Consider the following 72,089-nt stretch of genomic DNA (forward strand, 5'->3'; position numbering starts at 1 on the left):
GGTAATTTTTATGTTGAAAAACCCTCTAATTGATCATCTCGACATTGCAATATATGAATATGAAAAAAAGAAAAGATTTTGAGTCCGAAAAATAGTGCATATTGCAATACATTATCTATACCATCCATTTTCAAATTTTTTATATGTTTATAGATATATTTGATTTTAACCATTTTTGGACTTTAAAATTTTATAATTAGATATGAACATAGATTTTGATATAACATTAATAATTTTTTCACGAAAATTACATTTTATGATAAAATTTGGAGGTGCGTCTTAATTGGATTGTTTAAGGTTGCAACCTTATAGAAATGTATGTGTTTGGTTTCTATAAGGTTGCAACCTTAAACAATCCAATTAAGACAGACCTCCAAATTTTGTCATAACATGTAATTTTTGTGAAAGAAATTATTAATATTATCTCAAAATCTATTTTCATATCTAATTATAAAATTTTAAAGTCCAAATTGGTTAAAATCTAGTATATCTATAAACATATGAAAAATTTGAAACCTTATATAAATTTTTTCATATATATATATATATATAAGATGCTAAGGTGAGCTCATGGAGCAGTGTAAGCCCAACAGCCCAGATTCAATCTGGGCGGATTTGACGGTTAGGACTGCATATTGCTAATATAATTTTAATATTTATTATATAAATCCAAATAGCATGAACTTTGGAGCATAAACTCTTCTCATCAAGGCGCAGCTAATAAAAATATTTTAAAAAATAATTCACATCAAATAAATTGATCAAAATACTCCCGTAACGTTTCAAGGGTATTTTAGTCAATTTAATTTATGCAAATTATTTTTTTGATATTTTTATTAGATTCGATTATTTTTAAAGAATAGATGCTCCAAATTTCAAGTAATTTGGATTTGTAGAAAAAAAAATTTAAAATTCAATTACGAAATACATTTGTGATTATTGGATCGGTCAAGATTTAATCTGGGCCAGTAAACTTATACTGTTCCATAAGCCCATGGGTTGATTGAAAGCAATGGTTTAAAAAACGGATCGGTGACCCGGATCGAGCTTCCCAAAAACCGATTCGGATCGGCTAATCGGCGATCCGGATCGAGAATCGGGTGAATCGATCAGAATAAAGCTTAAAAAAAATTCGAAAAAATTATTAAAATTCATTATAAATATTGTTTTTTAGGAATTCAATAAAAAATGAGGGTACTCCATTAAGAATTTTCATGTTTTTGAATGAATATGCGAATATTGATATGTTCTTTCCCTGCATGAACCGCCATTCAGCATTTAATTTATTTCGTGCTCATCCTTACACTGTTGCTGTTGGGACTCGATATGTGAATAATATGGCTGGGATAGGGTGGCCCCAGAATCATCATCTCTCTCATTTTCTCTTTGAATAATATGGATTAAAAAAAAAAAAAAACAAATTTTCAAAAAAATCGATCATGGATTAAAAAAAAAATCACAAATTTTCAAAAAATTCTATCATGGATTTCAAAAAAAAATTCGATCATGGATTAAAAAAAAAAAATCACAAATTTTCAAAAAATTCAATCATGGATTACATAAAATTCGATCATGGATTACATAAAATTCGATCATGGATTACATAAAATTCGATCATGGATTACAAAAAAAAACAAACAAAAAAAAACAAAAAATTCAATCGTGGATTACAAAAAAAGAAAAAAACAGTTCGATCATGGATTACAAAAAATTCAATCATGGATTACAAAAAACTCTATCATGGGTTACAAAAAAAGCAAAAAACAAAAACTTCGATCATGGATTACAAAAAAAAAAACAAACATTTTGATCATGGATTACAAAAAAAAAACAAACATTTCGATCATGTATTACAAAACATTCGATCATGGATTACAAAAAATTCTATCATGGGTTACAACAAAAAAAAAAAAAAAAAAAAAAAAAAACAAAAACAAAAAAATCGATCATGGATTACAAGAAAAGAAAACAAACATTTCGATCATGGATTACAAAAAATTCTATTATGGGTTACAAAAAACCAAAAAATTCGATCATGGATTACAAAAAAACAAAAGCAATTCGATCATGGATTACAAAAAAATCGATCAAGTATTACAAAAAAATCTATCATGGATTACAAAAAAAAAAAAATCCGTACGGACTCGCCGATTCACTATTCGGACTCGCCGATTCCGTACAGTGAATCGGCGATTCACTGTACAGAATCATCCGGTTCTCTCTAAAACCAGACGATTTCCGATTTTTTAGTCGATCCGGTCCCCTTTTCACGATTTCCGAGTCGAACCGGGCGAGTCCGATTCGACTCGGCATTTTTTAAAACACTGATTGGAAGTGTTTCCATATATATATATATATATATATATATATATATATATATATATAACTTTTTAAACCTACAAAATCAAATCCAAGTCAAATGGATGATGTTTAGATTGATTTTTCAAAATTTTGAAATACCGGATCGATCTTATTTAAATGTAAAAATTAGGCCACATTGGAGGCTGCGCAAGCGGTATAACTGGCTGAACTTGCCACTTTCTGAAGTTCTGATTAGATTGCCAGAGAATCAATCCCAACATAGAAGTCATACTACACAAAACAAATAGAGACCAGAGGGAGCTGAGTAAGGAATTGCACAGCAAATGACTGGAAACTGAGGAGGAATCAAAGCATGGAAGGCCGGGGGCTCTAAGCTCTCGCTAGTTGACGGCACATCGGCTTCCTTTTTCATTTTCTTTTTTTTAAAGCTTTTCTCATTTTAAAATTTCGCAAAAGGGGATTTAGGCTACATAAAAACCTAAAACCCTTCCTTTCTCCCCTTATTTAGAGGGATAAGGATTCAGGCGCCTAAAGAGCCAGTGCCCAGAAAGACCGCTAGGCCTTGGGTGATGCACCCAAAACCCCAAGCCTGCCTAGGCGTTAGGTGGGCCGCTTTTTTGAAACAAAAATCTGGACAGCCTTAAACATTAGGATGCTATTCACTAAAAGCACATATAGGTACCTAAAATTTTTCCCCGGACTGGATTTTGTGCAAGGGAGTAAATGCTCGGTATGATAATCTTTAGACCAAATTAGTCCTCCTCATCAGCTGCCCAGCCTAGCGCATATGGCATATGTGATCTACACTCTTCATAAAATGTGGTATTAAGAGGCTTCGTCACCTTCAACCTCGCTGCAAAATTTTGTCCCAATTCATATGCTATAACTCCATAGTCCAAATGGAACTTGTATCAGTTAATACTACAGAATTTCTTAACATCAAGTTAATGGCTCTCCTAAATTAGTGGACTAAAAGAAAATGAGGAGGATTGGGCAAAACAAAAAGAAAAGAGGAAATAGCAAATAAGAATAGATAGTGGTGATGAGAAGCCTCAAAAAAAAAAAAAAAAGTAAAGATGGTGATGGTTCATTGAAACCAAAGAAGGAGAGCTGGAGATGAAGAATGGCATGTGCTCCTCTTTGTTTCTTCTTGGATCATGAAAGCAATAAGAGCAATCTATTATCGACCATCTGGTCCCAGATATTATCTCCTCAATAATTCTGGTCATTCAGTGTTGGCAATTTCCAAAAAGAAAAACAAAAGAAAACATTCCCCGGCCCGGCCCATCCCAAACGACATAGCCACATAATAATTTCTCTCTAGTATAAAATGCACTGGTCCAAAAAATTTAGCAAACAGATTTAGCAAGAAACTGGAAACTCATTTTAGTTAAAAGCAATTTTACTAAGTTCGGAGTTAAAGCAGCAATTTCTCACAAAATAAAATAAATAGTTATTATTTGGGAAAACTTAGCTGCAATCTGAGCATTAACATTAAGGTGGTCACATTATATTCATTGAACATCATTAGAATTCACTCTCCCCCCTCAAAACTTAGATGCATAAATGATTTGTTAAGGTTAATCTTCCTTAGCAGTTGACTAAGGTGAGGTCTGGGTATATGATTCAAGAACTCATGGATGCCTTTGACCACGCATGTATGGTGTGAATTCTCGAAATTTTGATTCGGATGTCGAAAAGGAAAAGAAAGGATTGACGTGGTTTATGACATAGTTACCGGAAGCGCCCAACTAGAGTGGCGCTCCCCGCTCCGGAATGCAGCTCTGGCGCTTCGTAACCAGGATTTCGATGAGAACTTGTTCCCTCCTTTTTGGGAGCTCGCTCTTATTTTTAGGATTCCCAATCCTGTTCACAATGGAGCTCGCTCTCGATACTGCACGCAACGCATACATTAAATTTTAGGATCTCGTTCCTGAATAAATTAGATCCCCACTCCCAGAGTTTTAGGAACGCGACCCCTACATTTTCGGAACTCTATCTCTATTTTCTCGAAACATCCTAAAAGAAACTTCTCAATTAAAATTAATTTTTAAAATAAAATAATTATATTTTAAGCCAAAATTTTTATAAAAGTGGAGTTCTGCCATGGGAGTGTGGACTAATCATGCACAGAGCAAAATCCTTCCTTGAATGCAGCTCGATCCTTTCCAAATAGTAACACAGTTATTCTTAAATAGGGACGCGATCCTGTTGTCGATGAGAGTACGATCCTAATGAATATGGGAAGACGATCCCATTTGACATGAAAAACGTTCCCATTAAATAGAGATCTCGATCTCAATATATTGAGAACGCACTGCCTATTCATGCGGGATCTCATTCTACTACTTTTGGAACTCGCTCCTCGAGCTCCAGAGCTTTGGGCAGACGTCGTTTGGATGCTCCCGCTCCCGGAACAAGAGCTATTCCCGCTCTCGCTCCCAATAACTATGGTTTATGATGAGCAGCATGTGACAAAATAGGCCCATATGAAAGCTCAGCGTATCAAGTACTTGGGTCATGCAAATAGAGCTGGCCCTTAAACATTGGGGCCTAGGCCACAATCTATTGTCTGAGGGCGGGCCATAGCTAGTGTTGGCCCAATTCGGCCCTTTTTTTTCTTTGTTTTGTCTTTACTTTCACCTATTTGTTTTTGGCCAGCCCCGCCCCAACCCTACTAGGATCAGGGCCAGGTTTGGACCGGCCATATTGGGACAAGGGCCTAGCTAGTGCCAAGGCTGGACAGGCCAAAAAGTTAAGGAAAAAACAAACACTTGGGTCATGCAATAATAGATGGTCTGGTCTCTTATTGCTTTGAACCCATGCTCAAATTTGATAAGGTCGACTAGGATGGGTTGGAGCCCAAACCACAATTGTAAGGTACTCACTCTGAACTAAAATCTCATCCTAGGTTTGTATTTTGAACCCAACTTATCCATAATAGAATCAAGGACAATCTAGCTTCTTGGTTAAATAAGAAACGTCCGTAACAAGACAGTGTTCTGATATTTATGGAGAAACGACTCATTGTTAAAAGGGAAAATTAGGTCGGTACTGTTTTATTTTACTGTTATAACAAAAAAGGCTCAAAAAAATGTAGTCTTTACATTAAAGGACTAACCCCTCATATTTTTTTATTTTTTCAACTTTGCTCCCAGTCCGATGTTTCACATGTTAATTTTTATTTTTATTCTTTTTGTATATTCTTAAGGCCATCTATTTTCAAAAAATTGGAACGGAACTATTTGTAAGGCGGTTCAATATTTGAAACATTAGACCGCATTGCAATTTTAAAGGTACACCTAACACAACCATCCGATCTTTGTAGGGTGGTCCAATGTTTCAAACATCGAATCTCATATTGTTATAAACAAATGTGAATAGACAGCGGTCACCTAACACAATGATCCGATGTTTGTAGGGTGGTCTAATGTTTCAAACATCTATATTGTTATAAACATATGTGAACAGACAATGGTCTGATGTTTGAAACGTCGGACTGCTTGTGTTAGGGCTTAAGCACCGATGCACAAAAGAAAGAGGACTGAAGAGAGAGGAAAAAAAAAACACGCCCTAATATAAGTGGTCTAATAATATTTCAAACACTCGACTGCGGTAGAAATCGTCTCGTTCCATTTTTTTGTCATTGGATGGCCTTATGATTATCAAAAGATAACAGAAATGGGAATTAATAACCGGGGGCAAAGTAGGAAAAAATAAAAAAATACGAGGGGGTTAGTCCTTCCCCATAAATACCGAATATTTTTTGGCCTACTATTATAATTACAGTAAAATAAGTAATTTTCCCTTGCTAAAATGAACATCGTCCATTCCAAATGTTTATAACGGTCAATCATGTATTCTGTAGATATTCCTGTTTTAGCGTGGCCCTCGCCACACAAAATCACCATGCGGCCCCCTTGAATATCCATAAAAATAGATTTGAGGACTCAAAAATCTGTAGATCCTTCCTCTTGACCTCCAAAAAAACGAAACAAAATAACAGTTGTATTTAGAACTCGAAAACTGCTCCATCTTAAGTGTTATCTCAAAATCTCATACGAATGGCCCATGTCAATAGATTGATCAAACTTGCACAATTTTAGAAGCTCCAAATCAAGCTTTTGGTGTAGAAATGAATTTACAGGTATTGAAGATAGGTTTTGAGTCTTCAATCGATAAAGAAGATAGATTTTCATGGAGGGAGAAGATAGACTTTCATGGAGGGTGCATGAGATTTCGAAAATATGGATATAAAAATAAAGAAGCCCAGCAGGAGATTGTCAAAAGTATCCTTATAATTTTTAAAAATTAAAAAAAAAATTAAAAACTACATTCATACCCAACAATTCTTTTTTTTGGTCCAAAATGCTTTTTTCTTGTATATCACAATCTTAATAGAACCATGATGCACTAATAAAGCCATGATGCCCAACACCCCCTCCCTTTGGATGGCTTGGGTGCATCCAAAGCATCCAAGCTACCTTGTGAGATGCCCCGGGCTTCACAGCCTATTAGGGTTGTGATAGTGCATCATGGCTTTACCATCACGGCCCAAATAGGCCCATGAGCCCAAAGAAACTTGCATCGGGGGCCTTTGACCTTGAAGGGCATTTTAGGTTAAAAATATTTATTAGGTATGGATGTAGTTTTTAAATTTTTTTAGTATTTTTTAAATTTTTTAGAAATAAAAAGATATCATTGATAATTTCCCAAACAAAAATATGAGGATAAAAGAATACTTTGAACGAAATCTTTCTTAGAAAGCGTATAAAGAGGGAAACTAAAAGCAAAAGTAGAAGGAAGAAATTAAAAAAATCAATAAAAAGGCAAAGAGGGGCCAAAGGGAGTGGGCATGCGCCGACGATGCATTTTCTCTCCCCATCCATACACTCTACATATATATACAAATAAATAGAAAGTGATACCAATCGTTTTCCACTCAAACTGGTCGGTCGCCGGTTAGCTCATGGGCCCACATGGCTTTCTTTGCATCAAGGATGAGGACAAAAATTACCTCAATAACCCCTTTTTAAAACAAATTTATTATACTACTTTTAATTTGGCTTTATCTCAAGTTCGATTCCTACCGCTAAACAACTTAAGTAGAAAAAATATATATCTATATATTTTTTTAAGAAAAATCTTTGGGCTGGGGCTGGGGATTAGTTAATAAATAAGGTGTTGACGATTGTAATCCTACATCTCAAGTTCAAAATTACCATCACGAGATCGCCTACAAAATACTCCAATGCCATGAATGTTAGAAACTCAAGATACTGCAGAGAACTCTCTTTTTATTTTATTAATAAAGAATATACAAGACTCCGTATAAATATATGGTTAATAACAATTAAAGATAAATACTAAAAATAAATACCAACGGTTATGGATAATTATTAACGAATCTTATCGTAATCAAGAGACACCTAATTAAAAGATATATATACCCATACAAATACATATTTGTATTGATATGAATTCATAATGATGTATATCAATATAGATATACATATGCTAATAGAACTACAGGCTTCCTTTATATACTTCTCTCACCACTTACATCTAAGGGATTATATACAATAAGCCCATTTATTTTTAGTACGAGGAGGTCACAGTTACTTATAACCCGCTGATGTAAAATCTGATAACTCAGATGTATCACAAAGTTTGAGAAAATATGTTCTGAACTTTGCGCTTGGTTGCCGGAATAAATACAACCATCTAATGGTCAAGATTACTTGTGACCATCTTGTACCAAAATAAATGGTCTCTTGCAATTATGAACCTAAGGCTAAAATGAGACTCAGTCATCTTGCAAATAACTCAGAGCTCTTAATCATGAACACGAATATGTGAGTTGGAACCCTACGCATGACAACAAAAATGAATAAGAGAATCATAATAATTGTAAAGTCCAAGCCATCTATCTAAAAGGGTGCCCATATGTGAGGCAAAATTTATAATTTCAAAAGTTACCAAGTTTTCTATTTGGTATCTTTACCTGGCTCGAAAAAAATTTACCAAATAATCCTTGCATAGTGGAAGTACATTGTGCTGTGGTTTAGAGTTTTCAATGGAAGAATCTTTTCCCTTCAATGAACTTTCACACAATTCAGTAAAAAGGAAAAAGAAAATCACCCCTTAATCCTCAGACACATGCATAATAATGAGCTCTAATTACCGGCTCATTATAAACTCATTTGTCACTGAAAACTTACGACATTATGGCTCACTTCACAAACAAGTGTCTTTGTTCCTTTTTCTCTCCTTTTCTTGAGGGGAAGGTGTAGTAAATGAGGGAAGAATAATTGCATGTATATGCCTATCTCCCCAACTCACTAACATTATTGATGAATTTAGCTGTTAAAGATTGGGTTCGGCTCCCGGCCCAAATGGTATAGGATAGGCCGACCCAAGCCCGGTCCAAAGTAGTGTAGCATAGGCCTAGGCCCAAAGATTTAGTTTCTGTCTTGGGCTGGGTCCCACCCTAATTCATGATAACAAGACCCATGCCCCACTCAAAATGGAAAAAAGCTGGCCCGGCTAGCATTAGCTTGAGCTCGGCCCCAAAACATATCATCCCTACTAGACCCATCCCGGGCCCAGCTCGCGAGCATTAACATGCGGCCCTAACCCAACCTGAAAGCATGCAGGCAGTTCCAAGCCCATTAGCAGCCCAACTGCTAGGCATTCAAAAATCAGGAAAAAGTTCAAGCAAGACTTCGATCACCCGGCATTTTCAAGCAAATCATGTTTGATTCTCCAGCTCATCTCTAAGGAAGAAAACAATTCTCGTCTTATCATGTCCCCAATGAAATCAAGGGCATTTCAGTCATTTATCCAAGAGAAAGTAAAAAGCGCCTTGCATTTGGAAGTTCTCTAAAGTGAAGTCCTTAAAAAGGACAGGAGAACTATATCTAGCATGCCCTTTCTCACCTGATCAGAGAAAGCCACATGTAAAATTACCATCTCATCATAATTTTTAAGACAATAAAGAAAAATTCCCAGTTCCCTCCACAAAGTGGACTTCAACATCACCCTGTCATATCCTTAGTTAAAAACTTAAAACCATATTCAAATTGGTGCAGTCCAATTCAACAGCTAAAGAGGGTGGCCAATTATTTTTTTTTTCAAACCTACTTTCACCAAATTCCAGACTCAGGAATCTCTGGTTGTTGCCTCCTGCTCTCTCTCAACTCATCTTCTTTGTCCATCCATCTGTAATTCGTTTCTTTCTCTCTCCATCTCTAACAAGGCAAAACTCATTTCCTTACTGAGCTGAAACTCTTGACCATCAGAAAGGAATCCCACCGCCCTCTTACCACGTTGCTTTTCTCTCTCTGTCTCTCTCTCTCTCTCTCTGAAACTCTTGACCATCAGAAAGGAATCCCACTGCCCTCTAACCGCGTTGCGTCTCTCGCTCTCTCCACAGTTTATTCTGAGATTCCTTTTAAGATGGTTCAGCACAGAAAGGCAGGCCACCCAAGCATCCAAACTGTGAAGATCTCTGTTAAAACAGACAAGGAACTCAACATAACCAGGCCATCACCAATAATGAGAGGAGGAAACGATCTTATGAAGAAGAAGAGGAAGACGAGGTCTCTGAAAGTCTACGAGGTCTTGCAGAGCTTTAAACCCAGTCCAAAGAGCAGACCTGATGGGTCACCCAATTACATGAAGCCGACAACCAGCTCTGATGCGAGGAGAGAAAATTCACAGGTATGGCAACAATCCCAAACTCCAGAAAAAAACCATAATCAGACGAAACCAATTTCTTCAAATAACTCTCCTAAGAAAATTAGCAAGCATGGGTCAGATCCTTCAAGCTCAAAATTGAAACCCACTAGACCATTGAAGAGAACCTCAAGTTTGAAACCCATGAGGCCTTCCATGAAGACATCTGGTGTTCCGCTTTACCCTAAGCCAAATATCAATAGGTCTACCTGCTCTTCAACTTTGAAGGATTCCAAGTTCCCAACCTATGTCGCTCTTCATCCCGGGGGCACCGAATCGGAAGGGACCTCAGTTTTTAAGGTCTGCCCCTATACTTACTGCTCTCTAAATGGTCACCACCATGACCCTCTGCCTCCATTAAAGCAGTTTCTATCGGCTAGGAGGCGTTTGCTTAGGACACAAAAGAGCTTAAAATCAAAGAGGCCATCATCTTCAAATAGGCCAAAGTACTTTGGACAGAAGGGTAAGAAAGGAGTCGATACAGGCCAGAGGTTCCTTAATGAAGGTCTTCTTGATGAGACTGGCTCTATTGAGCCTCCACAAGGTTTAGAGGAACTCCTGAAAGGACCAGTGGAAGATGTAAATGATTTCTTTGTCGAAATCTATGAGAGTCCGGTACCAGGCCACAACAGTAATTATGGTAGCACCACAAATGAAGAAAGTCACAATTTCAGTAAAGAATCAGCCCTTGTTACTGAAAATGAGTTAGGCAGACCCAACACAAGCTTGGAAACAGAAACCAAAAGAGAGAATGAAACCCAAATTGAGGAGTCTTACTCTGAGAAAGGCTTGGAAGAAATCCAAATTGAGGAACTTTATTCTGAGACGAGCTTGGATGACAGTCTACATCAAAATGGTGATCTTTATTTTATTGAAGATGATTCAATACCTGTCACAGAATACATCAAGAACAATGACGAAGAAAAGGATCATGATTTTGATGGAATGCCCAATTATCCACTCGATTGGGCAGAGATAAGTTCCAAAGGTTGGGAAGAAATTGATCCAGGGGAATATAGTGAACAAGTTTCAGAGACAAATGATGAATCCATCCCTGAGGGGTATGCCGAGAACATGTATGATTACCTGCTGGAGGAATTTGTGTCTCAAGTGTCTACCATGGATTGGGAGAAGCAAAGCAATGAAGAACTTGATCATGGAACTGATAGCTTAACTTACAGTCACAATGGAGCTGATACAGCGATGTTCTCTTTGTTACCAGAGAAAAAAGAGCCCACATTTTCAGATGAACCCATAATTGAACCAGATGACCTTGCCAAATCCAGCAGTGCTGCACCACTACAAACCGAAGTCCACTGTCTAACAGACCGAGATTATGATTTATCAGATGATCCCATCTCTGAACCCACTGATCCAGCAGAAATCTCTGTTCCATCTTTCATTGACACCGAAACCCTGCACGATAAATGCACTGATGATCCAAAAGCCTACAAAATAGCAGGACCGACTCAGATAATTGATTTACCAAGCAGCCACTATTGTAAAGATGCATTGGATGGTTCAGAAGAGCGAATTCAGGTTCAACCAGCTGAATTTGAAGACCTGCAAAGTCATGAAAAGATTGAAGTGGATGAAGAACCCAAGGGTGTCAATGGTGATGAGTTAGAGATGGATAAGGATGGAGATACAGAAGGTTACAGCATTGAAGAGATAAGTCCAGATATGAATGAAGAAGAAGCGCTGACACCTGAAGATTTGGAAAGAGGCCATGGAAAGATCAAGGTTGATGAAGAACCCATAGGTGCCAATGGTGGCAAACTAGAAATATGTGAGGTTGGAGTTATTGAAAGTTTCAGCACGGAAGATATATGTCTTGATATGGAAGAAGAAGAGATAACAACTGGCAAACAATTGCAAATTGATAATGACTTGTTCGGACACCCTCCGTGTTATTCTCTTCAAGGAAACCCAGAAGACAAGGGTGCAGGCCAATCCAGACAAGATCATATTGAACATTCCAATCCCATGTATGAGAGTGAAGCATCTCTGGTTGCACTTGCAGAGGAATATGGCCCAGACCGTACTCACCTAGATATGGAGTCTCATGAGTACAATGCAACAGGAGATGAAAGCAAAGATGTTCGTTGTGATGTGGAGTCAATAGATGTATCAGTAACCAATCAAGACTTGAACAATGAAGATATCAGTAGGGCCCCACCTACCGAACAATCAGTAGAGGTTCATGAAGAGTTTCACAACCACCCAAGTCCTTCATCAACAGATGAAACCAATCCTGAAGATGGGTACAGCTCATTACAAGAATATAAAAAAAGTGAGAGAAGCAAATCCCCTTCTTTTGCCCAAGAGAATCCTGAAAGAGATGCAAAGAAGCAAAGAGAAGAAGATGAAACACAGCCCGATTACTTTGAAGCAAATGCACACCGTGAAGCAGAAGATGAAGAAAATGCCACAACCACTAAGACACGCATCTTTGCTGGTGAACTTAATCATCAGAAGGAAAAAACCAATATCTTGGGAAAAAAGCAGGACAACACGGACACTTGGGATGAAGAAAGAAAATTCAACCCAAGAAGACGAGCTGACCTCCTAATTGAGCCCGACCCAGAAGCTGAGAAAGTAGATCTCAGGCATCAGGAAATGGATGAAAGAAAAGATGCTGAGGAGTGGATGTTGGACTACGCACTAAGACAGGCAGTCACAAGACTGGCTCCTGTCAGACCCCGAAGGGTTTCCCTACTCATCGAGGCCTTTGAAACAGTTATGCCACCAAAACCAAAGTGTGAACCACGCATACACCATGGTGCACCACACTTCACCCATGCACCAGCCATGCAAGCATGCAGCTGATATCTATCAGGTACGCATGTGATAACTTCTCTTGTTGGGAAAACCAACTCATTTTGCTGATGGGAATATATGCTATGGTCTAGTGAATTGTGGTTTCAATGGAACATGGAACCAATAGTTCATTTGGCACCATAACCACCCCACAAAATAATGAATGATGATGGAAAGAGTGGGATGCACCATAAAAGGACATGATACTAACGGATGATCTCTGCCCTCTCCATCACCATCCTTCATTTCATTGGGTGCACCATGGCGTAATACATTTTGACTTATAGCATACTACCCTTTTGGTGATTATATATAATAAAAACAAGATGAAGACTGTGATGATATTCATGGAACAAACCTTTGTCTTATTGTCAAGCTACAGGCAGTTTAAGCAACAGCATGATTACAGAAGCACAGTACACAGAACAATATGATGGTTCTCCATGATTTTACATAAGGGAGCTGGATTTTAGAGTAGATTAGGCTCTACATAAGCTTGTTCAGTAGTAGTCTTATAGAACTGCTTGTCTTCATGGAAATTAGCTTCATGATGAACAATATTAGAAAGATTGTGAGTTCATATATGTAATACTTAGCAACCATCTGCATTACCAGGACTTTGTAGCTTAATAGGATGGTTGTTCTTGTACTTTGACTTCTGATATTATTGTACTTATTGTTGCTGCGCTTAGAAAATATTTGAAAACAGGCTTGTATTTACTATTCCTACAAGGCAAAAATGCCACTGGTTATTGAAAGCTCTAGAGATATAACTTGAAGTATGATTGGTCATTGCCATGGATTTATTCGTACATCTTTTTTCTTGTAATCCTTTGGAAGTTTATTCTTTGATCTTCATGAAGTTTTATGAAGTTATTTTGCACGAAAGACCCACTTGAAACACGCTTTATGATCAAAAGTTTGCCACTGGTTATTGAAAGCTCTAGAGATATAACTTGAAGTATGATTGGTCATTGCCATGGATTTATTCGTACATCTTTTTTCTTGTAATCCTTTGGAAGTTTATTCTTTGATCTTCATGAAGTTTTATGAAGTTATTTTGCACGAAAGACCCACTTGAAACATGCTTTATGATCAAAAGTTGTTCCAAGAATAATGAGTAAAATATTTAAGGAACATAGAGATCACTGGACAATAAGACCCTAAATAAGTACAACTATCGTATCAAATCATTCAACCACGTCTTAAAGCGTTAGAGAGCCAACCCAAGGTACCTACAAACTACACTGCCATATAAATGTTGTTTTAAGTTGTAAAGAATAGCATAACGTTCTGATATTCAAGGGGAAATATCCCACCAGGAGCCGGAAAATATGGGTCATTCAAGGAAAAACTGGAGGTTGACCCAAAGGCAAGCAATTCATTCTACATAGAATTCATAGATGTCCAAATTCATTTGCAAATCGGAAAGACTCAATATGAGCAAAAGGCATAGGTGGTCATGGTGGCAAGGTGCCACAACACATCTTCAGTTCCATTTCAATTAGGTCCGATGCTTACATTTACAAAAATAAAATTAAAAAAAAAAGAGCCAAGAAGAGCTTAAGAGATGTCCGAGTGCTCATCTCCATAAAAATAAATTGTTCATCATAATAAAAAGGGGCAACAGCCAAGGTCGATAAGAAAATGGAATAGAAACTATTTAATTAATTAAAAATAAAAGGAAAAATAAATTAGAAAAGGATCCAGAAGGGGAAAGAGTAAAGGTGAAGAGTAAATAATAAAACCGACATCAACGCTAAATTTTGGGGAGCACACTGTGACAATTGTTGAGATAATATGGTTTACAATATATTCAATAAGAGATACATTCAAACCTGCAAGTGATTGTAGTCAATAGTCATCCAACTTATGTTCAAAATACATGCCCAGGATGAGCTCAAAGCCTCTGGTGCCACCAATATAAAGATAAAAGACATCAGAATAAGGTAGTTGTTCTCCCAATGCTTATCAATAAACTACATTTCAAGACAGAAATGAGGATGAGGTGTTTATAATCACTGCTTTTTGACCAGGAAATTCAAATGTTTGCATTTCAATAGATACTTTGAAATCCATAAAACTGCTAGAAAACATATCGAAAGCATATCCAGTGAAGCATCTTAGTTCTTTTATGTTTTTTGTTTTCTTCATTTGTCAATAACCTCAAATTCGTCTGGACCACTGGGGCATTGGACAATTAACGTATTCCATTACAAATGATGTTATTTGTTTGGCTTATGCTTATGCTTATGCTCAAAGAATTTCAAGGTTGTGATCGTTGACACATAATTCCAAAATAAATAGAGCATTTGAAAACTAGTTACTTATCTGCATTTGCAGTTACAGAGCTTATACATAGATTAAAATCGAGAGAATAATAGATTTGAATATTATTAGGTTATATATAATTTTATTTATGAAGGAGCACCTCATTGAAGATGAGGAGGCAAGCATTTCTAGCCCCAATTAAATATAGCAAAGCTCAAGCACATGTACGCTCAAAAAATATCATTTTAATTTATTTGATTTCACAAACAGTAACAGATGAACAACCGAACTGCTATACACGAACCCACTGCCCATGTTCGCTGCCATCTCAAACCAACCATAACAAAAGAAAAAAAAAGTAAAAGGAAAACCTCCCAAGTCATTTAACTTATTTTGTTTTCAAATGAATAACAATGGACTCGGGCTTAATACCTGCCAGAGTCCCATGCCCAAGTCACTATTTCTGAATTGGGTAAGTTCTGGCCTAGTATGGTCAACTTTTATCATAAAATAAGTACAGGGGAGGACAAGTGAGAGATTCCATGGTTTTCTTCCAGAATTGCCAGGGTCCCAACCCAAGCTGGCTAGTTTTTAACACTGGATGGCATAAAATGATGCAATCCCGCAACTTTTTAAACACTGGATAGAATAATAAAATGATGTAATTGCAGTAAGCAATAAATATCAGTGTCAATTTTCCACCACATTTTAAAAGTTTCAAATAAGAGTAAAACTCTCTGAATATCAACACGACAAGAAATCATAGTTGTCCATATTCATAACACCAATCTAGTATGTGGTTTAAGACAATCAGGGAAGTGAATAGAACAATTCTTATGCATAGTGCAGTCAAATCTATAAGAGAATACAGACATAATTCATGACTTCCATAAAAAGACTCACAAATACAAAGAAGCCCTTAAAATAATCATAAATTACATTGAACCAGTACTCTGTAACAACTGAAATTCACAAATGGAAAGAACAACATAATATAATACAACAAAGTAATGGAGACCCAGTTATTCGCATTAGAAAGCCATCAATTTTTAAGAAGGCTTATTAAGCCACTTTTGAGTTCAGTAATGTGTTCACTTCAGGAATGGGTGACTCACGAAGAATGGTGTCCAATTTTTGGGAAAAGTCCTCGAGCTTGTTTGAACCAAAGACATCAGTCAAGAGAGACATTGCTTGCATTTTCTCCTCCAAGTTTGTAGCACAGTTCTCTGATTCAGTGTTGACAATAACATTATGGAATAATTTCAGGGCATCTTTAGTTGATATGGACTTCACATTCTCATATAACTCTTGAAGTCTATTTCTCTTCTCCAATGTCCCAACCATAGTTTCTCTTCAGTCATCAGGAAGACAAGCTAGAGTGCTTCCAACCAATTACAGAAACATAAAACATGAGTTACTGAAAAGAGGAAGAGTAACAACCACAGAAACAAAATACAGGTCTTGATTCTCATCAAAATTCACAAATAAAGCCTCAAAAATAAATTCAACAACTACACCAAAATCATGGGAGAACGAACTATAAAGCACTTTTCACCTTGTAATTCCTCTCACAAGTCCCCAATTGTACCCCACAAGCACAGATTGCTTAAAGCCAGCATTAAAACCGTCTTGTGCTGAGGCTTCTTTTCCTGCCATTATCCCATATCTATAGCCAATATGAGTCGATGTCAAGAATTTCATCTCAATTTAATGACCCTTGACAACATAAAAATAAGAAAAGCTTTGAGCAGAAGGGAACATGAAAACCAATATGGTAAACTTAAGGATACAGTATGAAAATGACTGTGCCTCCTTTCCCATTCTCTCTGTAAGTCGGATGATGCGCTCAATTTCTTATCATCAAAAGTTTCTTCTTCACACCATGGGACATCACCATCTGCCATGAAACTTTTAAATTTCAGGAACCCAAGAACTGCATTTGCTTTTGACTTTGTGGCAAAGTTTGACCAAACTTAGTTCTAGTGCCCTTCCCAACTAGAAATATGGTTATGGGCTAACTCCTTATTATGCGCCTGAGACTTGGAAGTTTGGTGTAACAGTAATAATAATATTTCCTCACAAAAAATTTTAAAAAAAAATCAAGAGGAAACAGAAGCAATGGCGAAATTTCAATCCAAAAATTCATCCAAATTTCAACTGTTTTTCATTTTTCATCTCTTTCTTTCTAAGTCAGAGAACATCAAAACTACAATTAGAAAGTCGAAGTCAAAAAATTTAAATCTCAACATGAAGCAACTGTGGAAAGAAAAGCAACATACAATATCAAGCGTCTAATCACAAGTGAACTACAAATCTTCAAAGATAAAATATGTGTAAAGGGCGCCATTTATTCCAAAAGGAATACCTAAATTACAAAACCATCCAATTAAAGTCATCAAAAAAATAAAGAAAGATAAAAACTTCACTTAGAAGCAAGCTATTCAACTGCACTAAACCCAATGGTGTCAAGACCAGACAGGAGAGGCTAGTTTGAACCAGAAACCTGTGAAACTGGTGGGCTCATTGAGAGGTAAACGATAACTCGATAACAGGAGGGATAAATAGAATCTGGTGCAAATAAGAGGAGATTTATTTCAATAGTGGGGAAGAATTGATAACGAAGAAGACCCGACGGCTGAGTTCAAGAAGCCAAGCCGGGGGCCATCAAATAAAAGGACCATCAATGAAGGACTGCTCTTGAGAGCCATTATTTCTACTCATGAATTTGATAAGGGGCATGCTTGTAAAAATGAACATTTGGGAAGGTTTTTAGGTTTGAAAACAACCCTTTCAGAGAAAGAAAAAAGGGACTTTGGCGATTCTCTCTCTCTAAAACTCCCTGACCCAAAAAACCCTATTTTTGCACAAACTTCCAGTGACATTCGAGCTTATTCTCACAACTCAATCCGTGTTCTAAACCCCCTAATTTTTTCTTTGGTTATTTGTTTTAGATTTTAAAAAGTTATTTGAACTTTTTGGTTTCCTTAGGGCTTTTACAAATAATTAAGTTATTTTGTCATATACTTGCAATGGGCAGTTTCTTGCATTCATTCTAAATATTGTTTTGGCTTTAAGAATAAATGTTGCAGAAGCTTGGTTCGTTAATACGTGGATTACTTTCAGTTTCTCAGTATCTTACTAAATTGAAGAACCTATGCAATAAGATCTCACAATATGATGAGAAGTCACAAATTGAATATAGCCGTATGCATAGGTTGATTACTTTGATAAAAACAAAAATAAAAGTTCTAGATATTTGCTTATTTTGTGGATTTTGTGCCTTCTTTTGTATATAAATATTTGCTATTTTGTTTTTCTTTTCTTTTTTCTCAATTACATGTATTTCTTTTTTTAATCTCCATATTTTAATTAAATATTCTATTTTAGTTTTAGTTGTTTATTACTCCATAAATGGAGATTGTTCCCAAGTTCAAGCTTTGTGCATTTTCATTTTTTTTTAAAAAAAATTGATACGAAAAATTGATGTTTTATACAATTTGTCGGTTGTTTAATTGCTAATTCCTCCAAGGAATATAGGGAACCATGGAAATTTTATTTTATTTTCCTAATATGTTTTTATTATTACTAGATTTTTCTAGTTCTAGCATTTTCTCTCTTTATTTTAATTTTTGGGAATTTTTCCTATTTACTTATTTTTACCAGTCTGATTAGTAAATCAGTGAGATCCAACCGAACCAATGCCTCACCGGTTTGACCTCCACTCCAGTCCTAACTCCTAACAGCATTCACTGAACATACATCATTTAAATGTTATGATTTCTACAACTGAGTCTATTCCAGCTTTATTTGCCAAACACCCCAAAAAACACACTATCAGTAAATGCATAACAAAAATAATAACATTACCAATAACAACAACAATTAAAACGATGATGATGAATGTGAACAAAATAGAGAATTGTTCGACAGGAAACAAAGTAGAGTGAGACAAACCGGAAGTAGAGGACTTTTGCGTGCATTCCGGTAGGTTTGAATCCATCCTTAACTCTCTCAATGCTCTGAGCTGTGGAAAATTGGAGTCAACTCAATTTGCTTGCTGCCCTTTTGATCAAAACATAAACTATACAAAAAAAAAGGAAAAATGTATCGAGTTTTATGAGAAATAAATAAAATGAAGGGGAGAGAGAGAGAGAGAGAGAGAGAGAGAGAGAGAGAGAGAGAGAGAGAGAGGGAGGGAGGGAGGGAGGGAGGGAGGGATGGATTAGGGAAAGGAAGGAGAAATTTGAAAAAACGAAAAAGAAATTTGAGCCTAAAAAATGGTCTATTTCATATTATTTTTATGCACAGTTCATTTTCAATTACTCAAAAGCCATCAAATTTGCTGAACCTCCAAGTAATGGGTCTGAGGTAGAAATGGAGTTGGAATGACTCGAGGCAAGTTTCAGGTGCTATATCCCTTGTAAATCAAGTAGCACACATGACTCAACCAACTCACCAAATACCTTACCCATGATTGTGAATTCCATATTACTCGCTACAAGTTGAGTTGAGTCATGAGTTTGTCTAAGGCTGCAACTGGGCCGGGTAAGGATAGGTTCGAGCCTATCCCATACTTGACCTGACTGCAGTTTGGGGGACCTGGACCGCTAAGCTCCAAATTATCGCTACTCAAGTCTGACATGGCAAGGGTCCGGAGTGAACGTGCAACTAATGTGATCTTTTGCCGGGGGAATAATATTTTTTTTTCATTAATAATTATACCCCTTTTGTTTTGGCAAGAGATCACTTACAATTAAATAACAATTTACTATACTTGAGAATATAAAGATGAATCTGCAAAAATAAAAGCGGAGTGCCGGAGATTACCTCAACCGGGCGTATTACACCCCACACCGAATCACCACCATCCGATGGCACAGGATCAACGGTCTTTGTTCAATCTCAACCGAGAAAGCTAATTTCGGCCAAGCTCTTCAATGGAACCCTTGTGCTCACGCAAGATCCTTAGGATCAATCTCCAAAATACTGAGCCAAAAATTCTCCCTTCTTTATTTTTCTTGAACCCTAAGACTTTGAATAAAATTGGGAGAGATGAAATTTTTCTATATCCAAGAGAGAGAGACGTACTCCCCCTTTTATAGATGCCAAAGAAGAGAGAGAATAGATAGGACCCCTCATAAAAATAAAGTGAGAGAGAGAGAAGAATGGGGCGTGAGCCCTTTTTGAGATAAATATGAGATAGAGAGGGAGTGGGGGCACTTGACCCCTTATTTACTTTTGGATAAAGGTGATAGAAAGTAAGAGTTGCGTGAGAGAGGTGAGAGAGAGAGAGAGGCACGTGAAATAGGAGAGAGATAGGACCCCCATAAAATTGGGTCTTGGATTTCCATTGCTTGTCTCATAAGATTGAATTTTAACCGTCGATCAAGGGTGACTTGTGGGGTGAGAGATCTGAGCCATCAATTCCATAGATAGGCCATCAACATGCTATGGAATGTGCTGGAACCTTTATCCCCCTCTTCCTTTGAACATTATCCCATCAAATAAAAATTAATTAAATAAAACTGAGTTTATTCAAAATATATTCATAAACCTTATTATGCCCTCAAAAAAAAAAAATTCACTAAAATCGTTTTAAGAGAGGACACACTTATCAACTCAAAATTATTTAGATAAGCCATATCAATTTACCAATTTAAAACTCATATTAACTTATCATCTCAAATTTATTTGAGATAAACCAAAATCAAGTAATCTATAAAATTCATATAAAAATAAATTTTAGAATATTATTTGAATATTTAAATCATTAAAAATCAATATCTTTAATTTTATAAACCCAAATATATATATAAAATATCCAAAGGTATATAAAAATTCAAATAATAATTCTAAAATAATATCTATCATAAAAGAAACATAATTAAATTAATTTGATGGGAAAATGATCCATATGGTCAAGAAATTGCATCAATAATGGGGCACTCCACCTTCAACTGTGGACTACAGACCACACTTGCTTTATCATGCTGATCCAGTGTTGCTCATGACCTACAGTCCAAGTAGGGGCTCATTAGCTGGTCACCAAAGTCTGGCTGATGGGCCAAGGTGTCGCAATCCCAGTCTGCGGATTTCAGGTTCTCCCCTAAAGACGAGTGAAGGTTATCTAGACTTGATGCGACCACAGTTCTATTATGCATAGAGGTATCTCTCACACATTCATACGCTTCACCCTAAAAGGTGGTTTGCTTGCTTTCTCGAAACGGTCTATCAATATGCATGTCGTGTGATGGTACATGGATGAGACTTTGGCCCCTGTCTCTGTAGGCCACCATCACACACAAGGGTCACACAGTCCCTCGGCTTACTCATCTGGGCATATACTCCGACCTCATCAAGGGATGACCTATTAGAATCCTTCTCGGTTTATTCACTATGCCCAGGTAACATGGGTTTTTTCCAACCGACTGGCCTAGACAGACAAGTACAGCCCGGTATCTGCAAACATCGTTTGCATAGTATGGTCCACGAGAGACCACACTCCCATTGAGTTCAAGATCAACTATATCAAATGTTTTGTTACAATCGCTCATAAGGCTTTTAAAGGCCACATGAACCCAACATCTCCCACTTGGCCTTTGAAGGCCTTACATTCTCTCTTCCTCACTTTCTCTCATCCTCATCTCTCTCACTTTCTCACAAAAACATTAGGGGCAACCCCCTTAGTTAGAGGATCTGCAATAATCAGATCAATCGATATCTAGCTAATCTCGATCTCTTTCAGTCACACCTCATTCCTCAGGTGATAGAAATACGGTTTGATGTGCTTGGAGTTCTTGTGAAATCGTAGCTCCTTAGATACGCAAATTGCCACCGTGTTGTCATAGAAAATCCGCTCTGCCTCACAATGCAAGGGATGAAAGCTGAGCTGATTAAGAAACTTTTTAATCCATACGGCCTCCTTGGCCGCAAGACAGCACGTCACATATTCAACTTCTATGGTGGATAACGCCACTATATCATGTTTCTTTGACTTCCAAGAAACCGCACCCCCTCCAAACATAAACAAATATCCCGACGTAGACTTCACATCATCTGGATTCGCGAGATAGCTGGCATCTGAATATCCTTCTATTGTTATTTCAGTTCCCCCTTTCTATGTGAGAGCGTAGTTCATTGTCCCTTTTAAGCACCTGAGGATTCTCTTAACCGCCTTCCAATGTTCCTCTCCAGGATTGCTTTGGAATCCACTAACCAAGCTCATGATGAAAGACAAGTTAAGCTTTGTTCTCGTCATGCCGTACATAAGGGACCCAACTACGCTCCTATAAGGCACCCTCTCCATGGCTCTTTTGTCAATTTCTTCGATAGGACACATTTTATTACTGAGCTTCATCTTTTTATCTATTAGAGTAGACATAGGCTTACACTTATCCATATCAAACTTTTCAGGTATCCTCTTGTAGTAGGTTGCCTGGGAAAGTTGGATTTTGTTTCTTATTATCTTGATGCCCAACACATATGAAGCTTCTCCAAGATCCTTCATATTGAAGTGTTTGGCAAAGAAATTTTTCGTCTCTACTATCAGGGCAATCGAGCTACTAACAATGAGCATGTCATCCACATATAAAGAAATAAAAACCACATCACTCCCACTGACCTTTTGATAGATTCTTATTATTTAAAGAACCCAGCAAAAGAAAGGGTCTCTTGAAATTTTATGTACCACTGTCGTGATGCTTATTTTAGGTCACAGAGGGATTTAATCGGCTTACACAGCAGGTTCTCCTTTCTTTTTTCCACAAATCCCTCAGGTTGAGTCATGTAAATCTCTTCTTCCAAGTCACCATTCAAAAAAGTTGTTTTGACATCCATCTGATGAACCTCAAAATCAAAATGAGCTGCTATGGCTACTAGGATTCGTATAGATGGGAATTTGGCAACAAGGGAAAAGGTTTCTTCATGATCTATCCCTTCTTTTTGGGTAAATTGATATGGCTTATCTAAATAATTTTGAGTTGATAAGTGCGCCCTATCTTAAAAATATTTGAGTGAATTTTTTATTTTGAGGGCATGATAAGGCTTATGAATATATTTTGAATAAATTCAATTTTATTTAATTAATTTTTATTTGATAGGATAATGTTCAAAGGAAGAGGGGCATAAAGGTTCCAGTACATCCGTAGCATGTTGAAAGCCCATCTATGTAATGGATGGCTCAGATCTCTCACCCCACAAGTCACCCTTGATCGATGGTTAAAATTCAATCTTATGAGGCAAGCAATGGAAATCCAAGACCCAATTTTATGGGGATCCTATATTTCTCCTCTTTCACGTGCCTCTCTCTCTCACCTCTCTCACGCAACACCTACTTTCTATCAACTTTATCTCTCACTTTATCTTTATGAGCGACACTATCTATTCTCTCTCTTCTTTGGCTTCTATAAAAGGGAGAGTACGTCTCTCTCTCTTGGATATAGAAAATTTTCATCTCTACCAATTTTATTCAAAGTCCTATGGCTCAAGAAAAATAAAGAAAGGAGAATTTTTGGCTCAGTATTTTGGGGATTGATCACAAGGATCTGTCGTGAGCATAAGGGTTCCATTGAAGAGCTTGGTCAAAATTAGCTTTCGCGGTTGAGATTGAACGAAGACCGTCGATCCCACGCCATCGGATGGTGGTGAATCGATGTGGGGTGTAATACGCCCGGTTTAGGTAATCTTCAGCACTCTCCACTTTTATTTTTGCAGATTCATCTTTATATTCTCAAGCATAGTAAATTGTTATTTTATTGTATGTGATCTCTTGCCAAAACAAAATGGGTATAATTATTAATAAATAAATAAATAAATATATATATATATATATATATATATATATATATATATATATATTATTCCCCGACAAAAGATCACACTAGTCGCACTTTCATTGGTATCAGAGCAAGGTTATTAGGAGTCTTTTCTCTTATATTGAGTCGAGATTTTGATTGAGAATAAAAGATATGGCTGCACGTACCTTCATCTTTGAGATCCTTAAAACCAAGAGGTTCGATGGAACCAATTATGCCTCTTGGAGAAGGAAGATTCAATGTGTTCTTTATGAGAAAAACTTGAATGAGATGCTCTATGAACGTCATCCTCATCGTCCAAGTGACGACTCATCTCAAGTAATCAAAACTGAGTATGCCACTTGGAAGAGGAAGAACATGAGATGCAAGAACATGCTTTTATGCGTCATGACTGACTCGTATGCTTCAGAGTATGAGTCAATTTTTACTGCAAAAGAAATCTTTGATAGACTTGAGAGGGACTATGATGAACCCTCTCTAATAAAACAAGCCATAGCTATGAAGTACAATGATTTAAAAAAGGCAGAGGGTACCAAGTTTGCCGATCATGTGCACATCTTTTGTGCACTAGTCAGAGAATTGGAAAACACCGGCATGAAACCGTCTGAACCCATTTAAGTGATTCATCTCATGAATTCACTTCTTAACTCATGGGAAACTTTTGTGTCTTCCCTCTCGAAGAGAAGGAAAGCACCAAGGCTGGGGGAGCTCATCACAACAATCAAAGGAGAAGAAAAAAGGAGGAACTCGAGGCATGCACTGACTACAACTCCTAGAGAAGCCGTACATATGGTAAAATCTACTCCCACTTTTAAACCTAAGAGCGCAAAGGGTAGAACTTATTTTGGAAAGAGAGGAGACTTTAGAAGGAGAGATTTTCGAAATAAAGGAGAAAAGAGAGAGCCCAGAACTTGCTTTATTTGCAAGAAAATAGGCCACATAGTCAGGAATTGTCGGTCCAACAAATTTGGTGTGACCAACAAAGAACTGGCTTGTGTGGTCTGTGAGACGTTGCTAGCCGACCCCAAGGGAACCTCTTGGTGTCTTGACTCAAGAGCTACATCTCATGTCACAAGCACCAAGGAAGGCTTCCGCTCTTTTACTCCCATAAAGCCGGGAGAGCAACATAGGAGGAAACCAGAAGACTGATGTGCTTGGAGTAGGAAATTTTGAACTAAAATTGAAAAGTGGGAGCATCTTGATCCTAAAGCAAGAATGCTTCTGATATGAGGAAGTGCTTCGTTTCGGTTCCCAAGATGTCCATGGCTAGATTTATGACCACTTTCATTGAAAAGAAGGTGGTATTCAAGAAGGGGAATGATGTTGTCATGACTGGACGTCTTATGGATGGATTATTTGCTATTGAAATAAAAGAGAACGTTGCTTATGTCTCGTCCCCTAATGAATTGGATGCAACCCATTGGTATATGAGGTTAGGACACAATAATTTTAAAAAAATGGAAAGATTGAAAGCATTCTTCAAAATTATAAGGGCGATTTATCAAAAGTGTGTGAATCTTGTGTGCAAGAAAAACTAATAAGGAAAAATACCACCGGGGCAAAAAGAGCTAATGCTATTTTAAAAGTCATTCATAGTGACATATGTGGACTTATGAATGTGGCTACTAAAAGCGATGAAATATTTCATCACTTTTATAATATGGCCATGTATATCTTATCCACACCAAGTCCGAAGCCTTAGATAAATTCAAAATATACAAAGCCGAAGTAGAAAATCAAACTAACCTGAAAATCAAAGTCCTTAGAACCGACAGAGGGGGGCAATATTCATCTGAACTTTTTAAAGAACTCTGTGCAGAAACGAAATTATAGACCAGTACACCATGCCCTATACTCCCGAACAAAATGGTGTTGCCGAGAGACGAAATAAGACCTTGGTTGAAATGGTAAGGAGTATGATGGGGCATGCTAGACTTTCCCTAGACTTTGGGGGAGAAGTCGTGTTGACGGCATGTTATATCCTTAATCGCAATCCCACAAAAGTTGCGCCACTTACTCCTCACGAAATTTTCGCAAGTCATGCTCCCTCCCTTGATCACTTGAGAGTTTGGGGTTGTTCAGCCCATGTCCTTATCCCGTACCAAGATAGGACCAAACTTCAACCTAAAACTGTTAAAACCATTTTCATTGGCTACCCAGACCATGGTAAGGGGTATCGATTCTACAACCTTGTAACAAAGGCAGTCATTGAGAGCCGTAATGCTCATTTCTTCGAGAAAGAATTCCTTGAAGCAAGATTGAATAAAAAACAAGCCGACTTGTTTGAGGAAGCAAGAGACAAGGTTGTGCTTCAAGAACCCGAACCTGAAACTTCTAATAAACCTGAGCCTGAACACATTCCCTCAAGACAAAATGAACCTGAACCTGAACCGAGACGCAGTAACCGTATTAGTAGATATCCTCTATACCTAGAACAATATGTCTACCTGGGGCAACATTTTGATAGAGTTGGAGAAGATCCAGATTCTGAACCTAGAACTTACCATAAAGCCTTGTCCTGTCCTGAAAAGGATTACTGGGTAGAAGCGATGAAAGATGAATATGCTTCCATTAACCAAAACCATGTATGGGAATTAGTGCCTCTACCTCGGAAGAGTAAGGCCATTGATTGCAAGTGGATTTTCAAGGAAAAGTTTCCCTTATAAGATGGTGCGAGATCCTCAAAACACTAAATTGTGTTTCAGACAAGATCCACTCTGTGATCGAGAGAATCGAAGTTCTGCAAGGGATCGCCACGCAAGGAAGGCGATCCCGGTAACTATGATTAGAACCATAATAAACTTATAAACTACAGATAACACAAGCAGTAATAGAACAGAGAAGCAACAACTAATGAACCATTATAGGATTAGACGCAATAATGCCTTAGGGGTTTTCTAGAATTAAGAAGCAAAAATTCTCGAATGTAGAGAGAATAGATAGAGGTGATGTTTCTAGATGGGGAAATGGTAAAAGGGCGATGGTTTTCCTTTTTCTTTTTTAACAAGGTAACATAGCGAGGGTGAAAAAATAATAAATTTATACGCACAAGAGAAAGATATGTGCGTCTGCATATGTATGTGAGCATGTGTGTGTGAGATAATCTACATGTAAAGACTCTTCAAAATACAAAGGTTAATAGTAGAATAAATTGGGAAAGATGAAGATATGGTTTCTTTTTTAAAAATAGTCACTGCTTATGGGTAGCTTGCTCATTAAGTAAGGCCACATGACAAGGGATAATTTTGTTATCTTATAAGGACATGGTTAAGATTTTCACTAAAAGTCAATAGTATTTATACCAATGAACTTCTAGGACATTGCTTCTAAAATACCATTGAACTATTGTAAAAATTTTAAACATTGTTTAAAAAATTGGTGATCCGGATCAGAACCGGCCGATCTGTAAAGAAAGAGAAATGCTCCTTTGGACAAACGCATGTTCCTGCAGCATTTGATTGAAGGAGGGCTTTGTCGGATGGGCAAAATCAAAACCGAGTGGCAAGCACCTACCAAGGTGAGTGAGCTAAGGCCAAGATCGTTTCGAGAATTTGTCAAGTCGATCCGAATCCCGTAAATTGTCGAGAATCGACCGGTTCTCCCCATGAACCGTCCGGTTCGTACTGGTTTTCTGATGGAACCGGCTAGTTCTGTCAAATAACTGGTACGAACTAGCTCCACCTTTCATTTATTTACTTATTTATTCATTTAGTCACTGAACTGGCTAGTTCGGTCAAGATTGCAGATCTAGGTTGTCAATCCGCCGAGCTGAACCAAACCAAAAATCCAAACAAGTGATCCGAGTCACTGATTCGCTTTTTAAAACTTGGATTTCAAACGAACCATTACTTAATGAGAAGAGCAAAAGGCCCAGGGCACAACATGATGTTACTAATATAATATAATTTTTAATCAAAAAATAATTATTTTTTATAAAAACACCTATCTTCAACTCCTTATAACATTAAGATCAGTATTTTGAGGGGTTGTTAATTATAAACAATATGTGCATGTCTACATGTGTGTGTGTGTAAATTTAAAAACCGCCACATTGAACTCGAAACACTTGATTCGACTAAGGATCAATGGGGGAGCAATACGATTCTTGGGATTCCCTATGTCAAGATGTTCACATTAGTTTTTATTTTTATTTTAAATAAAAATTTTGTTATCCAACTTTGCCAAGTTGGCCGAGCTAGATGGGAATAGCTGATAAGTTGGCATTGGATCACCTTCTTCTCCAAGATCCACTTCAATCAAGATCCTCAACTTGTTGAGGCGTGGCCTCCTCCTCAATGATTGGCACCTATTCTTCATTTGGAAGTAGGCCCTTTTGGGTGGATGTAATCATGACAGCCGTAAGATCACGTCCAATTCCCTTTTGATTGTGGGGAAAGACATTTACGTAAGATCACGTCCAATTCCCTTTTGATTGTGGGGAAAGACATTTACTTAAAATGGCTATCTTAAACTTTTAAACCTCGATAAATTGGGGGACCGAGTCCGAGAGAGATTCCAGTTTTTAAAACCCTACATATAAGATGACAGGCTTATACTATTGCATAAGCCCATTGAGAAAGTAGAGGTTCCTCAGACCCAAATTTCATAAGCATGTAGATCTGATGCAGATTAAAATCTGGTTGATCCAAATTTTAATTCTATTTTTTGTTAACTTTATTTGTAGATAAGTGGGTAGATTTTTTTAGGTTAGTTTTTAGGAATATTATTTATTTTAAGACAAGGGTTGAAATTTTTAGGAACCTTCTCTCTTATTTTTAGGATACTGTTTTTATTCTAGGAAATATCAATTTTTGTTAATCTTAGAAATAGACTTTATCTTTTTGTAGGTAGAATCATTTACATATATCTTTTAGGAGCTATGGTAAAATGTGGGTATTATAGAATAGGTTGATCGTTTTATTAAGGAATGGCTTGGGTGCTATGGTAGTTATCTTTTGTTTTAGAAAGGAAAGCGATAAATACGGATTAGCTTGGGTTAGGTTAAAACTAGGAAAAATAATTGGTCACGTAGGTGGAAATGATGAAGTAGGGAGTTGAAGTTATCTCATAGGAAGTTGGATTGAATAATATGGAAAGAATCTAGAGATAGATTTATTTTGGTTAATTATCATTTTTGGTTTTTAGTAAGGAGATATATTAGGGATTATCTTTTGAGAGACATGTGAGATGTTGTTTTAAATGTACAAAAGAAGATGAATGTAAGTTGTAATGGGGGATTGAATTTTATGAATGAAAAAAAGTGATCTTTGACATCGTGTAGAGTGAAAGAGAGAGCCATTTGTGGGTGTTGTTTCTTCTCTTGTGTTTATGGGCCCGTATCGAAATACTTGTATCCACGTGTTTCGTTCTTTCTTCTTGTGTTTATGGGCCCGTGTTTATAAGGCCATAAACACAAGTTTTGTTCTTTCTTCTTGTTTTTTCTTGTGTTTATGAGCCCGTGTCGGAAAACTCGTATCCACGCATTTTGTTCTTTCTTCTCTTGTGTTATAGGCCCATGTCGAAATAAAAACCGTAAAAGAAATTACAAGAAGAAAGAACAAAACGTATAGATACGAGTATTCCAGCACTGGCCAATAAGCAAAAGAGAAGAAATAACACCCACAAAGGGCTCTCTCTCTCATTCTATAGGATCTCAAATATCACTTTTTTTTTCATTCATACAATTCAATTTCCATTACATGGTGCGTGCCTCCTTCTTTTATACATTTATAACACCATCTCACGTGACTCTTAAAAGATAATCTCAAATATAAAAATAATAATAATAACTAACCAAAATAAATTTATCTGTAGATTCTTTCTATATTCTTCAATCCAACTTCCTAAAAGATAACTACAATTCCTACTTCATTCTTTCCACCTACGTGACCCCTTATTTTCCTTAGTTTTAACCTAACCCAAACTAATTTGTATTTATCCATTTCCTTTCTAAAACAAAAGAAAATACACTAACCCCAAGCTATACCCTAATAAAACGATCAACCTATTCTATAATACCCATGTTTTTATCATAGCTCCTAAAAGATATATGTAAATGATTCTACCCCACAAAAAGATAAAGTCTATTTCTAAGATTAACAAAAATGGATATTTCCTAGAATAGAAACGCAAAAGAAGAAGACTTGGCTTTTAAAAATACGAACTTAATTTTCCTAAGTAAAACGGACTTCCTAAAATTAGACTTTATCAATCTAAACTAAAAATCCTATTTTTAATAATTAACCCTAATAAATAAAAATAAAAAATCTACCCAATCTATAAAATAAAAGTAATAAAAACATAATTAAAATGTTGTAGCCAATAGATTTTGATCTGCATCATTCTCCCCTGGTTGGAAAAAACTTGACATCGAGTTTTGAAGTGCGCTCAAATCAAGTTTGTATTAGTCCCACCACCTTCTTCAATCTGAATGTTGTAAACATGATCCTGGAGCCTGTAGGTTACTGTGTTGATTAAAGCATAATGATAGTGCTTAGAAACTGGGAAACCCTCGAGGAAAGGGTCATCATATCTAGATTTTTCAACCACATAAACTTGCTGAAATTGATCAAATTTTCCGATGGCACACCACGTATTCATCACTAGATTCGATGATCAAACCAGTTTCACCATTTGATTCTCCTTTAAGGCCTTCCTCTTCCTCTTCGTCAAATATAGGATATTCATCAAAGATGAGATTACTTTCATCTGGCTCTTCATCAAATATAGGTTCATCAAATATACGATCTTCATCAAAGATGAGATCACTTTCATATTCCTCTTGTTCTTCATAAAAAACAGGCACTTCATCAAAGATGGGGTAACCTGTGACATCAAAGAATGATGAGATTCCGATTGAAGATCGGAATCTACTTGTTCTTCATTAGTGTTCCAAAAAGCAGACCGCCCAGCGCCTGGGCGGGGGCCTAGGCGGGTCTAGGGGCCCAGGCACATCGCTCAGGCCTAGGCACCCTAAAAAGGTGGTGGTCCCTGAGCGCCCGCCCAGCGCCCAGAATTGGGCGGCTGCCCAGGGACTACGCCCCACCCAGAGGCGGAAAACAGTTTCTTAAAAGCATTTTTTATCCGTTTTTTTTATACTAAAAGGGCCAAAAATGAGCGTTTTAGGTCCATTTGAAACTTAAAACTTATTGGAGCCCATTTTAGAGAGAGAAGGCCCCCAAAAAACTAGTTTTTTGGTGATTTCTTTAGGATCGAAGGGTTTCTCAAAATTACGAGAAATTGATCAAAACACCACCCATTGATATTAGACTTACTTTTTTATGTTTTATAAATCTATTGGGGGGGTTTTTAGAAGATTTTGAGTCCTTAGAAGCATCTTTGAGGTGGAAGTATAGTTGTCGGAAACGCCTGAGAACCCGAGTCATTTTAGGAACCGGAATTGAGGAATCGCCGCCGGCTAGAAGATTCTTGTCTTAGGAATCGTTGTCTGTACAATAGGTATCATGGGGAACGAGATTCCTAGTTTTTGAGAATTGTGTTTCGACTGAAATAGATCCAAGTTTCATCCACAATGGAATCGAGATTCGATCCTCCTTAGAATCGAGATTTCCACGCCCCTAGAATCGACACTCCAAGAGTCAAAATTCATTAATATGTGGAATCGAGTTCCGACATCTATGGAATCGAGTTTCTGACATATGTGGAACAAAGATATGTTGTTTCGAATCGTGATTCGAACATATTTGGAATCAAGTTTCTGAAATATATGGATCAGAGATCCATGCCAGTTTGTGATTGAGATTTACAATAACATGGACTATGAAATGCGTTTGACGACCCCTACCAAGAATCGAGATTTTATTTATATGCAGAAGGAAGCCCAAAGCACATCTTGAGCCTTATCAACTTTAGACCCTATATTGGATGTCTCTTATTAGAAGGTTTACCAAATTTTATAGTGTTTGTGTTCACTATTAAACTTACAGTCATTATATACAAAAGATGACTATTTCTAAATTGTGATCTTGACTTCATTATCATAAAAACAAAATAGGATTATGTCTACGCCATGGTTTTACTTTTAATTGTATGTGTTGTATTTACCGGTTATATTTTAAATTTAATGTAAAAGCCGTCTAGGGTGGCACAAGTAAAATAATGAAAACTTGCAACCATTAGAAACATTCGACAGAAGATTTCTACTCCAATTTCCTTTAGGAAATGCACAACCATCATAGACATTGAACATTATGTACTTTGAATTGGTTTTTTTTTTTTTTATACTTTGAATTTATTTATTTTTGAATCAAGATTTAATCATCGCAAGAATACAAATTCGATATATTTGGGAAAGTTTACCCACAATTACTGGGTTCAAGTTTCTAAAGATGTGTTGGATCGAGATTCTGAAATTAAGGAATTCAGTTTCCTTGGTTCCGATAAATGGTTTCTAAAGATGTATTGAATCAAGATTCGGAAATTAAGGAATCGAGTTTCCTTGGTTCCCAAAAATAGTTTCTAAAGATGTGTTGAATCGAGATTCTGAAATTAAGGAATCGAGGTTTCCTTGGTTCCAAAAAACGGTTTCCGTGGAGATTCCTTAACAGAACCACGGAATCGGGTTTCAGAACCAGAATCGCGAGGTTGGTGGGGAGATTCCGGTAACTATGGGTGAAAGTTTGGAGATTGAGCAATCAAACTCAAAGTAAGTGATTTTTTTTATTGCTTGTACAAATTGCATTATTTTTAGATGTCTTCTTCGGGATCTAATAAGATTGGTGATCCCAGTTGGAAATATAGCTACAACCCAAATCCTATTGATAAAAATTGCATAAGATGTAATTTTTGTAAGAAGGATACAAAATGGGGTATAAACCGGTTCAAAAAACATATTGCCGGTATCAAGGGGGATGTTGCCCCATGTAAAAAGGCTCCTAATGATGTTAAAGAAGAAATAACCAATTTTTTTAATATGGTAAAAATGGAAAACGATGAGAGATTTGCCTCCATAACAAAGATTAGATTAGGGGTTCGGGTCAATTATGATGATGATGATAGTGTTGAGGATGGGATTGGGGAGGGATGTCAAGAGGTAGAAGTAGAACAATCCATTATTAGGGGAAAGGGAAATGGCTTCTGGTTCTGGGAGTAAGAAGCTTCAGGTTAGAGGCCCTATGGATAGTTATTTGCCTCGGCCTGACCCTGAGGTTGCAGGAGAGAAAAGAAAGAAGCAAACCACCATTGAAAATAGAATGAAGAAGGAAGAGAGAGATAGAGCTGCTTATTATCTTGCTACATGGTTTTATGAGGCGGGCATTCCTTTCAATACCGCTCGCTTAAGCAGCTTCTAGCCGTGGTAGAGACAATTGGCCAATTTGGGCCTGGGATGAAACCCCCAACCACATATGAGCTTTCAAAGCCTCTTTTGAAAAAGGCGGCGAGTATCATGAAGGAAGCTGTAGAAGTTAAGAAGGATGCATGGACTCAATGTGGGGTTTCTATTATGACTGATGCTTGGAGTGATAGGAAGAGAAGAAGACAGAGGAATTTGCTTATGCATGCTAATTCAGCGACCAACCGCTAAGCCTAATCCAAAGAGCCATCAACTTTTGCTCCTTAGGTAACCCTGGACAGGAGGGTTGTTGAGGGGCTTGTTGCAAGATACTACATTGCAGGTTGTGTTTACATACTGTGGTTCTATTAGTATAGTGAACTCGACCATGGAGGAACACCATGCCCTGCTGGGGGGAATTAAACTGTATGACTGTAGTTCGGGCCACTCCCTCCTTGTCAGTTGCGACTCCTAAAACATTATAGCCTGGGCCTCCAAAAAGTCCACAAATACCCTAACGCTCTTACTAGATTTTTTGGCTTTTAGATTATCAATAACTAGCTTTCAAACATGTCTGAAGACAATATAACGCCAAAGCCAATGCTTTTGCTAAGCAAAGGGCTTTGGGTTCTCAATTGGTGGTCTCTAGTAACTAGTATGGTTCACAAAGTTGAAGCTATAAACCACCATGATATTTTCTCTAAACAAATCTCATTCATTACCATCTGTCTCCTCCTAGAAGACATACTTAACACTGAATCCAATTTAATCCTGGTTATAAACTTGTCAAAACCAGATTTTACACTACACCAAATAGAGGCAAGTTTATTGGTCTAAACTAAGAAGTTTCTTTCACTAAATCTATCAAACAACTTGTGTTCAATATCTAAGAACAAAATTTACTACACATTGAAGAATAGCAGCACCACAGACATAGCTTGTAAGTGCTAAATTCCCTCTTTCCAACTTAACATGCTAGGGACAAAAGGATATAGCTTATTATTCCATTGCCATATAAACCTTTTAATGAAAACTCATACCTTTTTCCATAAAATGAGATTTTCTAGTGAAACCTTATAATGAAAGCTCATACCATTTTCCATAAAATGAGATTTTCCAATGATTAATGAATGAGGGATAGAAGACAATCTTATACACTAACTCATTCAAGTAGCAACTCAGGAAAAATGCATATGAAAAATCCACAGATTATTGTTTTCTGTTTATTTTAGAATCTAGAGAAACTATCAAGTAAATGAAGTGCAGTATCAAGAAAACGTGAACTGTGTAAATTCTCGATAAAATACAATACAATCTGTAAAATAAAAGAAGACGATGTAATTTCTATAATTCCAGAGAAAAAAATCTAGGTATTTCAGTGATGACAAACGTTTTAAGATCTATATAACCTAATTTAGAGAGAAACACTAATTAAATTACCCTAATTTTGAGAAAAACTTAAAATACCCTAAATTACATTAATTTCTATAGATGTGTGGAAAATTTTGTTGAAATAAGACAAAATACTGTAAATTTTTAAAATTTTAGAGAAAACCCCTGAAAAATTTATTGATGTTCACAGTTTTTTTTGGTAAGATCCTAAACTCTAGCTTTTTCAGAACCCAATTACATAGAAAATCATAATTTCAAAGTACCAAACGAATAAAAAATCCTAGTTCTCTGTAAGTATGTTGAAAATTTTCTTAATACTTTAAATTTTAAAATTTTAGAGAAAACCCATGAAATAGAAGGGCTTTTCAGTTAAATCCTAATTTCTAGCTTTGTAAAAGCCTAATTTCATAGAAAACCATCATTTCAAAGGAAAAGCCTAATTAAAATCCTAATTTAAACTAAACTCCCAATACAAAGTGAACCCTAATTTCAGAGAAAAAAATTATCCGGTAAAATCCTAATTTCGCTAAAGCTAATCTTGGAGAGAGCATCTAATTTGAGAGATTAAATTTTGTTCAAAAATATATCTATGTAAAAGCTATGCTTAACAATGAAGATCACAAAGGAAGAGGAAGAACCCGACACGATGCTTTTGAATCAGTGGCAACAACACAATGCAATCCGTGTGTTTAAGAGGCCAGAGAGTGAGCTAGGATCAAGCAATAACGGGTGATAGTGAGACAGGTTAGAGAGAGAATCTTTCAGAAGGAAGCGGTCCCAGAGTTGAATTTGTAGGGAGAGGGTGGCACGAGAGAGAGTAGACCATACCCGAAGCTCCTCTTTGTTTCTCTGTCTAGCTCTCCCTCCAACTGTACTCCGTCACAATGAGGAACTCAGTTATTTGATGCTCGCATCAGGATCGTCGATGTGGATAGGAATAAAAAATAAATAAATTTAAAAATTATAATTTCATTAAAACAAACGTAAAGTTTATAAGATTTAAAAATCGGCGGGTCGCAACATACTCACCCGATAACCGTCCGATACTATGTAAAATCTGGAACCGCCCAGTTCTGATACTGAACAAAAACCGACTTCATACACCGGGGAGAACTCATCGCAACCCCGTATTCTCACGTGTGCATTTAATGAGGTACAAAGAAACTATTTATACTACTAAGTTTGAAATTCATTCTTCGATGTGAGATAATTCCTACAAGGTGTATTAAATTAAAATAGACGTTGAATAAGTATCTTTAATATGAAAAGTTAATATACTTATCATGATGTAGCTTTATGGTCATCGCTTCCTCTTTGTTGAAGGACATCCTAGGTTTGAGCTACATTATTATTTTTTTGCTGTAAAAAAATAAAAAATAAGCAGTTGTTAAAAAAAAAAATTATTCCATTTGAAATTCTCTCTTTCTATTAACAATATTTTTACTAAATTTATTCTAGAATCTAAAAAATTAAAATTTTGAAAAATTAAAGTGATGTTTCGAAAATTGGTATGCATTCAAATAATTTTTATATTGATAACCAAATTTTTATTTTATTTATTAATTTTTACATTATAAATCATGTAATATACTATTTTTGTTGTTAAAAGAATAAAAAATAAGCAGAAAATAATGTTGTAAAAAAAAATATTTATTCCATTTGAATTCTATCTTTCTATTAACAATCTTTTTTACTAAATTTATTCTAGAATCTAAAAAATTAAAATTTTGAAAAATTGACGTGTTATTTCAAAAATTGATACGCATTCAAATAAGTTCTATATTGATAACCAAATTTTTATTTTATTTATTAATTTTTGCATTATAAATGATATAATGTACTATTTTTCTTACAGTTGTCAATAATACATTTTAAATTAGATAATATATAAGATATTTTAGACTAGTTATTGTTTGTATAATACAATAATTATAAAATATTAACCAACAATTTTAATTTCAATATATAATATTATAGTTAGTTAGGTTGTAATAATTTTGGATTATAGTTAGGTTGTAATAATATTATTATTTTTTAGTGGATTAGAGTTTTCTGCCAATTCGAGATTTTAGTGGCCATTTTTCCATCGATTTATTCTACTCTTTATTGTAGTATATGTATGATTAATAAGCTTTATCTATGATAATTCTATGATTTTTCTTTTGTGTGATACAAATTTAATGGTTAACATAAGTTTATACAGGGAAATAACGTCTCAATATTCACAAATTGATGAAAAAAATGAAAGTTAACAATGCAGTACCTTCGTTTCTTATTGGATTCCTAAAAGACAACATTTATAATGAATTTTAATAATTTTTTTGGATTTTTTAAAGCTTAATCCGACCGAGTCAGACGATTCTCGATCCGGATCACCGATTCACCGATCCGAATGGGTTTTTGGAGTGCCCGATCCGGGGCACCGATCCGTTTTTTAAACCACTGCTCTAAACAATCAAATTTGAGCATACCTCAAAAATTTAACTAGAAGAGGTTGTTTTCATGCCCAAATATCCTCAAATTGATCATCTCGACATCAAAATGCATAAAATAGATTTCAAGTTTTGGAAATAGGGTATTTTGTAATGTATTTTTGGACCATCAAATTTCAAGATTTTCAAGTTTTCATAAATCTATCGATCTACACTATTTTCGAAGCTTTAAACTTTATAAATAAAGATCAAAATATATTTTAAGGCTATCACAGAAATTTTCAATATTGAAACCACATTTTTCGACACTATTTGAAGGTGGGTAATTTGATGGTTAAGAGCTTTGCCTCTATACAAACTGCACCGTGGACAGTTAGTTTTAATTGTTTTTAAATTGATCATCTATTTGCATTCATATTTAAGATCATTATTCGCAAAACCGATCGATTAGAATTGAAACAGGCCGGTTAACTCAGAACCGCTAGGGTTTTGAGTCCGGTTAGGGCTGGTGTTAGGATTCTAGTGTATATATATGTATCTACCCAAAAAATTCCAGACCAAAACCGGCCGGTGTCTACTCTTGATTTTTGTTGCAAACCGGCCTATTTTTAGCATAACAGGACCGATTTTAGAAAAAAACCGTTTTTAACATTATAACAGGAGTTATGATAGTGTTATATAACATGTTTCTGTTATTTGATATAAAGCCCGTTATATAACAGTGTTATATAGCATATTCCCGTTATTTGCGTAGAGAAAAGAGATAGAGAGAGAGAGAAGAGAGTGCTTTATCTTGTGAGATGAACCAAGAGTAGAGAGCGACAGAGAAAAGAGCGCTTTAATCGAACAGAGAGCTTTGTCAAGAAGAGGGTCTTGCGTGCATGGGAAACAGAGAACATAGAGCTTTGCTTTATGAGAGAGAGAGAGGCAGAGGAGAGAGAGCTTTTGTGAGCGAAGGTTTTTATGTGAGGAGCATGCTTTATCACAAAGGAATAGGCTTTTGTCAACGAGGGTCTTCATGCGAGGAACTTCCTTTCGAAGTTCCTAATTTAAGTTCCGTCTAAATTCGCAGATATTTTTTTAAGCCTAAATGGTGGAAGATCTAGTAAGTTACCATTTTAACATACTTACTTCATCAAACACGGAGAGTCTATAGTAATAAGAAGTGTTTTAAAAAACACTGACTCGCCCTGTTCGACTCGAGAATCGATACAGTCCATGCCGGTTTTGGTATTTTGCACGAAATCGCCCGATTCCAGAGAGAACCAGGCAATTCTGTATAGTGAATCGTCGATTCACTGTACCGAATCGGCGAGTCTCGTGAAGAACACGGGCTGCACAGTGTTCTTCACGGGTTTCTTCAAATTTTATCTTTTTTTTATCACTTTTCTTCTTTTTTTTGCCATGTGATCAAATATTCAGGCTTTATGCAACTTTTTTCAGCCTTTTCATGCATTAAATGGTGGAAATTTTTCAATCTTTTAGATCATGAAAATTGCGGGTTTTAGGTTTCCGCTTTTTGTTTTGTTCCATGCCAAATAGGGCATGAATCAGTGAAAAGTTTGAAGCATATTGATCGTAATTGTGTTCATTAGAAATTTCCGTTACGAATTTGTAATTATTTTTGAGAAAAACAGATTAATTTAAAGATTGAAGCCACGGGTTCACGAAACCAGGTAAGAACTCTGCGTTTTTTTTTTTTTTCCGCCATTTGATCAATTTCAGTCCATATTTTGAAAATAATCAGTTAAACTTATAGGGTTTAAATCTTTATCATGTCTTTTATCATTTACCATATTCAATTTTATTTAATTTACTCAATTACAGCCTGAGTTTTTAGAAGAACACAGTGTTGTCTGTGAAAAAAAAAAATTCTGCTGTTTTTTTTTTTTTTTTCCGCCTTTCGATCTATTGTTTACGATATATTACAAATAATGTGTTAGATTTCTAAAGTTTCGAATCTTTATAGTCTTGTTTATAATCAGATGTATTCAATTTGATCTGATTTATTCAATTTGAGCTTCATTTTTTAGATTCAATGGATGTTGTCTGTGAAGAACTGCGTTGTTTTTTTTTGCTCAATTTAATCAATTTGATTTGATTTATTGATGATAATGTGTTCATGATTTAGGGTTTTGATTCCTTATAGTGTTTTTTATCAAAACATGTACTCAATTGGACGCAATTTATTCGTTTGGAGGTGGATTTTTGAGTTGAAATGGCTTATGTAAGGTGGCTCTGTGAAGAACATATTTTTTCTTCTTTTATTTTTTTTGTTTGTAATCCATGATCGAATTTTTTGAAAATTTGTGATTTTCCGAAAAGATGTGAAAATCGTGACAAGGTTTTGATTATCATGAGGTATTAAACCATATTTTTAATTTTTATTGTTTGAGTTTGCTGTACTTTTTTTTTATTTTTATCCATGATCAAATTTTTTGAAAAATGATGATTTTCCTAAAAGATGTGAAAATCGTGACCAGGTTTTGATTATCATGAGGTATTAAACCATATTTTTAATTTTTATTGTTAAAGTTTTTGTTGAAAAAATTGTATGTTGATAGATTATTTATGTAAAAAAATGCATGTTATTATATTTTTAATGCAAAACTGTATTTTTTTTAATTTGTTGTTAATGCATTTTTTAGTCAGAATGACTGATGTTAGGTGGCTCTATGAAGAATTCTTTTTAGTTGTTTTTTTTTTTTTTTACATGATCGATTTTTTTTGAAAAATCGTGATTTCCCGAAAAGATGTGAAAATAGTGACCAGGTTTTGATTATCATGAGGTATTAAACCATATTTTAAATTTTTATTGTAAAAGTTTTTGTTGAAAAAGTTGTATGTTGATAGATTATTTATGCAAAAAAATACATGTTATTATATTTTTAATGCAAAACTGTATTTTTTTAATTTGTTGTTAATGTATTTTTGAGTTGGAATGATTGATGTTAGGTGGCTCTATGAAGAATTGTTTTTTTTTGTTTTTTTGTTTTAGTACATGATCGATTTTTTTTGAAAAATCGTGATTTTTCGAAAAGATGTGAAAATAGTGACCAGGTTTTGATTATCATGAGGTATCAAACCATATTTTTAATTTTTATTTTTTATTGTTAAAGTTTTTGTTGAAAAAATTGCATGTTGATATAACTTATTCCATGATAATTCTATGTTTATCCTTTTGTGTGATGCAAATTAAATGGTAAATAGCAGTTCATGCAGGGAAAGAACATATCAATATTCGCATATTCATGCAAAGAAATGAAAATTCTTAATGGAGTACTCTCATTTCTTATTGAATTCTTAAAAAACAATATTTATAATAAATTTTAATAATTTTTTTGAATTTTTTTTAAGCTTTAATCTGACCAATTTTCGATTCAAATCGTCAATTTATCAATCCATATCAATTTTTGAGGTACCCGATCCGAATCACCGATCCACTTTTTAACCCATTCGGAACAAATAACGCCCAAGTTTTTGGCACGTCCTGAAAGTAGGGGCGAGAGAGGAAAAAGGAAAGAGGAAGCCGTATGAGGGTTTGCCGCTGACCAAAAACATGTACCAGAAAATCGTATGAAATTTACCAAAATGCATTAATTTCTCTGCAATTTCACTGGACATCTTCTGTCAACTATTGTTTACAGTGTATTTTTGAAAGATCACGCGCACATCATGATCCCTCAGGGGTACTACCATCCATCTACTCGCTCGAGCACAAGAGCTACTTTGAGGATTTCTTTTAATCTAAAATTTTAGATGCCATCTAGAAATCACTAGATAATTATTTTAACAAGAGATTTCAAATGTATACTTTTCTAGTACTTACATCTCATTGTCAAAAAATGGATGGTCTTCGTTGAATCTTGAGACATTATTATTTTTTAATATATAGAAAGTGCAATTTAGGATTTTTCTTTTTTGAAGTTAGTCTATGTTAAATTGGTTGCATATCCAAAATTTAGGATCCTAAAATTACTCCTAGAAATCTAGAATGGTTTGTATCTGAAGGAGTAAATTGCAGTTGGGAACATGATATCTTTTGACTTGAAAGATATGGATAAGTATTTAAATGGTTTTTGATAAATTTCTTACAAATTCAATTAAGGATCGGTTATACAATGCCTCCCAAAGGGCCTGAAAATTAGGGAAACACAAGACCCCTTGACCACCTTAAAAATATGGAAACACTGCTCACATAAGTCCTTGCAATGTATTGAAAGTCTACTTTCAACCTTTATTATAAATTTTGGAGCTCCAAAAAATGATGCCTTGTATATTGTTGCCACTTGAAAACCGAATAATGTGCTTTTACATGACTTTGAGCACTTGAAATCTTTTATTTTATTTTCAGTATCACGGAGATTGATATGATTAATTTGAAGATTTTTTTATGCCAAAAAATCTTCATTTCCTGTATCATGGAGATTGCGATGATTAATTTGAAGATTTTTCAACGTCAAAAACACAATTTTAGGTGAGATTGACTAAGTTCTAAATTAAATTAGAAGGCGTTGAAAAAAGGAAAGTGCATGTATTAGCTCTGCCTTTGTATTAGTTTATTTCTAAGATTGGGCTGGCCAAGAAAAGTGTGGTATTGGTGGATTTTAAAAGCTATAAGAGGCGACTGTAGACTATAGTCAAAGAATCATGCTTTGATTTTTTAGCTTTTTTGGGGCCATTTTATTGGGTATGTATGCGTTGGTAAGTGTAGTCATTGAAGGCCTTATGAGCGATTGTAAAATGAAATGATATAGTGGAACATGAACTCAATGAGAGAGTGGTTCCTCGTGGACCATATTAAACAAACAATGTTTACTGATACCGGACTATGCTTGACGGTCTAGACCAGTGGTCTAATAATCCTAAAATTTAAAAAAAAAAAAAAAAAAAAAAGAAAAAAAAAACTTTTAATAAGTGATGATCCATATAAGTATTATGGTCCTTAGGGACCATCACCACTTTTGTTAACGTTTCCTTTCCTTTACCCCGTCCTTTAGTGGACGTGGGCTTTAAACATTTGATTTGTAATATAAATGTTACACTTCATGTATGAGGTGTAACTTAATAAAATAATATAATAAGGTATCTTAAGAATTTAAAGAAAAGAGGCGACGACTCCCCACTAAATTTTTTTTAAGATCTTTCTCTCTCTAGTCGAAACATAGTGAGCTCCTCCCTCTAGTCGAATTTTTATCGGAAGCTCCTTCTCAAATATTTTAGGTAAGTAACTTCATTATCTTGAAAAATAATCCGTTCTTCTTAAAAATAAAATGAAATAATTATTTCTGCTTATTATCAACAATTTTAAGCGCGATAAATTTTATGCACAAACGATCTCATTATTTTGAAAAATAATATTTTTAATAAAATTATGATATTAGAAATTTTAAATGCTGTAAATTCTTAGAAATAAATTTATTTATTTATTTTTCTTATCTATTATTAGAAAAGTTTAGAAATAAAATTATTAGAAATAAATGTGATTGTTCTGCTTTTACTAAAACTGTGAGATTTCTTTTTACTGTTTTTGAATATTTAGACATTGTAAAATTCATGTACAAATGACTGCCTTATTATATGAAAACTGATATTTTTGCATTTGATTATAGTATTGTCTGTGAAATGTTTATTTGCGAATTGACATCCCATAAATTGTGATAATTCAATATGCTTGAATTTTTATAAGAGTTTTTCTATACATATTAGATTGGCAATTATGCTAAAATGTCTTTACAAACTGCTACCTTTCTAAATTTGAGCCCAAAATATTTGACTGGTTATTTTTGAAATGTTATTGAAAGTGACTATTATTAATGGTTTCAGTGAAATTCATATTAATAATTTCAGTGATATATTGAATACATGATATTGCTGCTTTCGAATGTTTAAAGAGATTTAGAAATACTTTAAGTATGCAAGTGGATTCATTCGGTTCTCCGGTGAGGTATAAGTGGACCTATCTGGGACGCCGATAGGGATTAAGTTGACCCATCAGGACGTTGATGGGGTATATAGGTGACCTACTTGGGACGCTAGTGGGGTAATTTGTGAAATCCTTTGAATTATGCGTTGCCGTTAAAATGTTATATGCATTTCAATTATTCAGATTATACTTAATTATGCATTTTTTAAAGTGAAACTGTTAATGCATTTCTGTTAATAGATCTCCTTTTTTAAAATATTGACATATTTCAATCATGATTATTTTTGGAATTATGATGATCACTTACTGAGTAGCCAAACTAATCAAACTATGATAAACTTTTTTTCAGGATAACTACGGTTTTATTTTGAGTGCTCGTCAGAATCAACTTTGGAAGATATTGTAGTTGTACTTAAACTTTCTTTTATTACTTTGTAAGAATTTGCCACTGTAAATTTGTCCTATCAAGAGATGTATATATGTTTTGACTGTCAAATCTTAGGAATATCAGTATTGTAAATTCTTGGGGTGTGACAACTATGGTATCAGAGCGATAGGTTTAAGATTCTTAGGAAATTTAAAAGGAATGTACTTAAAATCACATTTATTGTGTGTACAGACCGGGACGAAGTTAAGATCCAGAATAGCTGAAACTAATATGGAAGGAATTCACTAAGCCTTGGAAATATGGTTGCTCTAATGCAACATCAGATGGAAAACAACAATACACCCAAGCAGTCAGTTATGGGAAATGGTGGGAGTAATATCGAACAATTTAAGAAATTGAACCCAACTTCTTTTAAGGGTACTGTAAATCCACTGAAATCCGATGGATGGATTATGCAATTGGAGAAAATATTCGAGGTAATGGAATGTCCTGATGATAGGAAGGTGGCCTTGGCAGTTTTTATGTTAGAAGGTGAAGCACAACATTGGTGGCGAATGGCAAAAGGAGTATTGGTCAAAGAAAATAAACTCGTGACTTGGGAAGTATTTCTAGAGGCAATTAATGAAAAGTATTTCCCAGATTTTATTCGAGACCAAAAAGAAATAGAATTTCTCGAATTAATTCAAGAAAATCGGAGAGTAGCACAGTACGAGGCCAAGTTTACTGAATTGGTCAGGTTTGCACCATATATGATTAACAATGAGGCAAGAAAGGTGAAAAAATTTGAAAGGGGTCTCAAACCAGCTATTAGAAGCAGAATATCAGTCTTAAAATTGAGAACTTATGCTGAAATAGTGGATCGAGCCCAAATTGTCGAAAAAGATTGCGAAGATTACCAAAAGATGAAAAATCAGAAAAGTCAGGTTAAACCCACACCATCTTTGACAATAGTTTGAAAGGGTAAACAAGAAGCCAAGGCTCTTGCCACTTTAAAGCCCAATAGAATCATGTAAAAAATGTGGGAAAAACCATGGATTGAGCCCTTGTTATTGGAATATTGGAGCTTATTTTAAATGTGGAAAATTGGGGCACCAGATTAGAGAATGTCATAGCTTACAGATGCAACAGCTTCCAAAGCAGGGTGATATAGCTCAAAAGCCTCAGATGGAGGGAAGAGTACTTGCGATCACCCAACAGGACGCTCAAGCCTCAAAATCAGTGATCCAAGGTACTCTTATTATCTTTCAAAAAGTCGCTCATGTTTTGATTGATCCTGGATCTACTCATTTATTTGTGTCACCACACTTTGTATGCCACTTAAAGGTAGAACCAGAATAATTAGAATACATTCTAAAGGTAGCCACACCGATGGGAAATTCGAGTGACACCAATATAGTGTATAAATCCTGTGTAATAAAGATTGAAGACAAGGAACTATTGTTTGATTTAATACTCCTAAAAATTCAAGATTTTGATGTAATCTTAGGCATGGATTGGCTTTCTGCATACCATGCAAGTATTTATTATTACAAGAAAATGGTTACCTTTAGTATTTCGGATCAACCAGTATTTTACTTTAATGGTATAAAGAAAGACTCCCCATCATATTTAATCTCTTGTATTAGAGTTAATCGCCTCATTCGAAAAGGGTTTCAAGGCTTTCTTGCCTATATCAAAGAAGATAGGAAGGAAGAGATAAATTTGGATACCACTCCGGTTATCCGAGAATTTCCGACATTTTCCCTGAAGAATTGCCAGGATTACCGCCTGATAGGGAAATTGAATTCTCTATTGAATTATTGTCAGGGGTAGCCCCAATTTCTAAGGCACCTTACAGAATGACACCTGCAGAACTTAAAGAACTTAAACAACAATTGGAAGAACTATTAGATAAAGGTTTTACCAGGCCCAATATGTCACCTTGGGGTGCTCCGATTCTGCTTGTTAAAAAGAAAGATGGGACCATGAGATTGTGTATCGATTATAAATAGTGAAAAATAAGTATCCATTATCTAGAATTGATGATTTATTTGATCAATTACAAGGATCACAAGTGTTTTAAAAAATTGATCTTAGCTCTAGATACCATCAGCTTAAGATTAAAAATGAAGATGTTCCCAAGACAGCTTTCAGAACAAGGTATGACCATTATGAATTTTTAGTCATGCCTTTTGGATTAACCAATGTACCGGCTGCATTTATGGATTTGATGAATCGGGTCTTTAAGCCTGTTTTGGATAAATTTATTGTGGTATTCATCGATGATATTTTAATTTATTCCAATAATCAGAAGGAACATGAGCAGCATGTAAGAATGGTATTGCAAATATTTGTAAGAATGGTATTGCAAATATTAAGAGAAAAAAAATTGTATGCCAAACTTAGTAAATGTGAATTTTGGCTTGAACGAGTGACATTTTTAGGACATGTCATATTAAAGGAAGGTCTATTAGTTGATCTTTCAAAGGTTGAAGCCGTTGTTAATTGGAAACAACCAAGTAATGTGACTGAAGTTCAAAGCTTTTTGGGATTGGCAGGATATTACAGAAAATTTGTAGAAGGATTTTCTCGAATCGCAACGCCATTGACTCGATTGACACAGAAAAATATCAAATTTGAGTGGACAAGTGAATATGAGGAGAGTTTTAGAGAACTAAAAGTTCGATTAACTTCAGCACCTATTTTAACTATTCCTGAGGGGAGTGGGGGATTTGTGATTTATAGTGATGCTTCACATAAAGGCTTCGACTGTGTATTAATGCAATATGGGAAGGTAGTGGCGTATGCATCCAGACAGTTGAAAGAATATGAGAAAAAATATCTAATTCATGACTTGGAGCTGGCTGCAATAGTATTCGCTTTGAAAATGTGGAGGCATTATCTATATGGTGAGCAATTCAAAATATACACGAATCATAAGAGCTTGAAATACTTATTCTCTCAAAAGGATTCAAATATGCGGTAGATAAGATGGATGGATTTCTTAAAAGATTATGATTGTACAATCCATTATCATTCAGGAAAAGCTAAAGAAAACCTTTAGGTGGAATAATATGAAAAAAGAGGTAGCACTCTTTGTGTCTAAGTGCCTAACATGCCAACAAGTAAAAGCTGAGCATCAAAGGCTCGTTGGGTTGTTACGACGTTTACCCGTGCCAGAGTGGAAGTGGGAGCACATCTCTATGGATTTTGTCTCTAGCTTGCTTAGAACAAATTCAGGACATGATAGCATTTAGGTCATTGTGGACCGGCTGACCAAAGCGGCCCATTTTCTGCCGATTCTCACGACGTACACTTTGGATCGACAGGCCCAGTTGTACATTAAGGAAATAGTGCAGTTGCATGAAGTTCTAGTCAGTATTGTATTGGACAGGGATACTCGATTTACTTCTGAATTTTGGGTTATGCTACAGTCAGCCATAGGGACGAGACTCACCTTTAGCACTGCCTTTTACCCCCAAACTGATGGACAATCGGAGAGGACCATCCAAACCCTGGAAGATATACTGAGGGCCTGTGTCATTGACTTTACAAGAAGCTAGGATGACCATTTACCCCTGATTGAGTTTGTTTATAATAATAGCTTCCAAGACAGTATTCAGATGGCACCATATGAAGCCCAGTATGGAAGAAAATGTAGGTCACCCATCTGTTGGGGCGAGCTTGGTGAAAGAAAGCTTTTGGGGCCAGAAACTTTCCAGGTAACCACATATAAGATAGCATTAATTCGAGAAAGGCTCAAGACAGCTCAGAGTCGACAAAAGAGTTATGCCGATAACCGAAGGATAGATCTTGAATTTGAGGAAGGTGATCGAGTTTCATAAAAATCTCACCAATAAAAGGCATTATGAGATTCGACAAGAAAGGAAAGCTGAGCCCACGTTACATCGGATTATTTAAAATCCAGGAAAGAATTGGCGGTGTCGCTTATAGACTTGCTTTACTACCCAAATTGGCAAACGTCCATAATGTCTTCCATGTATCATCACTACGAAAATATCAGCCCGACTCATCTCATATCTTGAAATATGAACCTTTACCAATAAAAAAGGATCTATACTTCATTGAGTAGCCAATTTTGATACTGGATAGAAGGGTACAAGTGTTGCGCAACAAGGAGATTCTTTTGGTCCGTATATTATGGCAGTACCATTCAAGAGAGAAATCGACTTGGGAACGACAAGACGATATCAGAGAAAACTATACCTATCTTTTTCAGTAATCAGGTACACAAATTTAGAGAACTAAATTTCTTTAAGGGGGGAAGAATGTAATAATCCTAAAATTTCAAAAAAAAAAAAACTTTTAATAAGTGATGGTCCATATAAGTATTATGGTCCTTAGGGACCATCACCACTTTTGTTAACTTTTCCTTTCCTTTACCATGTCCTTTAGTGAACGTGGGCTTTAAACATTTGATGTGTAATATAATTGTTACACCTCATGTACGAGGTGTAACTTAATAAAATAATATAATAAGCTATCTTAAGAATTTAAATAGAAGAGGCAAGGACTCCCACCCTAAAAAAATTTTGAGATCTTTCTCTCTCTAGTCGAAACACAGTGAGCTCCTCCCTCTAGCAGAACTTTTATCGGAAGCTCATTCTCAAATATTTTAGGTAAGTGATTTCATTATCTTGAAAAATAATCTGTTCTTTTTAAAAATGAAATGAAATAATTATTTCTGCTTATTATCATGAATTTTAGGCGCGATAAATTTTATGCATAAGCAACCTCATTATTTTGAAAAATAATCTTTTTAATAAAATTATGATATTAGAAATTTTAAATGCTGTAAATTCTTAGAAATAAATTAATTTATTTATTTTTCTTGTTTATTGTTAGAAAATTTTAGAAATAAATGTGATAGTTCTGCTTTTACTAAAATTGTGAGATTTCTTTCTACTATTTTTGAATATTTAGACATTGTAAAATTCATGTGCAAATGACTGCCTTATTATCTAAAAACTGATATTTTTGCATTTAGTTATAACATTGTCTGTGAAATGTTTATTTGCGAATTGACATCCCATAAATTGTGATAATTCCGTATTCTTGAATTTTTATAAGAGTTTTTCTATACATATTAGATTGGCAATTATGCTAAAATGTCTTTACGAACTGCTACCTTTCTAAATTTGAGCCCAAAATATTTGACTGGTTATTTTTGAAATGTTATTGAAAGTGACTGTTATTAATGGTTTCAGTGAAATTCATATTAATAATTTCAGTGATATGTTGAGTACATGATATTGCTGCTTTCGAATGTTTAAAGAGATTTAGAAATACTTTAAGTATGCAAGTGGACTCATCCGGTTCTCCGATGAGGTATAAGTGGACTTATCTGGGACGTCAATAGGGATTAAGTGGACCCATCAGGACGCTGATGGGGTATATAGGTGACCTACTTGGGACGCCAGTAGGGTAATTTGTGAAATCCTTTGAATTATGCGTTGCCGTTAAAATGTTATATGCATTTCAATTATTCGGATTATACTTAATTATGTATTTTTTAAAGTAAAACTGTTAATGCATTTATGTTAATAGATCTCCTATTTGAAAATATTGATATCTTTCAATCAGTGTTTAAAAAAATGCCGAGTCGAACCGGACTCGCCCGGTTCGACTCGGGAATCGACCATAACGGCTCGAACCGCTAAAAAAATCAGGAATTGTTCGATTCTAGAGAGAACCTGACGATTCTGCACAGTGACTCACCGATTCACTGTACGGAATCAGCGAGTCTCGTGAAGAACACGGGCTGCACAGTGTTCTTCATGGGATTCTTTGAAATTTGTCATTTTTTTATCATTTTTCTTGATTTTTTTGGCATGTGATCTAATTTGCAGGCTTTAAATAGCTTTATTCAGCTTTTACACGGATTAAATGGTTGAGAAATTTTGTGTTTTTGGATCACGAAACGTGCATTTTTAGGGTTTCCGCCTTTCCTTGTGTTTCATGCCAAATAGGGCATGAATCTGTCAAAATTTGTAGGCATTTTGATCGTAAAGTTGTTCATCAAAACCTTCTGTCACGAATTTATGATAATTGTTGAAAAAAACAGAGTTATTTAGAGATTGAAGGCTCCGGTTCACAAAACCAGGTAAGAAGTTTGGGTTTTTTTTTTTTTCCGCTATATGATTAATTTCACTGCATATTTTGAAGATAATGAGTTCAATTTGTAAGGTTTTTAATCTTTATTGTGTCTATTATGATTTAACATATTCAATTTTATGTAATTTGGTCAATTACAGCATGAATTTTTAGATGAACAGAGAGATGTCTGTGGAAACAAATTTCTGCTGTTTTTTTTTTTTTTCCGCCTTTCAATTTTTTGTTCATGATATATTAGAAATAATATGTTGGATTTCTAGCGTTTTTAATCGTTATAGTGTTGTTTATAATTAGATGTATTCAATTTGATCTTATTTATTTATTTAATCGTTATAGTGTTGTTTATAATTAGATTTTTTGTTTTTCTTTTGTTTTTGTAACCCATGATAGAATTTTATATAATCCATGATCGATTTTTTTGTAATCCATGATCGAAATGTTTTTTTTTTTTTGTAATCCATGATCGAATTTTTTGTTTTTTGTTTTTTTTTTGTAACCCATGATAGAATTTTTTGTAATCCATGATCGAATTTTTTGTAATCCATGATCGAAATGTTTGTTTTTTTTTTTGTAATCAATGATCAATTTTTTTTTTTTTTTTTTGTTTTTTGTAACCCATGATATAATTTTTTGTAATCCATGATCGAATTTTTTGTAATCCATGATCGAAATGTTTGTTGTTTTTTTTTTGTAATCCATGATCGAAATGTTTGTTTTTTTTTTTGTAATCCATAGAATTTTTTGTTTTTTGTTTTTGGTTTTTTTTGTAACCCATAATAGAGTTTTTTGTAATCCATGATCGAATTTTTTGTAATTCATGATCGAATTGTTGTTTTCTTTTTTTGTAATTCACGATCAAATTTTTTGTTTTTTTTTGTTTTTTGTAATCCATGATCGAATTTTATGTAATCCATGATCGAATTTTTTGTAATCCATGATCGAATTTTTTGTAATCCATGATTGAATTTTTTGAAAATTTGTGATTTTTTTTTTTAATCCATGATCGAATTTTTTTTTGTAATCCATGATCGAATTTTTTGAAAATTTGTGATTTTTTTTTTTAATCCATGATCAAATTTTTTGAAACTTTGTTATTTTTTTTTTTTAATCCATGATCAAATTTTTTTTTGTAATCCATAGTCGAATTTTTTGAAAATTTGCTGTACTTTTTTTTTTAATTTCTTTTTATCCATGATCGAATTTTTTTAAAAATGATGATTTTTCGAAAAGATGTGAAAATCGTGATAAGGTTTTGATTATCATGATGTATTAAACCCAATTTTTAATTTTTATTGTTTGAGTTTGATGTACTTTTTTTTTTTTTTTTCCATGATCGAATTTTTTGAAAAATGATGATTTTCCGAAAAGATGTGAAAATCGTGATAAGGTTTTGATTATCATGATGTATTAAACCCAATTTTTAATTTTAAATTTTTATTGTTTGAGTTTGTTTTACTTTTTTTTGTTTTCCATGATCGAATTTTTTGAAAAATGATGATTTTCCGAAAAGATGTGAAAATTGTGACAAGGTTTTAATTATCATGAGGTATTAAACCATATTTTAAATTTTTATTGTTAAAGTTTTTGTTGAAAAAATTGTATGTTGATAGATTATGCAAAAAAATGCATGTTATTATATTTTTAATGCAAAACTGTATTTTTTTTATCGGTTGTTAATGCTTTTTTTAGTTGGAATGATTGATATTAGCTGGCTCTATGAAGAATTGTTTTTATTATTAATTTTTTAATACAAAAAATGTATGTTCTTGATAATTGAGTTGTAGCCATGTTTGGAGCTTGCATTTTGTATTATATTATCCTGAATGTTTGTAATTGATATGTACGAAAATATTATTGTCAATAGAGGTATTTTGCAATAACAAATAACAACAAATATGACTACATGAACTACCTCAACATATTATCACTACACATGGTGTTTATTTTTCTTGTTGAACTTTCAGGTTAATTTTATCCTTTTTACATCTTAAAACAGTTGAATCATGTCAAGATCTGCATAAGGCCCTTCATGGCAACATGGGGTCAGACTTGATCCCATCAAAAAAGACAAAATTATTTGTAATTACTGTCAAAGAGTGATAAGTAGTGGGCCACATAGATTCAAGCAACACTTGGCCGGGGTTAAGGAAGATGTTTCTGCATGCACTAGTGTCCCTAGTAATGTAAAAAAGTAGATGGCGGCAATTCTTAATACTAACAAAGGTAAAAAAATTGTCAAACATAAAATGAATGAGGAAATAGCTAGTTTATATACGCCATCAAACAGGAATACATGAGAGCAATATAATAATGACCTAGAAGAGCAATATAATAATGAGCTGGACATAGCCACAAGATTGAGTTTACATGAACAATATCAGAGGGAACATAGGTTTAGAATGGCCGGTGGGTCTAGCTCAGACATGCATGGTGGGCGTAGCTAAGACATGCATGGCGGGCCCAGCTCAAATATGTATGGAGGGGTTGGTGGCAATATGTATAAAGGAGAATCAGATGTTGAAGAAATTGTTCTAGGTTACTTAGGAGTACCAATATTGCAGGTCATGGTCGTAAAGACTCATTTCTCTCAAAGCCTAAGTCACAACAGATGACCATAAAAGGCATGGTTAAAGGTACAAGAAACATATTAGAGAGATATGTTGGTAAATGGTTCTATGATAAAGGGATTCCCTTTGATGCAGCCAATAACCCATATTTTCCACCTATGGTCAGTGCAATCTAGAGAGTCGGACCAGAGGTAAAACCCCCGACGGCATATGAGCTCAGTGGGCCAATATTAGATGAAGAGGTGGAGGAAGTTACAAAGTGGATTGAAGAATATAAACAGAGTTGGCAAAGGATAGGCATTACTCTCATGAGTGATGGTTGGTTGAATAAAATTAGCAAAAAGGAGTGTTTAAACTTCTTGGCCTATTCCCCAAAACGTACAGCTTTTTTGTCTAGCAAAGAAGTATCAGGGACGAAGAAGGATGCAAACTTCTACGTACAACTATATGATCAGATAGTGGAGGAGGTGGGAGATAAGCATGTAGTCCAGTTTATTACGGACAATGCGCGTGCATGTATTTCTGCGGGCAGCAAGTTGATGAACAAGATGAAGCATCTAGTATGGACCCCATGTGCTGCACACAACATCAATCTTATGTTAGAAGAGATCAGTGAGATCAAAATTGTGAAGGAGACTCTAAAGGAAGCAAGGTTCGTATCGAGATTTATATACAACCACTCTAAAATTTTATTTCTGTTTAGAGAACACTCTAAGACAAAAGAGATAATCAGGCCTGCCATAACCCGCTTTGCGATCGATTACTGAGCTGTGGACTCCATTCGAGAATCTGAAGGTGCATTAAAGAGATTGTTTACCTGTGAAGAGTGGTTAAATGACTGCCTCTCGAAGTCCAGTACCGGTATAAAAGTGGACAACATAGTCTCAAATAGGCGGTTCTGGTCTCGATGTTCCAGTGTTGTAGAGGCCACTGCCCCTTTGATCACGGTGTTAAGAATTGTGGATGCTGACAAGAAAGCTACCATGGGTATCTTTTATGAAGGTATTGAGAGGGCGAAATCAGCTATTGGGGAGAAGTGTAGTTTTGCTAGCAAAGCGATCGAGATTATAGAAAGGAGGTGGAACACCAAATTTGGACGTCCAATTCATTATGCTGATAAATATATATTTATATCATTACCATGTTTCATTTTAAATCATTTTTTTATGAAATTGTAAATAACATTTTTCTATCTATATATTTTGTAGGTTACTACTTCAACCCAAAATTTTTCTATTTGACACCTGAACATCCCCACAAGATTATGGAAGGGGTCAGATACATTATTGCAAGGTTGGAGAGAAGCCATCGTAACCAAGTAGCAGCAATACAAGAGGTATTATTTAATGTTTGGGTAAGAACTTCATTGAGTTGTTATATTTGTGAGGAATAATGCACTAAAACGTAATATATTTGTTTTAGCTTGCTATGTATAGAGATGCTATAGAATCCTTCGAAACTAAACTTGCCAAGAATTCTCGAACGATGATGGATCCATGTTATCCCCTCACTAATATTTTGTTCATTCATATATTTAATCTTATGAATTGTTCTTGCCCTTACAATGCTTTTTGCATTTTAATCCAGCTGAATGGTGGGAGATATATGGTACTGATGCGCCTCACCTAAAGAGGATAGCAATCAAAGTGCTCTCCCAGACATGTTCTGTTATTGGCTGTGAGCGCAACTGGAGTACGTTCCAATGGTTGCATACTACTAGGAGGAATCGACTCGCTTCGGAGAAGCTTCATAAACGAGTTTACGTTCATTACAACTTAAACCTCCGAGAGCGACAAATAAGAAGGAAGCTTGAAGACTATGGGCCGATAGACTTAGACACAATATTTGTCACAGACACAGCAGCCCAATGGGTAGTAGAAGAGGAGGAGCCAGTGTTGCACAAGAGAGTGTTCCTTGAGGCTATCGGTGAGGAAGATCTTAAAGAAGGTGATGAGCAGCATGAAAGAGGAAGCAGCCAGCCAACGTATCCACAATTCGTCAGAGATGATGATGATATTGCACCTAATGAGGGAGAGTGGGAAGGGGGTCTAAGAGAAATGAGAGAGACGATGATTCTGAGGCCACCCTATCCCAGCCATATTATTCACATATCGAGTCCCAACAGTAACAGTGTAGGGATGAGCACGACAGTGTAGGTGAGCATGAAGGATGGACAAGCTTCGGGGATTTTGGATTGGGAACACAACAAAACACTAACACTCAGGGATTTGAGTATAGTCAGACGCCTGCTAATATCGATGATTCGTTTTTAGAACGAATCAATGAATTGTCAAACGAATTCAATCAATGGCACCAGTCTGACCAAGAAGAACAACAACGTCGTCTGTCATTTTATTTTTAGATCTTATGTTACTAATTGTATGCTTTATTGTTGTCCATGTATGTTGATATACTCATTCCATGATAATTTTATGTTTATCCTTTTGTGTGATGTAAATTAAATGCTGAATAGTAGTTCATGCAGGAAAAGAACATATCAATATCGCTTATTCATACAAAAACATGAAAATTCTTAATGGAGTACCCTCATTTCTTATTGAATTCCTAAAAAACAATATTTATAATGAATTTTAATAATTTTTTCGGATTTTTTTGAAGCTTGATTCTGACCGATTCACCCCATTCTCGATCCGGATCGTCGATGCGCCGATCAGGATCGGTTTTTGAGGTGCCCGATCCGGGTCACCGATCCGCTTTTTAAACCATTGCTTTCAATCATGATTATTTTTAGGATTATGACGATTACTTACTGAGTAGCCAAACTCATCAAACTATGGTAAACTTTTTTTTAGGATAACTACGGTTTCATTTTGAGTGCTTGTCAGGATCAACTTTGGAAGATATTGTAGTTGTACTTAAACTTTCTTTTATTACTTTGTAAGAACTCACCACTGTAAATTTGTCTTATCAAGAGATATATATATGTTTTGACTGTCACATCTCAGGAATATCAGTATTGTAAATTCTTGGCGTGTGACAAGTCGGTTGGGAAAAATCTATGTTAACTGAGGATAGAGTATATAAACCAATAAGGGTTCTAATGGGTCATCCCTTGATGAGTTCGAAGTATGCCTAAATGAGTGAGTCGAGGGATTGTGAGACCCTTGTGTGTGATGGTGGCCTTCAGAGACGGGAGCCAAAGCCTCATCCATGTATCATCACATGGCATACATATTGACAGACTGTTTCGGGAAAGCAAACCACATTTTAGGGTGAAGCGTATGCATGTGTGAGAGACACCCCTATGTATCATAGGAGCTATGGTCGCATCAGGTCTAAGTGACATTGGCACGTTTTTGGGCGAGAACCTGAAATCTACACAGACTTTGATGACCCATTAATGAGCCCCTGCATAGACTGTGGCTCATGAAAAACACTGGGTCGGTTTGATAAAGCAAGTATGGTCCGTAGTCGACAGTTGACGATTGAGTGCCCCAGTGTTTGATTGATTTAATTCCTAGACCATATAGATCATTTTTCCATTAAATTAATTTAATTATGCTTGTTTTATGATATATATGATTTTAAAATTATTATTTGAATTTTTCTAGTTCTCTAGATATTTTATTTATCAAATTTAGATTTATAAAATCAGATATATTGATTTTACATTAATTTAAATGTTCAAATAAATTTTAAAATTAATTTATTGAGTTTTTAAAAATATTTAAAATTACATGGGGTGCCATTGTGTACATGGACCCACCAAGGCCTAGATGGTGGGGCCCATGAGATCCTCTCATGGGTGGCACGCCCGACCCATTTAGAAGCTTTCTATTTTTGTGATAATTGATTTTGGCTTGTAGGCCAAGTTGTTATATGTTTTGGAAATGTATTGGCTTGATGAAGCTTTGAATGAATTTTTAGAAAGCATGAGAAGAATTGTGCATTATTTTGGTATACTCAATATTAAATTTGGAATTATTTTATTTAATTTCTATTGATAGAAAAATGGTTTAGAAAATGATGATAAAGGTTCTAGCACATTCCATAATATTGATGGCCCATGTATGGAATGGATAGCTCAAATCTCTCACCTCATAAGTCATCCAAGATCAATGGTTAATATTCAATCTCACAAGAAGAGGCAAGCCAAGGAAACCTCTAAGAAACCCTAATCTTGTTCAAAGCCTATAAAAATGAGATTGTCTCTACCTAAAATCTCGACACCTTATCTCTTGTACTTAATTCCCATATTTCTCTCTCATATCCCACAAAGGGGCATGCCCCACTTAAAATTTATCTCTCTCTTAAAAAAAGTTTCTCTCTCATGAAAGCCCAAAAGGGGGCACGCCCCACTCTCCCATTTTTGAGATCTCTCTCTCTCCCACATTGTAAAATAACTTATGGGTTTAGGCTATGGCGCTCTTCTCTCTCACATCTTTCAACTATGAACTTATGGTTAAGGGTTTTAGGGTGTAGCAAAAAGATAATCTATCGCTATCAAATTAGGTTGCTAAAGGGATTCACCTAAAGATTTAAGATTTGTGATAAAGGAGTTCATAGTTTCATTAGAGGGCTTGACTTGAACTTGTTTTCCAGATTGAGATTGAAGGTTGATCAATGATCTCGTGCCATCAGATAGTAGTGACTCGGTGGGGGGTGTAATAAGCTCGGTTGTGGTAATCTCCGACACTCTCTTTTTGTTTATTGTTATATTTAACTATATTATCTTTATATTCCCAAGCACAAGAATTGTAGATATTTTCTTGGTTTAAAGAAAATTAGTTTAATAGCATCAATGTTTTTAAGATCTTGGATTTGTTAGTTTTATTTTATTTGAAACAAGAATTATTGTAATAAGACTACTCCAAAAGAAAAGAAAGAAAAATAAAAAAATATATTCCTCGGTAAGATCGTATTAGTCTTTCTTTCATTGGTATCAGAGCTATTGATACTTGATGTCATTAGTTGTTTTTTCTCTTTATTGAGTCTAGATCAAGCTTGGGAATGAGATATAAGAAAGCTAATGACCTTTGTGGCCAAGTAATATGCTTCGGTTAAATAATTATTGGAATATTCAAACACTGAAAAGGCACTCTGCATAATGGGTATTACTGGATTATTTTGAATCAATACTATGAAAACGATAATGATGTATTTTTCTATTACATACTTCAATGATATTTTGTGTATTTGAGATTATGATCTACCTACAAAATTTCAGTGGGAGATCTTGAGGGAAATGAGAGTTATGGAATCATCAATGAAGGCCGTCAGTTCTGACCCTACAAAATTCAAGAACTGTTTAGTGAGTTATGTGATTTTTCCCACTAATCATATGATTTTATTTCTTATTGAAATTTTACTCTAACTTATAAAATTGAGTCTAATTTCAAACAAAAATATTTTCATCAAGAAATTATTTGTGGTTTAAAAGATATGATCTATTTATTGAAGGGTACGCAAGTGCTGTTTTCTACAATGAAAATTATTTCAATGACTTAGAAGTCATGATTTTACTTCCATTCTTAACAAAAAATTTTATAGTCCACACTAAGTTTTTAGACTTCCATTATGAGTTTATTTCTATTAAAATTTATTTGAGAGAGAAATATCTATGGGTAGAGAGAAATAAAAATTTTAATTGAAGAAAGGTCATCTTGAATTTTGTGCTATTTGGTATGTTCTTCATTGAGACATGAAAAACTATATTTATCAAGTATATTTAACAGAGTGATATGAGGCTTGTGCAAACATATGTGTTACTATTATGCGTCTACTTTCAAATAAAATTAGTTTGAAAAGGAAACTCCACGAGGATAAAGAAAAAATGTAATTTTACTAGATAGTGTTCATCCTGAAATTCTGCAGTAAGATTTATTTCGTGACATGAATATCACTTATTTATTTATCTGAAGAAAAGTATTATTTGGATTCACAGCATGATGTTATGATTTGGTTTTGATTCTAGTTTGTAACACAAAAGATTTCAACAAGAAATTCTTTGAGGATTGAGATAAACATTTTTTTATTGAGAGGTGCTCAACCTGATTTTCTGCTAAGAAAATTGCATTGTTAAGTAAATGTCACTAAAACGAAGACTCATTAAATGTTGTGATATAGTGATAAAACTAAGCACTATTTTATATTTTTTAGTATATTTCAATACTAAAAAGATTTGGGGATAAACTATTTATGAGTTGACAGATATCATATTTTTATCATATGATGCTCATGTTCGATTCTGCAGTGAATTAAAAGATGTGGTATGTTAAGGCACATATTTGGATTCCTCATAAATGAAGGGATATATAAAGAGATTTAGTGGTAGTATAGAAACGCTAAAGATCAGTGGGAGAATTGAAATTGTGATATTTGAAATGATAGGATGAAGAAGATTATTTCTTCACTGTGTGAAACAGGGAGAATCCAAGTGCCAAAAAGACAGACAATTCATAACATGTGAAACCGATGACCAATATATTCTCCATCAGTTACATGCTCTTCCAAGATCACAAAAACTTGTCAAACAAGTAAAAGCAATGAATTAAGAAAGCCCAAGTATCATACTACATGGTTTTGAGGTATGAAATCTATCCCACATTACATGATAAGGTCATATAAGGAAAGATGATTCAATAACTTTTTATTTTATTCTTTGGTTATATTTTGGCTAATTGTTTTATAAATATGTATGGAATGTATGGACATTAAGTGATAGGTGCTAGCAAATTTGAAAGAGTCGATTTTTTAATACCATGTGTTTTAGTGCGTCATTGTGCTAGAGTATGAACTACTTAAGACAGTAATACACATGAAAATGTACTTTGATAAAGGGTTTTGAGCCTTAAGAATGAAACACGAGAGATGAATGTGGCTCATTCAAATATGAAAGCATGAAGGGAGCGTTCTGATAGAACTCGATCTTATCCTCCCAATAATGTCTATAATATGATGTGTTGCATGTGATGATGATCTCTTGATAAATTCTTCATATTTTCCAAAAAAGAAATATTTTGTCAAGGCTTTAATAGACAATATTTAGTCATGCTTTATTTTGAATAAAATTATAAGATGCTATTTATGATTTGTTTTTGTGGCCATGAACTTGAATTGGTGGGAAATTAAAAGTGAATGCGGTAAAATGATTTATGAGGGCTATGCATGTATCTTAAAATTAAAATTGGATGATTTGAGAAAAACCTAAGTTTATGAATATGGTTTTGAGAAAACCACATAGTCTTGCAAGGTTCACTAAGTCTTTATGAAAATCATTTTAAACTGTCATACTATTATATAACTATTGCTTGTGAAAGCATATATATATATATACCAAGTCAATATTTTTTATTAAAGAGAATAACATTGTGTCTTGAAGGTATTTATAAAAATGAGAGACAAATTGTCAGGCACTGGTTTTTTAAATACCCATGTGCCTTGACCCATGTTTTTAGTTATTTAGAATTATCGATTACTTAAGACCTTGAAGCATTGGGAATGTTGAAGAAATGTCATCTTGCTATGCTTCCTTGACACATGTTGTGTTGATTAGATAACTTGGTTTGTATGGATTTACTACCAAGATGACTAGTGTGGTTGAACATTTGTGGTTCATGAAGGTTTGCACTAAAAAACGGATCGGTGCCCTGAATCGGGCACCTCAAAAACCCATCCAGATTGGTGAATCGACGATCCGGATCGGAAATCAGTCAAGTCGGTCGAATTAAGCCTTCAAAGAAACTCAAAAAAATTATTAAAATTCATTATAAATGCTGTCTTTTAAGAATCCAATAAGAAATTGGGGTACTCCATTAAGAATTTCCATTTTTTTATATGAATATGCGAATATTGATATGTTCTTTCCTTGCATGAACTATTGTTTACTATTTAATTTACATCACACAAAATGATAAGTATATAATTCTCATGGATTTAGTACATCATCATACATGGAGTACAATAAAGCATACAATTCGGAAAAAAATTTACAATAATATAGCCATCCATAATGCCACTATACGCATTTGGCACAAAAAATATTTACTATGATATAGTCATTCACAATGCCACAAATAATATTTACAATGATATAGTGGGCACAATCCCAACTCAATTAAAATGATCACAAATAGTAGTACATCTCAATTACAAAATGCAAGATAATATAATAAAAAATGCAAGCTCCAACCATGGCTACAACTCAATTATCAAGAATATATATATACAATTAATGTATCAACATACATTTTTTTAATTAAAAATTTAATAATAAAATTGAAAAATGTAAGCTAATATAATTATCATACATACCACGATTTTTTTACAATGATATTCATACAGTTAATACCAAGAATATACATACATGCCACAAATAATATTTACAATGATATTCATACAGTTAATACCAAGAATATACATACGTGCCACAAATAATATTTACAATGATATAGTCATTCAAGATAATATAATGATAAAATATTTATCAATCATATACATACATTTTATGCATTAAAATTAAAAAAATGCAATTTTGCATTAAAAATTTAACAACATGTATTTTTTTGCATCAATAATCTATCAACATGCAATTTTTTTCACTAAAAAGTTAACAATAAAAATTAAAAATAGAGTCTAATTCCTCATGATAATCAGAACCTGGCCACAAATCCTCTTCATCTGAAATCGAGCAATAAAAATTACTTAATCCGACAAAATACACCCAAAATTTATTGAATAACAGTATTACCTTAAAAAACGCTCTAAAATAATTCATAATAGTACTTTAATTCGTCTCATATTTGTAGTTTGGCAAAAAATAAAAAAAACCCTAATTATTCTTCACAAAACCGTGACTTAAAATCGAAAATCCACGACAAATCCACCAAAATCAGCACAAAAGATGTACAATTTTTGATGAATAACACAATCATGACTAATTTCCCTCTTATTTCATACAAAACAGTGGTCCATTGTATCTGTATTTCAAATAATGACGGAAAAAAAAAACTAAAAAAAAATGCAGACCTAACCTAACATCAGTCATTTGAACTAAAAAATCCACCTCAAATTGAATAAATTAGATCTAATTAAATATATTTTATGATAAATAACACTATAAGGAATCAAAACCAAATAATATTAACAAAGTATTTGCAAAAACTTGAATGCAATCGATTGAATGGCGGAAAAACCGAACTTCTTACCTCTTTTTCTGCAACCGTGGCTTCAAATCCAAATCTGAGTTGTAATGGACCAAAATACTCGTAAGGTATGATTAATTTCTTCTAAATAACACTCTTAAGATCAATAACCCTCAGATTTTACAAAAAATTATGCCCTATTTTGCTTGAAATAAGAGAAATGGCTGAAACCTAAAAAAAATGAGTTGTTCTTCACAAATCCGCCATTTTGTAATTGAAATTGAAGATTTCAACTCCAATTTATCAAATGATAAGGCTGAAAAGCTAAATAAAAAAGCTGAAATATTTGATTCACATGTTGAAAAAGCACAACAATTATAAAAAAAAAAGCCAAAAATTTGATGATTCCCATCGCAAAACATTGTTCACTCGTGTTTGAATAGTGACTCGGATGATTTACTGTTGGGAATCACCCGGTTCTCTTTAGACATGGGCGATTCCCCGTGTTTCGTTGGAACTGGCACGGGTGTGCCGATTCCCGAGTTGAACCAGGTGAGTCTGGTTCAACTCGCTGACTTTTTAAACATTGATTTTGCATATTGTGAAACCAACAGGTATTGAATTACTTATCGCATAAGAATGCTAAGAACGTAAATGTTGTGTGTGCAATAATTGAGTGGGAGCCGCTACAGTCCCACGTTTTTTTCTTAGCTGCTTGGATATTTAGATATACAGGTACAAGCTCTCTCACGGATCCAGATGATGCGAAGTCTACATTTGGATATGAGTTCATGCTTGGAGGGGGCAGTTTCGTGGAAATCAAAGAAATAGGATGTGGTGAAATTGTCCACTATGGAGGTAGAGTACGTGGCGTATTGTTTGGCGGCCAAGGATGACATATGGATTAATAAATTTCTTAATCACCTTGACTTTCATCCCATGTGTTGTGAGACAGTAAAGATTTTTTGCGACAACACGACGGTGATATGCATATCAAAAGAGTCACGATTCCATAATAACTCCAAGCATTTAAAACCATGATTCTATCACCTGAGGAATGAGATGAGGTTGAGAACGATGAGATCTTGATAAACTAAATATACCAGTGAGAGTACCTGCTAGTATTTGACATGTCAAATGGAACAATAGACTATGATGTTGTTCACCCATGGAACCCGGATGTGTGGCACGGGTTGCATGGCTATAGAAGGGAGCAACTTATTTGAAGAACTCCTTTGAGCCCATGAACATACAACCCCATGCGATAAGGGTACATAATGGTTTTCTACAACAACATGTACATGATTCGCGATGCGATATGAAAGATGGGCTACAACCACTTTTGGGATGAGATCCGAGCAGCAAACAGAAAAATGTGTTGCCTCTATAAATCCTTTTGTGAAAGGATTGATGACGAAAGCCAGGATTAATGTATTGAGAGAGAATAAGTGAAAAATGCTAAAGAAAGAGGTTGTAATTGGGAGACAAAGATAGGGATGAGAGAAAGTGAGGATGAGGAAATGTAAGGCCAAGTGGGAGATGTTGAGCGAGTGTGGTCATTAAAGGCCTTATGAGTGATTGTAAAATGAAATAATAGAGTGGAACACAAACTCAATGGGAGTGTGGTCCCTCGTGGACCATACTAAGCAAACGATATTTATTGATACCAGACTATACTTGACGGTCTAGGCCAATGGGTTGGGAAAAACCCATTTTACCTGAGCATAGAGTATAAACTGGTAAGAGTTCTAATAGGTCATCACTTGATGAGGTAGGAGTATGCCCGGATGAGTGAGTCGATGGACTGTGTGATCCTTGTGTGTGATGGTGGCCTTCAAAGACATGGGCCAAAGCCTCATCCATGTACCATCACATGACATGCATATCGATAGACTATTTCAGGAAAGCAAGCCATCTTTTAGGGTGAATCGTATGCATGTACGAGAGATACCCCTATGCGTCATAGGAGCGGTGGTCGCATTCAGTCTAGCTGACATTGGCACGTCTCTAGGAGAGAACCTCAAATCTATAGACATGGATTGCGACCCCTTGGTGTATCGGTCAAACTTTGGTAACCCACTAATGAGCCCCTGCATAGGCTGTGGGTCATGGGAAACACTGGGTCGGTTTGATAATGCATGTGTGCTTCGAAGTCCATAGTTGAATGTGGAGTGCCCCAATGTTTGATTGATTTAATTCATAGACCATATGAATCATTTTCCCATCAAATTAATTTAATTATGTTTGTTTTATAATATATATGATTTTAAAATTATTATTTGAATTTTTCTAGATCTCTGGATATTTTATTTATCAAATTTGGATTTATAAAATTAGAGATATTGATTTTACATTGATTTAAATATTCAAATGAATTCTAAAATTATTTTATTGAGTTTTAAAAAATATTTAAAATTGCATGGGGGCCAATTATGCACATAAGCCCACCACGGCCTAGATGGTGGGGCCCATGAGATCCTCTCATGGGTGGCACGCCCCACCCATTTAGAAGCTTTCTATTTTTGTGATAAGTGATTTTGGCTTGTAAGTAAGTTGCTATGTGTTTTGGAAAGGTAATGGCTTGAGGAATATTTGAATAAAATTTTGGAAAGCATGAGAAGGCTTGTGCATTATTTTGGTATACTCAATATTATATTTGAAATTATTTTATTTAATTTCTATTGATAGGAAAATGGTTTAGGAAAAAAGGATAAATGTTCTAGCACATTCTATAATGTTGATGACCTATTTATAGAATTGATAGCTCAAATCTCTCACCCCATAGGTCACCCAAGATCAATGGTTCGTATTCAATCTCATAAGAAGAGGCAAGCCAAGGAAAACCTTAAAAAACCCTAATTTTGTTCAAAGCGTATAAAAATGGGATTGTCTCTACCCAAAATCTTGACACATTATCTCTTGTACCTAATTATCATATTTCTCTCTCATTTCCTACAAAGGGGCATGCACCACTTAGAATTTCTCTCTCTCTCTCTCTTAAGAAAAGTTTCTCTCTCATAAAAGCCCAAAAGGGGGCACTTCCCACTCATCCATCTTTGAGATCTCTCTCTCTTCCACATTGTGAAAGAACCTAAGGATTTAGGCTATAGAGTTCTTCTCTATCTCATCTCTCAACTATAAATTTTTTGCTAAGTGTTTTTGGGTATAACAAAAAGATAATAAATCTCTCTCAAACTAGGTATCTAAAGGGATTCATCTAAGGGTTTGAGATTTGTAATAAAAGAGTTCATAGTTTCATTAGAGGGTTTGGCATAAACTTGTTTTCTCGGTTAAGATTGAAGGTTGATCGTTGATCCCGAGCCATCGGATGATGGTGACTCGGTGTGGTTTGTAATAAGTCCAGTTGAAGTAATATTCGACACTTTCTTTTTGTTTCTTGTTATATTTAATTATATTATCTTTATATTTCCAAGCATAAGAATTGTGGATATTTTTTTTGTTTAAAGAAAATTAGTTTAATGGTATCAAGGTTTTTAAGATATTGGATTTGTTAGTTTTATTTTATTTGAAGCAAGAGTTATTGTAATAAGACTACTTGTAAGTGATCTTTGTCAAAAGAAAAGAAAATAAAATATAAAAGAGGGAAAAGAAGTAAAAAAAATATTCTCTAGCATGATCGCATTAGTCTTTCTTTCAGTATAAACTTCATAAAAAGACCACCATATACTTGGCTCTTCTTCCCTCCCATGTACTTGGTTCATGGGGGTTCTTGAAAGGCCCATGTGAAGTTTTGAGGAATAATTTTCGTGTGGGTGGAACTCACATATGTAAACGATGGTTACATGCCTCTCATGTCGCATAGATTCATTTGTTGCCACTATTAGTGAACAATGTGGATAGTAGCTCTTTGTTTGAAATTTCATAATTTTTGTTGGTAAGAGAGAGAGATATAAATTTATTAAAGGAGAATTTTTATATGTAGCTAGGTCTAGGAAATTTATGTGTCATCCTGTCCCAGCTGTTTGATTTGAATGGATTGCTAGGATAGCTTTTGCTATAATGGCATGAGGTAGCCTCTGGCCGTTTGCGCTCGATCTGATGGCATGGAGCATAAGCATTTTATTTGTAATATTTTTTTCTACATATCAGCTGAACACCAATTTTGGGGTGTGTAATCCTCTTAAAGGGCAAGCCTAAAAAGGTATTCATGATAAAATAATACGTAACTAATCTACCCTTAAAAATTTTAGCGATAGTTGGTCATTCTATTTTTTCAAGATCTTTTTTTTCAAGTATGCAGTTATGTCGCATCCCAAATTTGGTGCGAACATGATTTTTTAAAAATAAAAAATAGAGCAGTGTTTAGGTGCGGAGTTGTGATTGAGGCCATCTCGACCTTCCAATAAGACCAGACGGCTAGGAGAGGGATGGCATAGTAATTTCCATGCACATAGTGTAATATAGAAATGTTTCCTATGGGTAACTCCTTAAAGCCCGTTTGGTTTCCTGGAAAAAATTTCCTTGAAAATTCTTAAGAGAGATAATTAAGTTTTTGTATGAAAGAGAGAGAGGGCATGGGTTTGTAGAAAATAATATTGAAAATTAATTTTCAAGCACCTAAACAAAACAACTTGAGAGATGAATGACAATTTCTCATAAGGTGCTAATTGAGCCTTAATTTAATTGTGAAGTGTCTCTAAATCTTTCTATGATGGTTTTCTTATTAGGGCACTTTTGTTTGCTGGAAGATAAATGTTTTTTGGAAACAAGAAGTTCTTTTTTACTTAGAAATAAAATGCTATCTTCTGGAATATTTAAGAAGTTCTGGTACTTGTGTTTAATACCTGTTGGAATGCAAGGTTTGAAAAAAAAAGGATCGGTGATCCAAATCATTCATCTGGAAAATTAGGTCGGATTAGTGGATCGACGATCCGGATTGGAGAAATGGCCGGATCTAGTCTTAAAGTTTTTTAGAAAATACTAAAAATCATTATAGATAATGTTATTTGGATTTTCAAGAAAAAATGGAAGCAATACAAAAATAAGTGAAAATTGAAATGTTGTTTTCTATTTGAAAGCTTGTTGATCTCATTCCAGCTGTGTTTCCGCCCATTATTTCATAGGTATTTTCTCTCTCTCTAGAGATGATAAGGGAGGAAATGTCGGTTGTGTTTGACAATTCCATGTTTTATTAGAAGAAAAAAAAAATTTGAACAACTCAATTTTTAATTAATTAAATAATTTCCAAAGTCTCGCCATATGGTTGCAGTTATAAAAAAATCCTCTCCAAATAGCAAAAAAATCCTTGCATTTTTAGCCTTAACACCATAGAATGAAGGTACTGCCCTTAGCGGTATTTATATTGTACGTGGGGAGAAAAGACAAAGAAACATGCCCTTGGCAGGTCGTTTTTTTTTTTGTTCTGAAAATATCAAATTACATTATCTATAGTGGTTTTGATTATTTTTTGAAATTTTTTAAGGCAAGATGTAGCCGATCCAGATCAAAGATCTGCCGATTCGACTGGGTTTTCCAGATGGACGATCCGGGTCACCAATCCGTTTTTTAAAGCCTTAGTTTTGACCACAACTTGGAAATCTCTTTCCATCCATGGTGGTGGTTGGGAATACACAACATACTACTTGAGTGAGGACATTATCCTTCTTCACTCTCACCTTCACATATCTCAATATATCTCTATAAAGTGCCCACTGCATAGAGATTTAGAAAGCAAAAATTATATGTTTCCAATAAATATATATAATAAAATATAGAATTTAGAAAGATGAATTTGCAATCTTATTTTAATGAGATTGAGAAATAAATAAATAAATGTATGCTGGCGGTGAGGAGTAATAGATAGAGCAATTTGAAAATAAATTTTGAAGTGGGCATATTGACTGAAGATGCTCCATAAGCTAGTGTTAATTTAGTTTTTTAATGCCTCATAAGCTAATATTATTCACCCAAATATTTATTCACCTTAAAAAATGCCTTTGTAATGTGGCCATTATAGGTTTTATTATCTTAGTTTGTTTTTTTTGTGAAGGAGAACATAATTTATAGTTTGACAACGGTTGTCGCCACTAGTAAACTGGAGGTGAAATATGAGCACAAATCCCCCAACGACCATGAAATGCACAAAAATATAAAAAAGATGCACTTTCTCTTATACACGTGAATATATTCTAAATATTATTGCAACAAATAACAACATCTCAGGAGTACCACTTGACATCCATAGTACGCATTAAGATGAGTTGAGTTGCTTATACTGACAATTAATCTAACATGATTGTTGACAGAAGCATAGTCAATAATTGGCACAAAAAAAAGGAGAGAGAAAATGATGGGATTGATTTGGATGCCCTTGAACAAAAAAATAATAAATGAGTAAAGCCGTTTTGCCAATTTTCATAACATAAAAAAAAAAAAACTAGATGAACTATATCAAAACAAGACAATGTAATGCGTGATCATGGTCCAAAATCAAGAGTACATCAGTAGAATATCATAGATAGAGGTTCATAGAGTGAGAGAGCACATTTCAAACAGTACCAAAGTTCTTTCTAATTCATACACTGTTTTAATTCATACACTACAATGAAAGCCAACAATTTGCACATGCTGTAATTTTCATGATTAACTTTTGTATTTGTGTTTGGCCCGTATTCTTCTCTGTTATAATCATGGACACATTGGTAGGTATTACAGTTCAGGCAATCATGTGGCTTTGATCTGTGTTCCCTTATACGAGCATTAAAAGCTTATTCTGCTTCCTCTTTGGTTGCATAACCCTTGTGCGTCGTGTCTTTTAAATACCTTAGTTGGAGCTCGCACTCTGCCCAAAAGTCATAGACCCTTGGTTGCCTGCCCTTGAAGACCATGCAGTAGTCCTTGCAGGCCATTTCCTGGAAAATATACAAAACACACTGCAATTCAACCAAAACATAAAGGAAAAAGTTTCTATAAGGATGCAACCTTATAATGTAGAACTACGGATGCACTTCAAAAATCCATCAGAAAAGGTAGTTTTAATGTCGAAAAAACCTTTGATTGATCATCTCAACATCGAGATGTATGACCATGAAAAATAAAAAGATTTTAAGTCTCAGAAATAGTGCATTTTACAACATATTATCTACACTGTCCATTTTCAAGATTTTCATATGTTTATAGATCTACTTGATTTTAACCATTTTTGAAATTTAAAATTTTATAATTAGATATAAAAATAGATTTTGAGATAATCCTAAGAACATTTTACATCAAAATTATATACCATGATAAAATTTGAAGGTGCACCTTACCTCTACGGCTATGGATGCATCCGTATGCTAACTGCACCCAAACATAAAACCGTCAAAAGAAAAAAACTGTTTGCTAAAATGACCATGAACATCATTTTAAAATTTGTAACAAATTTAATCAAGATCTAGTGCCTTAAGGACCAAAAAAGCCAGTTTGCTCATTCAATCAAGATCTATCCATACTAAAACCACATTGGAGACAAATTACCCATAAAACTAGAAATAATCCAATTTAACAAGGTCCAACAATCAAATAAAAAAGAAACAACGCATATCAATGATATTTATAAAATATGGCACAGTCTACCAAATATGAACCAATAAAAAACTCATAAGACGAAGTCATAAAACTCATACTATATCACTTCCCCTAAACTTTTAGCATTGTCCTTATTCAAAACACAATTCTACAAGTCTAGAGAAAGTAACTAGCCTCTAGAGATTCACGTATGTCTGCCACAACTACAATGCGATTACCTCTCGAAGTTGGTAACATACTCTCCAAATAATCCTAGGAAACCATGCATTGTATGGTTGCCTCCATCCACGAGGTACTATTTTCCTATTTCGTGTTTGTGAAACGAGTAAGGTGTTATGCTAGAAGCATGGCATTGTTTCAATGAAAAATGAACATATAGCCTCACCTTTGGGAACCGCTAAACGATTGTGTTTTTTAGCTTTTCTACTTGTGCTCTACAACAGGTCATGAGCTAACTCTCTAGGTCCTTCAATTAAGACCTATACAGGGAGAAAAGGATCATGAGAGAGAGAGAGAGAAAGAGATGTATTTAAGGAAATACTATCATAACATTACCCAACGTATGGGAGAGGAATCAATTCCATATCCATGGTGAGCAAAATCAATGATTTCAAAGAGGGGAAACTATTTATACTCGAAAATGAGTGTAGGGAACTCGGTCTCTGCCTTGGTTTTGGGTGTAAACTTGTCAAAAGAGTTAATAGAGAAAGGGAAGTGTTAAATTGCATTATGGGCGAGAATCGGCTACAAGGCCGTATCCCACTCGGACTGCCGGTAGAGCTGGCTTCCCACACACCTTAGCCTTGGAGTTCATGAGAAGTTTTGAGATATTTAATGAAGATGGAGAGCAGTTTTAATGAAGAACTTTAGAAAAGGGAAAAATCAAAGCAAACAATAAATGAACTAGGAACACCTCATCAATATGCAAGAATGATATTAAATGAAGCTCGTAAATGACAATACACAAAATAATAACAAGGAAGAGCATGATACTTAAGGTCGGGCCCCTAGGCCCGACAACCGGAGTCGGTGCCAGTTCAGAGTACATTGTTGCACGGTCAATCTCGGTCCTTTGGGTTTGTGAGCTGGTGTTGGTTGTATTTTTAGTCATCATACAAGACTAAGTATATTATGACAGACGCTCAATGAATTGAAGGCGTCATCATGAGATAGGTGTTGAACCAACGCTAGATAAATATCTTTAATAGATAATGGATAAGTTATGCAAACTCAATGAGCATGATTCTTGAAGATAGTTGCAAAGATATACACCTGATATGATATGAAGAATATGATATTCCCATGACTCATCATATGAAGGCCCCAATATGCCTTTAGAGTATTATTTATCAGTCAATCCATATATTTCCTGACTTACGACCAATGATAAAGAGAGGAGTCAAACCATCTCAATTCGAGACAAATTCTAGGACACATATACTCCTAAGACTCATATATGTATCTCCACATGATATCTGAGGAATTTGCTGCGGTATGACATACTTTCCAGTTTGGCCTCGGTCATTTATGTTTATCTTGACTAATAATTGATGATAGAAGATATCAAACCATCTCAGTTCGAGACAACCCACATATGCCTCTCCATATGATACTGAAGGAATATGATGATGAACAATATACTTTATAATTCATTGTTAGTCACATATGTGCATCGTCACTACGATCGATTATAAGAGACTATCAAGCCATCTTAGTTTGAGACAGACTCTAGGATAAATATACTTACACGACTCATATATGCCTCTCCATATGATATCAGTGGAGTTTGATGTGGTGCAATACTCTTTTGAACTCGTCGTCCGCCAAGAATAAAGTGTTTAACAAATGGGGCATAAGGAAATCTTGTCATATAATATCATGATGAGGTATATCATTGTAGATATATCCCATGAGGTGTTATATGCCTCTAGTCTAAGAATTATACAAATTGGGCATCATTTGGAGTTGGCTTATCCCCAACATCTGCATTTATCAGCGTTCAAAATATGCCTTGATTGACACCCCAAAACTTTATGATTGAGATTGATCCGAAATTTTTAGGGATTCATATTTTAGGCATTATATCCCTCACCCTAAAGTTTCACATCATTCGAAGATGGTTTAACCCATCTATCCCTCACTCTGAAGTTTCACATCATCTGGAGATGGTTTAACCCATCATCCGTATCAATTGGCAGTCAAATGTTTATGCGATGTCTGTTAATAGCTAGGAAGACCACCGGTCACCAAAATTGAAATTTCTCTTAGTATACGAGGAATTTTCTCATGGGATCAAGACCATTGAATTCTTGACTCAATGACTATCACCCTTAAAAGGTGAGGCATTGTATTATTCCTGACTCAATATCTGTAATAATCATAGGTACTGTGCGTAACGCCTGACTGACATTGAATAGTGTCTCATGATGTACAAGGAGTTTTGTGAAGATGTGTATCATAGTCCCCCTCTATGCAATTTTCATGCCCTCAAGGTTTATAATCCCATGCGGTGGAAGCCGTTGAGCCTACAATCCTTTGATTCTGCTGATGTAATTTCTAATAGGGAAGGTTCGACTTAAGTGTATCAGATCTCTCTCATATGTAATCCATTTGAAGCGAGACATGGACCATTGTATTCATCTCTCCAAATTTCATAAGCAAGGGTCGTCATCAGGAAGCAATGGAAGAAATACGAAGACATGGTGAAACTGTAGTGCAGTAGCTTGACTGACGACAAATAGAAAACAACAAAATTCCTTATTTTTTCTCACCGCAGTATCTTGCTGAATCTTGGAAGATGTGAGTTCAAATTCGAACATCATATGCGATGGATATTGATCAGGTAAATGATTATCAGCAAAACCACTTGAGAGCGTATTCAAATTTAAATGAAGCTACATGGTTGTTGTCTTGAGACTAGATCGTGAAGGACAAGACGTGTGACCAACAAATGGATAGACATCATAAGCTTTTGTAATTATCAACTCATAAATATTTATATAAATCTCATTTCTCAATGAGGAGGGGGTTAGTTAGTTCAGTCAAATAGAGACTGAGACATATGCACTATTTTGTGTGATATTTACATGATAAGAGAGAAGAGAGTGATTGTATCCACTGTTAGTTAAGGAGTATCCCATTGGTATTGTTGCTTGCTGGACGATGATTCGAGAATTTGAGAGAGAGAGAGAGAGAGAGAGCGACAATTGAACTTAGACTAGCTTGAAGCCCGATTTCAAAGAATGAGCAGACCACATGAACAGTACTCATGTATTCAGTTCAAGTATATGGGCTCGTGTTGCCCTTGATATTGATTTATTTATTGTGCGTCGGTATATTCTCCTTTTTAAGAATTGTATGTATAGACTTCAAGCCCCAAAT

At 34.9% G+C, this 72,089-nt stretch overlaps 1 protein-coding gene and 1 pseudogene across 3 annotated transcripts; one reads left to right on the plus strand and one right to left on the minus strand.

The window, feature by feature from the left end:
* The first annotated feature begins 9,397 nt into the window (after positions 1 to 9,397).
* Positions 9,398 to 13,575, plus strand: LOC18439182 (uncharacterized). 2 transcript variants are annotated; one of them, XM_088859892.1, is made up of 2 exons: positions 9,398 to 12,898; positions 13,256 to 13,575. In XM_088859892.1, the coding sequence occupies exon 1, from the start codon at positions 9,781 to 9,783 to the stop codon at positions 12,886 to 12,888; it is 3,108 nt and encodes a 1,035-aa protein (XP_088716018.1). In that variant the 5' UTR covers positions 9,398 to 9,780; the 3' UTR covers positions 12,889 to 12,898; positions 13,256 to 13,575. The 2 variants fall into 2 exon arrangements, with proteins under 2 accessions (XP_088716018.1, XP_011625228.1); XM_011626926.3 differs by having other exon boundaries at positions 13,262 to 13,575.
* A 2,390-nt stretch (positions 13,576 to 15,965) lies between these two features.
* On the minus strand, positions 15,966 to 35,506 carry LOC18439183 (uncharacterized; annotated as a pseudogene). Its single transcript, XR_016050438.1, has 6 exons — positions 35,476 to 35,506; positions 26,468 to 26,703; positions 19,105 to 19,174; positions 16,941 to 17,047; positions 16,706 to 16,827; positions 15,966 to 16,531 (listed from the first exon to the last, which is right to left on the minus strand). The product of XR_016050438.1 is annotated as an uncharacterized LOC18439183 (transcript).
* Between the last annotated feature and the right edge of the window lie 36,583 nt (positions 35,507 to 72,089).

The sequence above is a fragment of the Amborella trichopoda genome, chromosome 2, assembly GCF_054954075.1.
Source record: "Amborella trichopoda isolate Santa Cruz 75 chromosome 2, AtrichopodaSantaCruz75HAP2 v2.0, whole genome shotgun sequence".
NCBI classification, from domain to species: Eukaryota; Viridiplantae; Streptophyta; class Magnoliopsida; order Amborellales; family Amborellaceae; genus Amborella; species Amborella trichopoda.

Excerpts from the sequence above, each read along its gene's own strand:
- LOC18439182 (XM_088859892.1), top strand. The coding sequence starts at position 9,781 with ATGGTTCAGCACAGAAAGGCAGGCCACCCAAGCATCCAAACTGTGAAG.